Source organism: Balaenoptera ricei, chromosome 21, assembly GCF_028023285.1.
Source record: "Balaenoptera ricei isolate mBalRic1 chromosome 21, mBalRic1.hap2, whole genome shotgun sequence".
In the NCBI taxonomy this organism is placed as follows: domain Eukaryota; kingdom Metazoa; phylum Chordata; class Mammalia; order Artiodactyla; family Balaenopteridae; genus Balaenoptera; species Balaenoptera ricei.
The window spans coordinates 19,144,707-19,216,795 of NC_082659.1; the positions used below are offsets into that span (position 1 = coordinate 19,144,707).

Consider the following 72,089-nt stretch of genomic DNA (forward strand, 5'->3'; position numbering starts at 1 on the left):
GCTTAGTTGAACTTTGGTTTATGGCTTAATTTTTATCACTGCTGTCTCCCGTGGGGGTATGGCTGAGCAAGGCGTTGTGAGCTACTGGCATAGTGCGCTTGATACCCGCTCCTTTTAATCTTAGTGATTTAGAGGGCATTCTCAGCAGAGTGCAGAAACTTGCATGTGTAATTCTATTAAAAATTAATAGAAAGGCTGGGACCAAACCTGTGTGTTTATGGGGCTAGTAAGCCCATCTAGGCATTTTCAGTGCTTTGCTTTAGAGGTTGTTTAAGCTACATCAGCTTGCTGTGTACAGGTGGTATTTATATGGCTGTGTTGTGCGGTTTGTGTTGGATTTAGTATTAAATTTTTGATAAAATGGCTAATGAATCTAGGGGAGATGTCAGTCTATATGGGTGGTGAATATCTAAGTAGTTTATTGGTATGATGGGGGTGTTCTTGAGGCTAATCTGTTTTGATGGGTGTTTGTTGTAGATGGGAGAGGGGAGAGTGGAATGCTATGTCTACTGTACGTGTATACACGTATAATATTGTTATATCCTGTAACTATTGACTGAATTACACACCATGAATTGTTGACGCTGGTAAATAATTTTCAGTTGAAGTCCAGCTACAATTTGCTTGACTGTGTTAAGACCATTTAAGGTCATAGCTGTGTCCAATTATCCCCCCTAAAACTTAAAAAATACCAAATGCATGAAATCACAGTTATGTGTGAGCATGGGCTGATTAGTCATTAGTCCATCGAGATGTCTTTTTTTTTTTTTTAATAAATTTATTTTTTTTATTTATTTATTTTTGGCTACATTGGGTCTTTTTTGCTGCACACGGGCCTTCTCTAGTTGTGGCGAGTGGGGGCTGCTCTTCGTTGTGGTGCGTGGGCTTCTCATTGCAGTGGCTTCTCTTGTTGTGGAGCGTGGGCTTTAGGCTCGCGGGCTTCAGTAGTTGTGGCACATGGGCTCAGTAGTTGTGGCTTGCAGTCTCTAGAGCGCAGGCTCAGTAGTTGTGGCGCATGGGCTTAATTGCTCCGCGGCATGTGGGATCTTCCCAGACCAGGGCTCGAACCCGTGTCCCCTGCATCGGCAGATGGATTCTTAACCACTGAACCACGAGGGAAGCCCAAGATGTCTTATTTAAGGGGAAAGAGTGGGCGATTTTAAGTGAGACGGCCCTGAAGTAAGAACCAGGTGTCTGATAAAGTTCATCAATAGAAGCCCCCACAAGTTATGAGCCCAGAGCAAGAAGAGGGGTACCTGCCAAGCGGGTTGATGGTTTTATGTGGCCTGGTGATTAAGCTCGTGGTCTACGGGACAGGATATGCATGTTGACTAGAATAGATTTGACTTAATGTAATATGTATGATTGATAATCTATATGTACTATGTAATACTAATAATAAGATGTACATGCTTATAAGAATGGGGTAGATAGTGTAATGTACAATTATACATAGAATGTAATATGTACGTATAAGATGTATGTACTTATTAATGTGGTAATAGAAGTATGCATGATGTACATAGTAGCTTGTGATAAAATGGGCTGTTTTGATACTGATATAGCACTTAACACTTCTGTAAATGTCTTATAATTTCAGGAGTAGTTTAAGTAGAATTTCAGCTTTGGGTGCTGGCAGCGAAGCTTGGGGCTTCTTCCTTGAGTCTTAGGGAGGTGTGTTGTTCTCCTCTTCTGGTTTACAAGACCAGGGTAATATGATATACTACAAAGACTTCATTTCAGGAGATTGTTTTCAATGATGCTAGTTACTGGTATTAGTACTAGAATTAAAAGAAAGTATAAAATAGATGTGAGTTGGCCGACAGTGATGAAGGGGTGTTGTACAGGTTGTTCTCCAATCCATGTTAGTGTTAGTAGGTCTGCCACTAGCACTCAAAATATGAATTGGCTAAGGGGTTGGAATGTTTTGCTTCATTGTATGGATGTGTGGAGTATTGGGATAAATGCTAGAATTAGGATTGAGAGTAATAGGGCTAAGACTCCTCCTAGTTTGTTGGGGATTGATCGTAGAATTGCATACGCGAATAGAAAATATCACTCTGGTTTAATATGCAATGGTGTGTTCAGTGGGTTTGCTGAGGTGTAGTTGTCAGGGTCTCCTAGCAAGTCGGGTAAAAATAGGACTAGTATTAGTGAGGCTAGGATTAGTAGTAGAGTGCCTAGGATGTCTTTGATTGTGTGATAGGGGTGGAATGGAATTTTGTCTGTGTCAGATGGGATTCCTGTGGGGTTGTTGGATCCTGTTTCGTGGAGAAATAGTAGGTAGACAGCTGCTAGCACTGTGATGATGAAGGGGAGGATAAAATGAAAAGCAAAGAATGGCCTGAGTGTTGCTTTGTCTATGGAAAAGCCACCTCAGATCCATTCGACAAGAGTGGTGCCAATATATGGCATTGCTGAAAGCAGGTTTGTAAAGACTGTTGCCCCTCAGAATGACATTTGTCCTTACGGTAGTGCATAGCCTATAAATGTAGTAGCTATAACTGCAAGTAGTAGAATAATTCTGATGTTTCATGTTTCTAGAAAGGCACAGGACCCATAATACAGGCCACGTCCTACATGAATGTAAAGGCAGATAAAGAATACGGAAGCTCCGTTTGCATGTATATATCGAATGATTTACCCGTAGTTAACATCTCGATAGATGTGTGCTACTGATGAGAAAGCAGTTGCTGTGTCTGGTGTGTAATGTATTGCTAGGAATAAGCCTGTTAGGATTTGCAGGATCAGGCAAATTCCTAGTAGAGAGACAAAATTTCATCATGATGAAATTTTTTAAAATTAATTAATTTATTTATTTTTGACTGTGCTGGGTCTTCATTGCTGTGCGCGGGCTTTCTCTAGTTGTGACGAGTGGGGCCTACTCTTCATTGTGGTGCGTGGGCTTCTCATTGTGGTGGCTTCTCTTGTTGCAGAGCACAGGCTCTAGGTGCACGGGCTTCAGTAGTTGTGTCACACAGGCTCAGTAGTTGTGGCCCACGGGCTTAGTTGCTCCCATGGCATGTGGGATCTTCCCGGACCAGGGATCGAACCCGTGTCCCCTGCATTGGCAGGCATATTCTTAACCACTTGCACCACCAGGGAAGTCCCATGATGAAATGTTTGATGGAGTTGGGAGGTCAATAAATGCATTGTTATTAGTGGGTGTGTTTTGGGGATGTTGGTCATTGGTGTTCTTATAGTTGAATGACAACGATGATTTTTCATGTCATTGGTCATGGCTTAGATCCATGTGAGAATGATGATGACATATTTTGTATTTATTTTAAGTGTTATTTTTGTGATCAGTTTTGCGGGGGTTTCTTCAAAACCTTCACCTATTTATGGGGGCTCTGGGTTGATTGTGAGTGGTGGTGTTGGGTGTGGGATCGTGTTGAACTTTGGTGGTTCTTTTTTTTTTTTAAGAGTAGATATGCTTTTTTTTTTTTTAATTGCTATTTTTAAATTTTATTTATTTATTTATTTATTTTTGGCTGTGTTGGGTCTTTGTTTCTGTGCAAGGGCTTTCTCTAGTTGGGGCAAGCGGGGACCACTCTTCATCACGGTGCGCGGGCCTCTCACCATCGCGGCCTCTCTTGTTGTGGAGCACAAGCTCCAGACGCACAGGCTCAGTAGTTGTGGCTCACGGGCTTAGCCGCTCTGCGGCATGTGGGATCCTCCCAGACCAGGGCTCGAACCCGTGTCCCCTGCATTGGCAGGCAGATTCTCAACCACTGCGTGGTGGTTCATTTTTAGGTCTGATAGTGTTTTTGATTCATTTAGGGGGGGATATTAGTTGTGTTTGGCTATATGACGGCTATGGCCACTGAGCAATATCCTGAGGTTTGGGTTTCTAATAAGACTGTCTTGGGGGCATTTCTTTCAGGGTTGATAATAGAGTTTTTGATGGTATTATATGTTTTAAAGGATGAGGAGGTGGAAGTTGTGTTTAAGTTCAATGGGTTGGGAGACTGAGTTATTTATGATACTGGTGACTGGTTTTTTAGCGAGGAAGCTATGGGGATTGTGGAGTTATATAGTTATGGTACCTGGCTGGTGATTGTTACTGGCTGGTCGTTGCTTATTGGTGTTGTGGTTATTATGGAGATTACTCATGAGAATTAAATAAAAGCATGCTAAGGGTGAGAGTGATAAGGAATGATAGGAAGTATAGTTTGATAAGGCCTTTTTGGCTTGAGATTAGTATGGAGAACTTTAGTTGAATAAGGGATATGGTTTTTGGTAAAATGTTTTCTAGTCAGATTAAGCCCAAAAGAGAGGATGCTGATTTTTGGCTTATTGATAGGTTTAGGTAAGGAGGTAGACGATGCGTGATGGTGGGGAAATATCCTAAGAGACTAGAGAATTTAAGGGTATTTGAGGGGTGGATAAATTTTAAGTTTTGTGTGTTAAGGTTAATTTTGAGTGTCAATGCGAAGCCTAGGATGGTTACTGCAGGGCAGTTAGTTCTAGATGTAAGGGTGTGGTTATTAGGGGGACTGTGGTTGGGGGGATGTTGTTGGAGATAATTAATCCAGCAGACACTTCCAATTAGTAGGCGTTTGATGGAGTTAATTAAGAGGGGGTTGTTTTCACTGATAGAGGTTAGGGGGGAGAAGCCAGGTTGTCCTAATAGAGCGAAGAAGATAATGTGGGTACTATAGACAGCTGTGAGGGAGGCGGCAATTAGACTTATCAACAGGGCTCAGGCGTTGGTATAAGACGTGTTAGCAGCTCCAATGATCAAGTCTTTAGAATAGAAGCCGGTGAGGAAAGGCATTCCTGTCAACGCTAAACCCCCGATAATAAGGGCCGTTGTGGTGAAGGGTAAAGCCTTGAAAAGGCCTCCTGTGTTTCGAATATCTGGTTCGTCGTTCAGGCTGTGACTAATGGATCTGGAGCATAAGAATAGCATGGCCTTAAAAAAAGCATGTGTGCAGATGTGTAAGAATGCTACATAGGGTTGGTTGATTCCAATTGTTACTATTATTCGGCCTAATTGGCTTGAAGTGGAGAAAGAGATAATTTTTTTAAAGTCATTTTGGGTGAGAGTGCATATAGCTGTGAATAGGGTGGTGAGGGCTCCTAAGCGCAGCGCTATTGCTGGAATAAGTTTGTTGTTTTCTGTTAAAGGGTAAAATCGAATAAGTAGGAAGACTCCTGCCGCAACTGTTGTGCTTGAGTGGAGCAGGGCTGATACAGGGTGAGGCCCTCTTGCTGAGGGGAGTCAAGGGTGGAGTCCAAAGTGGGCTGATTTTCCGGCTGCGGCTAGTACGAGTCCTATAAGCGGGAGGTTTGAGGGATTTAGGTCAAGTATAAAAATTTGTTGCAGGTCTCATGTGTTTGAGTTAAACAGGAATCATGCTATTGATATAATGAACCCGATATCCCCAGCGAGGTTATATAGGGTTGCTTGGAGAGCAGCTGTGTTTGTGTCTGCTCGCCCATATCACCACCCAATACGCAGGAAGGATATAATTCCAACTACCTCCCATCCAATAAATAGTTGGAAGAGGTTATTGGCAGTAACAAGGATTAGCATGGTGATGAGGAAGAGGAGTAGGAACTTGAAGAACCGATTAATGGAAGGGTCTAATTGTATCTACCATATTGAGAACTCCATAATGGACCGCGTAACAAATAATGCTACTGGTATGAATATTATTGAGAAGTAATCTATTTTGAAGCTAAGTGTTAATTTAAGGGTTTGGACAGTGATTCAATGTCAGTTTGAAATAACTATTTCTTGGCCTGTGTGGAGGAATGTTATTGTTGGCTGGTAGGTAATAAAAGCATATGAGACGGTATTTTTTACAAATGATGGATATTTGTCACTTTTGTAGAAATCTGTGTCAGTTATTATAATTGGGATGATTAGTATAAATAGTGTGACCAGAGCAAAAGAGGAAAATAGGTTTATTACTTTTACTTGGAGTTGCACCAGTTTTTTGGCTCCTAAGACCAATGGATAACTACTATCCTTTAAAAGCCTGAAAAAGCCATACTGTTAGCCATGGGGGCATGAATTAGCAGCTCTTGCAATACTTTCTTGGTAAATAAGAAGTCTCAGTCTTCTATTACTAGATTCACAATCTACTGTGTTTTTTAAACTATATTTACAATACAGGGGGCCTAGGATGATTTTGGGATTTAGTGACAAGAGTAGGAGGGGTGGAATGGGGAGGGCTATAAGGGCTTTTTCTCATGTAAAAAGGGTGTAATATTATTAATATGATGTGTGTATTTACCACGTTGTGTCATAATTAGTATACATATAGAATATAGGGCTGTAATTACAATGTTAGTTCCTATTAAGATAATGATAAAATTTGATCATGAGAAGATTGATATAACTACGAATAGTTCTCCAATTAGAGTAATAGTTGGGGGTAGGGCTAAGTTTGTCGGGCTTGCCGGTAGTCATCAAGTGGCTATTAGTGGGAGGAGGGTTTGTAGGCCTCGGGCTAAGGTTATAGTTCGGCTGTGGACTCGCTCACAGTTTGAGTTTGCTAGGCAGAATAATCTAGATGATGTGAGGCTGTGGGCGATTATTAAAGCGGTGGCTCCTATGTAACTTCAAGGAGTCTGGATGAGAATAGCTGCAATAACAAGTGCTATGTGGCTGACGGAAGAATATGCGATAAGTGATTTTAGGGCTGTTAGGCATAGAGAGATTGAACTGGTTATGCTTATCCCTCATAAAGAGAGCATAAGAAAAGGGTATGCTATGAATTCTGTCAGGGGTTTGAGTACTGCTGTAATTTGTAGCATGCAGTAGCCCCTGAGTTTTGGTGATACGGCTGCAAGGACTATAGAGCCTGCGAAGGGGGCTTCTACGTGTGGTTTGGGTAGTCAAAGGTGGAGGCCATAGAGGGGTATTTTTACCATAAAGGCTATTATGCAGGCTAATCATATAAAGACGTTGGATCAGGAATTGGGTAATGCTTGGGTTCAGTATTGGACTACTAGGAAATTCAGAAAGCCTGTGGTGTTTTGCCTATATACTAATGCCACTAGCAGCGGGAGTGATCCGATTAGTGTATAGAACAGAAAATAGTGCCCTGCATTGAGGCGTTCTGTTTGGTTACCTCATCGAGTAATGTTGATGGGTGTAGGAACTAGTGTGGCCTCGAATATAATGTAAAATAGAATTAGTTCTGTGGTGGTAAATGTTATGATTAAAAATATTTGTAATATGATTAGTATAGTGATGTATAGTTTTTTTCGGGTCAGCGATTCTTTGAGCAGTTGAGACTGACTGGTTATTAATATCAGAGGTAGGAGTCATATTGTCAAGATCAGTAGTGGTGCAGATAGGGAGTCGGAAAAGAATATTAATGAGAAATTAAGGCTATTATCATTAAACTGGTTAAGAAGAAGGCTTGTGAGGCTAGTTAGCAGGCTATGGGTTGTAGCATTAATTCAAATTATTTTTTGATAATCAAGCCAGGGGTATTAGTATAATTGTAGGGATAATAAATTTTAGCATTGGAGGAAGTTAAGTTTTGTACATAGTCGGTGCCTATAATTTCTTCTTCCAACAGGACTGCCATCATCTCTTGCCAGGACTATGGCCTCCTAACTGGTCTTCCCATTTCTACTCTTGCTTCTCTCACGTGAACTCCTCGTGTACACCTATGGTGAGCTTTATTTTTTTAACTTTTTATTAAAGTATACCATACATGCACAAAAGTTCACATATTATGTGTGCCATTTCATAAATTTTCATAAACCAAAAATACCCACATAGTCATTACCAAGTCAAGAAAGAGAACATTCCTGGCCCACAGAAGCTTTCCCTGTTCTCTCTTCCAGTCAACAGCCAGCTGCTGCCAAGAGCAAATACTTTTTTGACATCCACCAGCATATATAGTTTTGTTTGTTTGTGCTTTATATAAATGGATTCTTGGAGAAGCATTCTTTGTTCACTGGGAATTTTTCCTTTTTTCACTGAGAATTATGGTTGTAAAGTTAATCCATGTTGTTGTGTGTAGTTGTTGTATAGTCTATTATTGTGTGAATATACTAATATACACATATTAACCTATAAATACCCATTTATGTGGTGGGCATTTGGTTAGTTTCCAATTTAGGTCTATCACACAATTGTGCTGCCATCAATATTTCTGTTGATAACTTTTCATGAACATGTGTATGCCTTGCTATTGCATAAGTACCTAAAAGTGAACTAGATAATGCATTTGTTCAGTTTTACTGTATACTTCCAAATGATTTACCAAACTTTTGTACCAATTTACACTAACAAACAGTATATAAATGAGAGCTATAGTTGCTTCAAGTATTTGTTGGCACTGTATATGGTCAGTCTTTTTTTAAACCTTTTAAAAAATTCTTGAGGATGCGGAGTTGAATCTCATTGTGATTTAAATTTGCATTTCCCTGAAAACTAATGAAGTTGAGCACATTTTCATATGGTTATTGGATGCCTTAATATCTTATTTTGTGAACTTCTCATTTTTCTATTGGGTTGACTGGCTTTCCTTATTGATTTGGAGGAGTTCTTTATACATTATGAGTATGCATTCTTTGTCAGAAATATGTATTGCAAATATCTGCTCCCACTCTGCATTGCCTTTTCAATCTCTTAATGGTGACTTTCTAGAAATAAAATTTCTATATTTTAATATAGTCCAATGTACCATTTTTTTTTAATTTATGGTAAATATTTTACGTTTTTTAAAAGAAATATGGGCCTACTCCAAAATCACATTTTTTTTTCTCTAAATGCTTTGTTGTTTTACCTATTACACTTAGATCTATGTAAGAATTGATTTTTATCTTTGGTGTGAGGAAGGGATCAAGATAAATTTGTTTTACATATGGATATCAAATTATTCAACACCATTTATTGAAAAGACAGACTTTCCGCCACTGCATTGAAATGTTACCTTTTTTGCAAATCAGATCAGTCTATATGTGGGGGTCATTTCTATAGTCAGCTTATCTGTCTTGGATCCAATACTACATTGTCTTAATCACCATGCTTTATAATAAATCTGATTCTTGATATTTGGTACTATTCATATTCCATCTGTTAATCCTTCTTCAGTATTGCAGGACTATTTTTGTACCTTTGCATTCTATATAAATTTTAGAATCGGTTAATCAATTTCTTTAGGGAAAAAAACTGGAATTTTTATGGGGATTGCACTGAATCTATCAAGTAGTTTATGGAGAAGTAGTATTGAATATTCCACTACAAGAATATGGTATAATCTTTCATTTATTTACCTATACTTTAATTTTTCTCAGCAGTGTTTTGCCATGTTAACTAAAGATGTCTTGCACATCCTTTGCTGGATTTATTCCTAAATATTTGATTTTGTAAACTGAAGTATAGTTGACTTACAATATTATATTAGTTTCAGGTAAACAACATAGTAATCTGGTATTTTTATAGATTATACTGTATAGAAAGTTATTTTAAAATATTGACTATATTTCCTGCACTGTACATTACATCCTTGTAACTTATTTATTTTATACCTAGTAGTTTGTATCTCCTAATCCCCTTCACCTAATTTGCCCCTCTCCCCTCTGGTAACCACAAGTAACCATAAGTTTTTTCTCTGTATCTGTGAGTCTATTTCTGTTTTGTTACATTTGTTCCTATGTTTTATTTTTTAGATTCCACATATAAGTGAAAACATACAGTATTTGTCTTTCTCTGCCTGACTTATTTCACTAAGCATAATACCCTCCAGGCCCATCCATGTTGTTGCATATGGCAAAATTTTATTCTTTTTTATGGGTGAGTAATGTTCCACTATATTTATATATGCCATATCTTTTTTATCCATGCATCTGTTGATGGACAGTTAGGTTGCTTCCATATCTTGGCTATTATAAATAATGCTGCTATGAATATTGGGATGCATATATCTTTTCAAATTAGTGTTTTCATTTTCTTCAGATAAATACCCAGGAGTGGAATTTAAATCATATAGTAGTTCTATTTTTAATTTTTTGAGAAACCTCCATACTGTTTTCCATAGTGGCTCCTCCAATTTACATTTCCACAAACAGTTCATGAGGGTTCCCTTTTCTTCACAACTGTTGTTATTTCTTGGTTTTTCTGATGATTTCTGACAGGTGTGAGATGACATCTCATTGTGGTCCTGACTTGCATTTCCCTGCTGATCAGTGATGTTGAGTTTCTTTTCCTGTGCCTGTTGGCCATCCACATGTCTTCTTTGGAAAAATGCCTATTCAGTTCCTCTGCCCATTTTTAAATCATTTTTTTTAGAGTTGTATGAGTTCTTTATATATTTTGGATATTAACCCCTTACTAGACATATCATTTGCAAATAACCTCTCCCAGTCAGTAGGTTGCCTTTTCATTTTGTTGATAGTTTCCTTTGCTGTACAAAAGGTGTTAAGTTTGATTAGGTCTCATTTGTTTATTATTGCTTTTGTTCTCCTTGCCTGAAGAGACAGATCCAAAAAATATATTGCTAAGACCATCATCAAAGAGCATACTGACTAAGTTTTCTTCTAGGAGTTTTATGGTTTTATAGTTTCAGTTCTTTCATTTATGTCTTTAATCCATTTTGAGTTTATTTTTGTATATAGTGTGAGAAAATTTTCTAGTTTCAGTCTTTTACATGCAGCTGTCCAGTTTTCCCAACACTGCTTATTGAAGAGACTCTCCTTTCCCCATTATATATATTCTTGCCTCCTTTGCCATATATTAATTGACCATATATGCATGGGTTTATTTCTGGGCTTTCCGTTCTGCTTCATTGATCCATATGTCTGTTTTTGTGCCAGTACCATACTGTAGCATTGTAGTATAGTTTGAAATCAGGGAGTGTGATAGCTCCGGCTTTGTTCTTCTTTCTCAAGATGTTTTGGCTGTTTGGGTTCTTTTGTGGTTCCACATGTAGTATAGGATTATTTATTCTAGTTCTGTGAAAAATGTCATGGGTATTTTGATAAGGATTGCACTAAATCTATTGATTGCTTTGGGTTGTATGGACATTTTAACAACATTAATTCCTCCAATCCATAAACACAGATATCTTTGCATTTAATGGTATCAGCTTCAGTTTTCTTCATCAGTGTCTTATAGTTTTCAGAATACAGGTTTTCACCTCCTTGGTTAAATTTATTCCCAGGTATTTTATTTTATATTTTTGGATTTGATTGTAAATGAGATTGTTTAACTAGTATTAGAAGTCCTAGTCCCAACAGTCAGACAAGAAAAATAAATACAAGGCATCCAAATTGGAAGGGAAGATGTAAAACTGTCACTATTTGCAAATAACATGATTCGTTATAGAGAAAACCTTAAAGACTTCACCTGAAGGCTATTAGAACTAATACATAAATTCAATAAATTTGCAGGGTACAATATTAATATACAGAAATTTGTTGCATTTCTGTACACTAATAATTAACTCAGAGAAATCAAGGAGTATTTGATTTTTTAATGTTGTCATTCCTGGTTTCTTTTTATAGTTTCCTTTTCTTTGTGGCTGGCATATAGAAATACAATTGATTTTTTATATTGACTTATATCCTGTAACCTTGATAAATTCATTTGTTCTAATATTGTGTCTGTATATTCTTTTGAATTTCTCAAGTACTCTGTCAAGTCATCTGTGAATAGTTACATATGCATTTCTTCCTTTCCAAAATAATACCTGTTGTTTTATTTTTTTGTCTTATTGCACTATGATCTTCAGTATAATGTTAAGTAGAAGTGGTGGTAGTGGGTATTCTTGTCTCATTCCTGACCTCAGGAAAAAATATTTTATGTTCACCACTGATTATGTTGCTCACTGAAGATTTTTATGGATAGTTTTATTAAATTAAGGATATTTTTCTATTGCAAGTTTATTAAAAGTTTTGTCATGAATGGGTGGTAAATTTTGTCAAATGTGTTTTCTGAATCATGCAAGATACTCAGTTTTTTTCCTTATTGTGTAAATTTGATTAACATACATTGCTTGGTTTTTATAATCTTTAGTGACCTTTACATACTTCAAGTAAACCCCACTTGGTCCTGATATATTATCCTTTTAATACTGCTAGGACGTCCCTGGTGGTCCAGTGGTTAAGACTCCGTGCTTCCACTGCAGGGGGCGCGGGTTTGATCCCTGGTTGGGGAAGTTTCGCATGCTGTGCAGTGTGGCCAAAAAAACCCAAAAAAACAAAAAATACTGCTAGATTCCGTTGGTAATAATTAAAGGCTTTTATGAGATAGAGTGGTCAGTAATTTGCCTTTATTAAGATATCTTTTCTAAATTCTTGAATTACAGTTATGCTGGTCTCATAAGATAATTAAAAATTGTTCATTTTTTTCTGTTCAATGGAAGAGTTTGTGACATTGCTATTGTGTGATATTCTGTGGTATTACTTTCTAATATATGTGGAAGAATTCATCAGGAAAGCCACTTGGGCCTGGAGTTTTCTTTATGGGAAGTATTTTTAAACGATATATTCAAGTCTTTAATAGAACTATTCAGATTTCCTACTTCTTTTTGTCACCTTTGGTAACTTGAAATTTTCAAGAAATTTATCAATTTTGTTTAAACTGTTAAATAATCAATGTGAAGTATTTGTAATACTTAGAATTGTGGGATATAGATGAGGGAGTTTTTAAAAATAAAACTATGATTATGTTATTTCTCTGCTTAAATATTTCAGTGATATTTCTGGCTCTTAGTTAAAGATCACACTGTTACCTTGTCTGAAAGGCTATGCTTAATACTGGCCTAATTCCTTTTTTGGTCTTTTCTGGTGCTACTCTCTTGCTTCTGTTCATGGATTTCTAGTCAAAATGAGCATTTGTCAGTTTTTTAAACATTACATTCTTCATCTTTTCATGCTGTCCTGGAACACGCTTTTTTTCCTACCGGCATGTTTTTTCTTATGCCACTCCCTTTACGTAGTCAACACTCATAGTTATCTTTCAGGGTTCATCTCAAGCGTCACTTTCTCAAATATATATTCTTAACACTCATGTAGTTCCCTCTCCCTCCCAGTGAATCAGAAAATCTGGTGATGGTTTCTAGAATTTGCACTTTTAAGAGTTCCTCAGGTACTTCTGTATTCTGAAGTTTGAGGGTCTCTGGTTTAGTACTTGAATTGGGAAAAGCATATCCACATAAAAGTGTCTGGTTACTAATATTGGACATGGAGCAAAATAAGGTACCATTTGGAGGGTAAAGAAACATCTCATACGTGCTTTCTGGGCTTTCTGTTCATCCTTTGAGTGATTCCTTTTATCTTTTGCTAATGAACAGTAGGTCATAAGGAGCCTAATATGAGGGAGAGCAACATGTACAACCCATGTAGTGTCTCTGAGAGGTATATAATGTGCCAGAAAGGACACGACCTTTAGATTAACGAGAAAAACTCAGCACTAGTAAGCCCTACTCTGCCAGTCTTACAGGGTCATTGTTAGAATCAAATGAAAGAAAATGGGAACAAGCTTTGTAAACTACAAAAGGGAAGGTCAACCACAGATGAATAAACAATAAAAATCTAACTTCTCTTGAAGCCATTAGAGAGCTGAGATTGCAGAACAGTCAAATTGCCTGTAACCTAAGGAAAGACAGACACCTTCAAGGAGGCCAAGTGAGGACCAGCCTCAGAAACAGAGAAATCAGCTGAATTTATAGGCTCTTCTCCATGGTCCCAGTAAGGTACTAATAACAAAGATTGGGGGCAGAGTGAGAGTCAAGGGCTCTCCCTTCGGATGTGCATCTAGACAGGTGAAGCAGCCTCTATAGGAAAGGCTTGAAGGCCTCACTGGATCCTTCTTACCTAACTGCCTCCCCAGGGGCAAAGCTGCCAACGGGCTCAGTTTAGATCAGCTCACCTCCTGCTGGCTGGGCTCTGTGGCCAGAGGGTGATTAATTTTAATATTGCATCTGTGATATAATAAAGTATATTTGATCTTTGTCCCTGGTTTCTGGCACAGAGCTACAAAAATCATTGTAATCTCCTGTGTGCTCTTTCTTTGGTTACATAGTGAGAAGGTGGCCAGAAAGAGAGCTCTTAATAGTAACCAAATCAGCTGGCACATTTATCTCTGACTTTCCAGCCTCTAGAACTGTGAGAAGATTTATTTTTTTCTTTCAGCCATTCAGTCTATGTTTTTTGTTAGAGCAGCCCTGGGGGACTAGGAGACCTGGGGACCGCACTTGCATCTGGTGTCTGAAGTAGGAACAGTCTTGTGAAGGACTATGCCCTCAATTTGTGGAGTCTTCGTTTTTTCTGGGTAGTGTCAGAATTTAATTGAATTGTAGGACATTCAGCTGATGTCAGAGAACTGGTGTTAGAATACAGTGTCAAAGGTACAAAATCTTTTCTCTAACATTTCTGAAGTACAAAACAAGACAACCAATGACATTTGTTCTCTGAACTTCTCATCTGCTGAAAACATAAATATCTACAGGCAGACCTCAGAGATACTGTGCTTTCAGTTCCAAACCACCTTAGTAAAGTGAATATCTCAAAATGAGTCACATGAATTTTTGGTTTCTCAGTGCATAGAAAAGTCATGTTTACACTATAGTCTGTTAAGTGTGCAACATTATGTCTAAAAAATAATGTAAATATCTTAATTTAAAATACTTTACTGCTAAAAAATGCTAACCATTATCGAAGCCTTCAGCAAGTCATAATCTTTTTGTTACTCTTGCATTGAGAAACCAAAACATTTGTGTGACTTGCTTTATTGAGATATTTGCTTTATTGTCATGGTGTGGAATTGAACCTGCACTATCTCTGAGATCTGCCTTGTAATATCAAAGGTTACTGATCACAGATGACAACAACAAATATAATAATAATGAAAATGTTTGAAATATTGAGAGAGTACCAAAGTATGACACAGACACAAAGGGAGCAAGTGCTGTTGGAAAAAAAAAAAAAAATGTAATGTCTGTGAAGCACGGTAAAGTGCAATAAAATGAGGTCTGCCTTTATAACTTTTAAACTGCTTTCAGTCCCGTTGTCTGCATCCTCAGCTATATCCCTAGCACCTAGAACAATACTGACACATAGTAGATGCTCAATAAATACTTGTGGACTCAATGAATGAATGAACCAATAGCCTTCTTTTCAGAAAACTGATGCGTAAGTGCCATCAGAGTTTAAAAAAATATTTTTCCTAGAAATTTTTCTAGTATTACATACTTGCTAGTTAGACTTAATCCAGATATAATATGGGGTCTTCTCAGTTCATTAAATATCAGTAGGACTGTCTCAAATCCCCCAATTTCACAGTTTGGTAAAGCTCTAAAATCTTCTTCCTTCTAAAAAATTGTGCTAATTTATATAAACTATATTTCAGATTCCCCTCAATTTCCATCCCACTTTCAATGTGCATGCTTTCTGTTGTATCTCATCCTACCCCTTATGTAAAGCTTATTCCCATTTATCAGTGCACTGCCCCCCCCCCATACCAAGCATTTTGTAAACTTAATAACTTTACCATAGATTTGGGGGGTAGAGGTCAGAGGGGGTCACAGGACGCAGCAGGTCATCCTTTTCCTCGTGCTTCTCCTCCTCTCCATCCTCCCGCCTCTGACTTCCTGATACCAGGTCGGGCCCATGCCCCAGAGACTCGTTTACCCAAGTGGTCTAACCAAGGCATTTTCCAAACAAAGGCAGCTTGGTCCCTAAGTCTCTTCTTCCTACCAGCTATGAGAACTCAATTTTCTCCCTCATTACATTCTCCGGTGAGAAACACAGTTAGAGCTCCTTGTGAATTTATTTCCTAAATTCTCTCCTTGAACCTAACGTGAGGAAAAGAAAAGAAGCACAGTGACAAACAGGTCCACTCCCTTGGCCCAGCCTCTCTCCTTTCCTTCTAATCTAGAGCTCTTCTTTGAGGCCGCAGAAGGGTATTGCTTGCAGAATTTTCCCTGGTGTTGACTGTCTTCCTTTTGGGGGCGTTAATTACCCCATGCTCCCCCTCTGCATTCAAGTCCGGCAGCAAGTCCCCTCCTCCCTGCAACAGCAAAGTGCCGGGTAGGCCACGAGGGTGGCCGGTAATTGTACAGGTGTATTTGATTCAAACAAGAGAGCCTTGAGACTGTTTAGGGTCCCTTTTAGGTTTAAGCAGAAATTTCAGTGCACTCTAAGAAAGAACACAGTTAAAAAGTAAGAAAAAAATTTACAAATTGAGTATCTTCAATATGGACGGGAGCGAACGCCTATGTAATTTTAAGAAACGTTTTCTCTGAAAAAATTGTCCCAGAGCTTTTTTCTTTTTAAGTAGAACGGACAAAGAATCAGAAAACATGACGGATTCTCTGACAGATTTCATCTGAAGCATGGCAACTAAGCCGTCTACAGATACTCACTGCAAACCAGTGGCAGAATTTCGTGATACTTGTTTTAATGAAAAAGGAAATCAGATTGCCGGAAACAATTCTTTTCTGGACTAAAATAAAAGATTCAAGGGAAAGTGATCTTTCCAAAGCTATAGTCACCATAGAATTCCCCTTTTTACAGACTCTGAGCATTGAAATCTTGGAGAATCTAAACACTGAAAGAATAGGCTGCCCATGATCTGAGTTTTAGATCCACAAAAATGTTAAAATAGTAAACATTTGTACAGAGACACTGAAGAATAGTTTACCAGTTACTTCAGAGATCTTCCTGTACCTTACTGTTATTGACAAATGTAAGAACTGCTTTCTTCAGTGTGGACAGACAATGTAAGGTGTGTGTGTGTGTGTGTGTGTGTGTGTACTGCTCTCATTAGACTAGAGGCAGATAGTAAACAAATAATCACAGGAACAAGTATGATTGAAATAAGAGCTATGTAGCAAACTTCAAGTATAAATTCTTATTTACATAGGTTTTCAGACTATAAATTTTTGGACAAATGAGAAGTCTATTATAATATGAAATATGTAGAAGAATATTTTTGTAAATATGCCCCCCAAATATTCTATTTTTCTATATTAAAGGAAGATAATGAAGATCAATTATATATTAAAATTTTAGACTATTTAATTTTCACCAGGGAGAAAATAATGTTTAAAAATGCTTTTACGTTAGGGAAGTTTTATATTTCCCTAACGTTTGATTTGCTTTTTCTCTTCCAAACTGAGAACTCTATAACAAGTTAGGTTTCCCTTTTTGTAATAATTTTGAAGAAACTCAGAGTCAAATTTAAAATTATGTCGAATACCATGGCTGGCATTTGTATGCTCATTTTCCTTTGTTCTGATGTTCTATTTCTATTGCATTATTACTTGTGTTTATCTTTTATTGTAAGCCATTTAAGAAAACTTTATAAGAAAATAATTGGGATATATAAATAACTTTGAATAACTGAAAAAATCTGTAATTATGTGAATATATATCTATATAGATGTTAAAAAATGAAATTTCAATAATCCATAGATTCTTTAAGCACCTATCTTGGAAATTACCCTATGAATACAAAAATTATTAATAAAAGAAAATCTATGACAGCCATCCATTCCTTCTGTTTATCATATACTCCAGGATATAAGCATTTAAACTAGCAAAATGTATTATTTTTTCTTCAATGTGTTAATGTTTCTGAAAATCGTACATGATTTTTACAAAACATTTTTTCATATATTGTACCTTGTGAATATACTTCTCATTTGTCCATAAATTTATCATCTGAGAACCTACATAAACAAGAATATATACTTGAGGTTTCCTTCATAGCTCTTACTGTAATCATACTTATTCCTGTGGTTATTTGTTTAATAGATGCTTCTGTTCTAATGAGGGCAGGAACCGTATTTATCTTTTCATCAATTTCCACATTCCTCTAGAGCAGGGGTCAGTAGACATTTTTTTGTATAGGGCCAGATAATAAATATTTTAGCTTTGCTGACCATAATACCTCTTACAACAACTCAGTTCTGATGTCCTAGTGTGAAAATAGCCATAGACAATAAGTAAATGAATGGTTGTGACTGATCTCCAATAAAATTTGATGTACAAACACTAGTGGCAGGCCATAGTTACCCCTGCTTGCCCCTGCTGTAGAGTTAATAGACATGCAATATTTTTGCAACTGAATGACTGGGAATCTTAAACATAAGATCTGGAGAAAGGACAGATTCCATATTTAACAGCACTAATGGTGGAACAGTTGTTTGTTCCTTTTTTTTAAAATCACGTATTACTCCTGAGTTGAAAATGATATTAACTATTCTAAAAGAAATCAGGACCAAAGTTAACACGCTCACCGTTGGTCAACTCTGAATGGTAACATAGTCTAAAGAAATATTATTTTGGTTGTTTGCAATATAATTTCAGTGGTTTGTCATTATGTTTTTCCCTAAAAGGGAAGAAAACAAAATTGTTATTAAATATTTCAAATCTTCAAAATGATTTATTTTTGCTTTCAATTATCCCCTCAAACTATAAACATTACATTAAAAAACAGATTTAGTATGCTTTAAATGAATGGTACTTAACAGATTATCTAAGACAAAATCTATAGTTGCAGGAGTATAGAAAAATAGAGTTAAAATTATCATCCCAATAATTCAACCCAAAATAGCACCTGCCATTTTGTGAGAAAGTCTTGTTTAGTCTGATTTACCTATGTAATTGGTCAGTAATGACTATCTTCTTTCTACAGTATTCAGAGATAATTAGAATAACAGCCCACTAACAAATATAAGGTATATACATATTGATGTATGTGACAACTATCATCACATCAAGAAATCACTATAGTTGAATGAGTTTAAACAGTGAGAGTAAGTAGACAAGTAGTTGAACTACTTGTCTATTGAGCTGTGTTTTTCAAGGGAAAAAAATGGATTAGCCTGGAAACAAAGGAGAGGATGTCTCAGACAAAGCTTAGTGGATAATGGATACATGGTAGGGCAAGCCTTAATTCCTCACTCAACTTTGCTAACTTAGGCCTCCCCTAAATAAAGAAATATTAGATGAATACCTCCAAGTCATTTAGCTCTGAAAAGTAAGGCTAATTTTTCCTCAGACACAGCTTTCCAATAGTTTGCCTAAAAGTAGTTTCTACTGCTTCTCCCACAGACTATAACATGCTATTGATTTTTGTAAGCTTTGTAATTTTTATTTTTTCTGTCTACCATCTCTTTCATGCTCTGCTTTAGAACTTATCTCACTGGCTGGGCATACTGCTGGTGGACATTTAATCTGAACTTTAGCCATTTTCCATCTGGGTCTCGAAGAGAATAATTTTTTATTTCTGTTCATTTATTTACTGGAAAAAAAATGAGACACATTGCAGAAAGAATTAACCCAAATTATGTGGAGATAGCAAAATAGATCTTAATAGGTACCTACCATGTTGCTGGTTTAATATGCTTTATGGTCTGTGTGCTCAGATTGGTTTCTTTGCAAATTAGCTTGTAGAACTTACGAAGTAAAGAAAAATAAATTAAGATTTTTGAGACTAAAACAACAATTTAAGTGAAATTTTATAGAATTAGGAGATAATTGTATCAAACTGTCAGAAGAAAATCAGAAAATGAACTTCAGTGTTGGGGTGGGAAGCATCACTGAAAAGAATCACCTAAAACTTTTACATATAAAAGAAAACAGATTGGGAAATACCTTTGTAGATAATACAAGAGTGAATGCATGTATCATATTCTATGACGTGCCCTCTATAAAGAGAACACAGTAAGCAACCAATATGTAAATAAAAAAAAGAAATAAATGAACAGAAAAAGTACAAAAGACAAGTAGAACTTGGTAGCAAATATAAGGACACATTTCAACACTTGTAAACAAAGACTGCCATGTAGCAACATTTTGGTCAAATTCATTAATCCGTTTTAGGAGCACTCCCCAATGTTGGTAAAGATGCAGTGAAGCTGGTTGGGACTAAACATGGGTGGCATGAAACCTTTTTAAGAAGCAATAAGATAATTAGTCATATTTGCCAAGAGGAGAAAAAAATGTTAACACTTGGGATGAGTCATCCCTCTTCAGGGCAATCATGCTGGAGAAATAATCTAAATGGAGAAAGGTACCTATCTAAAATTTTTCATAGCATTTTAAAAATAATAAAAAGCTATAAATCCTAACTACTAGTAATGATGGCACATGCAGACATTTAAAATAGCAATTGTGAACACCATATACTGCAAGAAAAATGCTTCTATAGTATTAAAAATCTGAATACAAAATTATATGTACATAATTACACACACGTGTGTGTAATTATGTACATATAAACAGTGTTTTATATATATATAAAACAAAGATATGTAGTAGAAGTGGGAATATGGCTGTTTTAAAATTTTTTAATTCTGTTTAATGATAGAAAAATGCAATTAAACATTTGAACTTAATGCTACAAATGTAGTAATCTTCAGTATAATAGAATCATTTAATTAAAATATTAAAGTTATCAAATAACTTTTTAAAAAACTCACCTTTTTTAAAGTTAGAGAAAGAAAAATTTGTTTTTCTTGGTGGCATAATTGCTTTTACTTCTCAAGGATTTCTTTGAAATTGGCTCATCTGCCAAACTTCACACAAGCCCAGTTTCTGCTATGAGGTGATGTAAACAACCTGAGAAAACTATTTTGGTGAAATTAAGATTCCATAGATTTCTATCCCCAAAGTGACATCTATTCCTTTCTAGAAAGGGCTAGGTTGTACGAATATGGAGTGTCTGAAAACATTTCATAAATATGTGACTTTGGCCTCTTTATTTAATCTGGAGACTTAGATTCCTAATTCATAAGATGGTAATAATATTTTCTCTTTTTCAAGATTATTATAAGAATTAAATGAGATAGACCTAGCTTCATTAACACAAATTTATTGCATTTCCTATTTTGAGTAATAAAGTGAAAATCAGAAAAGTATATGATAAAATTCCCTGCCCTGAGAAGCAAGAGACCTGGTTCTAATAGTGTGCTGCCTGGATAATCACCCTGTTTCTGACTCATTTGTCTGATCTATGAAATGGAACTGGTCTGGATGATTTATTGAGGTTCTGTCTCACTTTCTTGCCCCCAAAAGTGAGAGTTCTGCGACCACATGCATAATGATAATTTTTTTCACATTTTATCTTAATAAAAGTTTTACGTTTAGTCACGAGGAATGTTTGTCTCTAATTAGGAGTATTCTCAAACCTCAGATTTATAACTGGAGTGGAACCCTTAAAGCAACAGGTAGCTAGGTAAAAATTGAAAACAGCACTGCCTAGTTCAACTTTTGTTCGATTATTGGACCTGAGTCACAGGCTATGCTAAATCAGGTTGGATTATAATAAATCACCTCAGACTATGCTACATTTGCTCAGGCTATTGTGAGTCTGCAGAGAGTGTGTTGAGTCAGCCTGGATTGTGCTGGGTTAGCTTAGGTTATGCTGAGTCACCATCAACGTACCAGTCGAATCCATGTGAGGGATCCCTGGTCCCTCCTCCAAATCGCCCAACTCCATTGTCTTCTTTATTTAAATCTATTAATGTACCATATGTTATAAACAATAAGTTCACATAATGATTCCAATAAAATTAGAAAATCCCTCTCCATGATCATGTCGGTGCCTTGGGAATCTCAACCACCTTAACCATTCTGCCTTGGAATTTGATGACAGGCTGTTTTATCTGGTTGTAAACACAGGATTGCCTTGAAACTAAAAGCAGAAGCCTGAAAGGAAGGCAAAACCCATTTTCACAAGAGATTCATCAACCTGAGTAGTAAACACTCCAGCTCCACTTGAAGGCTTTCTCTCCTAGTGGGAAAAACAAAGATATGAAGAGGGAATAAAATGTAAAGAGGATACAGAGAGGAGAGCGAGGACTCAATCAGATGCCAACATCACGGAGAGGGAGGAGGGCAGAGTGCACCGTCCGAGCTGCCCTGGTCACTGTGTGACTGCACCTGTAAGCCAGAGCCTCACAAAGAAAGCTGTGTATTATAAAGCCTGACCTAGATGAGAAATTCACAGGAGTTTTAAGAGCACTCTCCATGTTAGTGAGAATGTGATTAAAAAATAGGACTGAAGGGCTTCCCTGGTGGTGCAGTGGTTGAGAATCCGCCTGCCAATGCAGGGGACAAGGGTTCGAGCCCTGGTCTGGGAAGATCCCACATGCCGCGGAGCAACTAGGCCCGTGAGCCACAACTACTGAGCCTGCGCGTCTGGAGCCTGTGCTCCGCGACAAGAGAGGCCGCGATAGTGAGAGGCCCGCGCACCGCGATGAAGAGTGGCCCCTACTTGCCGCAACTAGAGAAAGCCCTCGCACAGAAACGAAGACCCAACACAGCCAAAAATAAATAAATAAATTAATTAATTAAAAAAAAAAAAAGAGAACCACAGGATTTCATACTATTTAAAAAAAAAAAAAAAAAGGACTGAAGAGAAAGTGTCTGCTGGAATGGGTAAAGGGAAGACTTCATGCACTTATTTGACACAAGACTCTTTTAGGGGACATATCCCTGGATTAGCAGTTGTTGTAACAGTAGACCTAGCAGTGACAAGGTCTTCCAGAGTGCACAATATTATGTTTTTATGGTTTCCTTTTTTATAGCAGATATCGCCTAATTAGGAAAAGAGATTTTATTGCAGATTTTATTTTACTGTAAAAGTCAAAGCACTTTCAGGAAGTGAATGTAGCATTTTCCCAAGGTGCTTAGCTAAATGAGAATTTCAAAAAATGGCAACTGGCAAAATCTTCTCCTTTTCTGTGAATGGTTGGTGAAAAGAGAAAGAATGGAATAGTCTTCTGCCTGAAAAACATAAATACCTGTTAATGTAGATTAAACCTCTAGTATTGGAAGTTGTAAAGCTGCTCAATGAATTTTATACAAATATCAACCTTCAAGGGAATGGCAGGTTTGAACATATATTAACTCAATTTTGATTGTTTACTATGCACAGCATTGCCCTGGACGTTACAGATTTAAGGTGGCTGCACTAATACTATCCTTCTGCATTCAGTTCTGAAGCCATTCAAAAATATGACAAAAAAGAGACCTATCCCAGGATATTCATCCCTTTAGAAATGCCCATGGAGACTATCAGTAGTTCAGCTAGTACACACCAAGTATGGACCATGAGTTTTTCACAAAGATACTGTTACAGCACAATTAATACAATAGGAAGGGTTATAAAGAAGGGGAAGGAAGAAGGATTTGGTAGCAAGAGTTTCAAACTGCTGTGCAGCTCTAAGAAACTTCTGCAAGGCTGACCCAGAGTGCTTCCTGCTCAGGACAAGGCAAAGGAATGGACTGTAGTGATACACCCACTGGTTTCAGTCATTTGCTGGGATCAACCTGGCATAGCAAAGCCTCAAGACATAGTGTCAGGCAGAGGGCAGCCCTGCGTGCTGACTGTCTATGACCCCGGCTGCGGGAGACCAGGATGTTGCAATTCCTGCTGCCATAACTGGTATGGTAATTATGATTCTTCTCCTTTCTGACTAAAGTCCAGTAAGTATAGTTATATATTGGTAAAAAATTGTTTTTTTCATCTGCCAACATCTTTGTTTCACCTTCATGCTTTAAGTATGTTCACTGTGCCACAATCCTGTATTGACAGATACTACTTCAGCCCTTTGAAAATAGTGCTGTGGGGTTTTCTATCTTTCATTTTGTATTAGTAAATCAGCTTTCAGTCTAATTCTCTATTTTAAAGTAAATTATTTTCTTTCTGGTTACTTTAAGATCCTTGTCTTTGATGTTCTTGTAATTTCACTACAGTGTGCCTAGGTATATTTTTGATTTACTTATGCTAACAGATTTGCTTGCATTCCTGAATCTGGGCATTCACTTCTATTACCAGTTCTGGAGGTTTTAAATTTTTTTCTTCCACCTCTATTATCTCTTTCTGGAACTCAAATTAGACCTATATTCAACCTTCTCCCTCCAATTGCTGGAAGGTACCTGGGGATAGATTTTGCTAAATCAAAGGAAGAACTGATTAAAATTTAGATATTTCTAGAGATATCCTACAAAGCTTAAGGATGTAGTGAGAGTGTTGTTTTTGGTGCTAGAAATATCTGAGCAGAGTCTAGGCATGCTTAAAGAATATCTTCTTGCCGATATCCCAACATGATAAGGGTGAATTTATAAGATGATATTTAAATGTCTTCAAATCTTAAAATTCTATTATTGGTTTAATAATGTTCAAATAATTTTATTTCTAAAGCCTCAAGGGTTGTTAAATATAGTACTTTAACCTACATCCCATGATAATATGTGCAAAAAGGGCCTACCTTGCCACTCTTTCAAGAATGCTGAAATTAATTTAAAATGTTCTACACAGTTGACCTTGATGTTCATTCAGCATGGATTAATGTTGACATGAATAGTACAGTTACCTGTCAAAATTATTTTAGATTGCCTCAGTGTTCTTTTTTTTTTTTTAACATCTTTATTGGAGAATAATTGATTTACAGTGGTGTGTTAGTTTCTGCTTTATAACAATGTGAATCAGCTATACATATACATATATCCCCGTATCTCTTCCCTCTTGCGTCTCCCTCCCATCCTCCCTATCCCACCCCTCTAGGTGGTCACAAAGCACCAAGCTGATCTCCCTGTGCTATGCGGCTGCTTCCCACTAGCTATCTATTTTACATTTGGTAGTGTATATATGTCCACGCCACTCTCTCACTCTGTCCCAGTTTACCCTTCCCTCTCCCCGTGTCCTCAAGTCCATTCTCTAGTAGGTCTGCATCTTTATTCCTGTCCTGCCCCTAGGTTCTTCATGACCTTTCTTTTTTTTAGATTCCATATATATGTGTTAGCATACGGTATTTGTTTTTCTCTTTCTGACTTACTTCACTCTGTATGACAGACTCTAGGTCCATCCACTTCAATCCACTTCACTACAAATAACTCAATTTCATTTCTTTTTATGGCTGAGTAATATTCCATTGTATGTAGGTGCCACATCTTCTTGGTCCATTCATCTGTCGATGGACACTTAGGTTGCTTCCATGTCCTGGCTATTGTAAATAGAGCTGCAATGAACATTGTGGTACATGACTCTTTTTGAATTATGGTTTTCTCAGGATATATGCCCAGTAGTAGGATTGCTGGGTCGTATGGTAGTTCTACTGTTCTCCATAGTAGCTGTAATCAATTTACATTCCCACCAACAGTGCAAGAGGGTTCCCTTTCCTCCACACCCTCTCCAGCATTTATTGTTTGTAGATTTTTGATGATGGTCATTCTGACTGGTGTGAGATGATATCTCATTGTAGTTTTGATTTTCATTTCTCTAATGATTAATGATGTTAAGCATTCTTTCATGTGTTTGTTGGCAATCTGTATATCTTCTTTGGAGAAATGTCTATTTAGGTCTTCTGCCCATTGTTGGATTGGGTTGTTTGTTTTTTTTGATATTGAGCTGCATGAGCTGCTTGTAAATTTTGGAGATTAATCCTTTGTCAGTTGCTTCATTTGCAAATATTTTCTCCCATTCTGTGCCTCAGTGTTCTTGTGAAGCTTTAATCAAGTTTAAAACATGTGTTAAGAAGCAAATCTTCCTTCTTTGGCTACAGTTCCCATTCATTGTTCTGTAATTCTTTTTAAAAAAATTATTGCCTATAAGGTCTTTGAAAAAAAGAACCAATACTTGTACTTTTCCAAATGCTTGTCTTCAGAAAGCACATCCACCACCACTCCAGATTTCTTGTAGTCTTTAGGTTCATCACGTAATTCATATCAGCCTACTTTCCCCCCATACTACTAAGCTGTCTTTATCATTGCTTTCTTCTAAATCAAACAAAAAGTAAATGAATTAGTAAATGTAGAGCATTTAAAACAATGCCTGTAGATAAAAGAGAGAGTAGCATGTGAAAGCTCCCAAAGGAATGGTTTATGGCATTTCTTGCCTCCTTCATGGTCATTTGGATCATCGTTTACACTGCCATCCACTGTGACTGAGGTGCAGCCCTCACCTGCTCCCTGTCCGGTCCAAAGGACCATCTTAGCTATTGCACAGAAACATGATAGTAGGGGCTCCCTACCCACATGGCGACTGGAAGTCCTGTGTTTCCTGGACTGAGAATCAGTGTGTTGGGAGTCGGTGTTTTCTGCAAGGGTTGTGACCTGAAACTTTTTAAAGAACCATCCACCAGCTGTGGCAGCATTTCTGAATTACCCATCACCAACCGTTTCTTCCTGGCTACCCCCAGGAAACAACAGTTTGCCAGTTAGAGCTGTTATTTAATTTGATGCACCTCTGGGTCTGGATGAAACATTAAATTGTCTTCCCTGCCCGCCATTAGGTATATAGTTTTTAAACTATTAATGGAACTTCAAGTCTTCAGAAAACAGTATGGTTGTATGTGCACGGTCCATATCACAGTACAAACAACATCTAGTAACAGTTTCCATTGTAGAATGTTTTCAGTTACTTGAATAAATCAAATCTTTAATTGAAAAAAAAGTTGTATTAACGTTGTTTTCTGCTTTACCAGAATTTCCATATTATACAGCTCCTGAAGATGTCCATGTAAAGAGAAAGCCCTTGGTTTTATGTAGTACACAGCCTGCATGGCTGTAGAAAGTGGTCTTGCATGCTAATGTAACTGGAAAAAGTTATCACATTTTCTTGTAGAGATGAGAAGAGTGTTCTCATTGAATTGGTCATAAGGAAACTCAATAACTATTATGACTACTCTGAACAACTTCCCAGTAACACTAATTATTAATATGCATCCATTCAAATCAACATATTTATTGGTATATGTATGTATGGTAATTTATAATTTTCAAAAAGTTAAGACAATGAATCTCATATAAATGCAAAATAAACAGAACCAGCAATTTTTTTTTTTTTAAATTTTTTTATAGCTACTTTATTTATTTATTTATTTTTGGCTGTGTTCAGTCTTCGGTTCGTGCGAGGGCTTTCTCCAGTTGCGGCAAGCGGGGGCCACTCTTCATCGCGGTGCGGGGACCGCTCTTCATCGCGGTGCGCGGGCCTTTCACTATCGCGGCCCCTCCCGTTGCGGGGCACAGGCTCCAGACGCGCAGGCTCAGTAGTTGTGGCTCACAGGCCCAGCTACTCCGTGGCATGTGGGATCTTCCCAGACCAGGGCTCGAACCTGTGTCCCCTGCATTAGCAGGCAGATTCTCAACCACTGCGCCACCAGGGAAGCCCAGCAATTTTTTATGTCTGTAATTTTATTCAACTCATGAATTAATGAGGAAACTAGTAAGATGTAGACTGACTTAAACAGAATTTGAGGAACATATACATGTGTGTGCACACATGTGTGTGCATGAAACAAATATGTTATATAATACTAAATTGGCTAGTCTTTCTTAGGGCAATAAAATGAGATGTTTGTGGTAATCTTGACTGCATAGCAGAAATTACTTGTATCTCCACTGAACACAATTTATTATATTACTATGGACAAATATCTTTTACAATACTAATAGTTCTGTATAAGTTAATTTCTAGCCCACAAATTATAAACTAGTCTACAAATAGAAAATCAATTAAATATACACCCTCATATAAGATGAGACAATCTCTGGGGGGTTTCATAGACAATGCCCACCAAAATCCCTTGCTCATTTCCAGGTCTCAACTCAGAGAACTACCAAATAAATTAGGGATGTGAAAAATGTCAGTATGGTTGAAGATACATGAGTTGTATTGTCCTGGGGCTGTTTCTCTGAACCTACTAATGAAACTGAGTCTTTTTAGTTACTTACTTTTACATTTATATTGGAGCTAAGTATAGTATTAATTCTTGAGAAACAATTTTTTTTCTTATGTAGTCTTTCTGGGTTAATCCTTCGTGTGTGTGTATACGTGAATACTTACATCTTTAATATATTGCATGTAAAAATTTTAAGATATATAAGATCAACGGATACAAGTAAAAAGTCTTTATCATCAAGCCCAATGTTATCTTTACTATTTAAGCAATTCAAAATAAGTCCATCCATTAATCCCATCTGCTGTGATGGTTTATATAATGATTTATACAATGAATATTGTCTCATAATTGGGAAATTTTCCTTTCAGATACCTAAATAGTTAATTTGTTTGCAAATTCTTCCCATAGAGTTAAGACATGATCCATGCTAGTATATTTCCTTCCTGCCAATTGAGCTTTAGTTTTTTTAAGTGGTCTTAAAATGTTGGTCTTTTAGTAGAGTGAGATGCTCTCTGTTCCTTCCTTCTATCACTCTTTCCATTCCTTGATCGTATACTAAGGCATTGATTAGTCTGTATTATCTGTATTAACGGGTAGAATCACTGCAGCCTGAAATGCACACTTGTGTGTGTACCTCTCACTCTAGCTTCCTGTCACCTCCAGGTGAAATCAGTAAGCCAACTAATTCTCCCTTCCTGCACTCTTTTCCTTGTACCCACAGCTAACGCAGACTGGTTATCCCTTTGGATTGTGCAGCCAGGTAGAAGGAAGTAGGCTTATGGAAGGATATTCTGTTCTCTTCCAGTAAATTGCATGTTCCAACAGTGTTTTACCAAGACTCTGCTTCACTAGCCCAGCTAGTAACATGGGGGCTGCTTTTTGCCCCAGCGGTGTTGCTGTCCTTCTTTGTGTTCTTAGTCCCCTTGGGAAGCCTGAGTAGAAAAGGAATGATTGGTTAACTTCACTTGTACACCTAATAGTTGTCAGTATTGATTCTTTCTGTAAAATGCATATATTGGTTAGTGTTTGGTATAGATGGTTGTACTTTTATATTAAAGCTCTTTACGAGACATAAAAAGAGAATAAAGTTTTTCATTAAAAAGAAGAAAAATGGAAAAGAGGTTTTTTCCAGTACATTTTAAAGTCTATTTTTCTCTACTCCTCCACACTATGCCAAAATGACATTAAAATTAATACTTAAAATAGGGGAAAGAAAAGAAAGCAAAGCAAAAAAATAAAAAGAGAGGGAAATTAAAGAAAAGGAAATTGGGAGTCTTCAGTGTATTTCTATTATGTATCAGGGGCTCTGGGGTTCCTTGAGAAGCAGCATGCTGTCATGATGAACGGACTGGGCTCTGAAATCATATTTCCTGGACTCATAACCTTCCACCACCTACTGGCTAAGTAACCTTGGGCATATTATATAACCTTGTTGCTCCTCAGTTTTCTTATCTGAAAAATGGAAATAATAATGGTTGCTGACAGGATTAGGTAACTTACTCCCTGTAAAACACATGCTAAGAGATGTGATTTTGTATCTTTGCCTTCAGTTTTTGCAGTCACCCTGTAAGAAGCACTTAACATTTCAATGAGAAAAAGTAATCAACGTGAAAGATCACATCTAAATTTTTAACACTTTGCTTCTTACTGAAATGCAAGGTATAAATATGTGTCTGTATTTTAGAGTTACTACAAACAAAATAAAAGGTTTGGCCCAGTTTGGAAGTGATCAAGAGTTAGCAAACTTTAGTCTCTAAACATTTAGTTTATCTGTTTTTCTCATCAACACAGCACTAAAAGTATAGCAAAGAGTAACACACTGAAGTGACTTTCTCTGTTTTTAAGGAAGACTGACAAGATGAGACATTTCATTTGGAGAAAAGTCCCTTTTACTAAATTTCCTTTGTATTGTGGCCACTACTTACCTTTTCCAAATTACTATCATTGTTTCTGACATATCTCAATTCTCCAGGCAAATAGCATTAATTGCTTTTTCCTATACATGCACCATTATTTCTTGTCTCTGTGATAGGTACCACAGTATTTGAGTTGACTCTAAAAAGCATTTATTCTGTCCCTGAATTATCCTAATCATACCTCTATGTTAGCCAAAATGCAAACATTTCCAGGAAGTCTTGACTGAGTCCCCTAAATAAATGTAATCTCTCCCTCCTCTAAACAAACTTGAGACTTGATCTGCATGCATCTTCTGATACCGTTCATATTATTATTATTTTTGTGTGAAGAGAAGGAATTGCCAGCTGCAGGCTAAGTTTTGTCTCCGTGTGCCATTTACTACGTGTGATGTGTCTGGGGAGTTGCTGAGTCCATTCAGCCCAACAATTCCTTAAATCTCAGAGTATGTAGCTTGCAAGGAGAACATCTCTCCAAAGAGGAAATAGCGTTAGACATAATGAAGCGTTATTTTTCAGGGAAGTGGTGAGAATTGCTTGATGTCTTTCACTTGAATTTGTTGTTGAATATGTCTGTATCTTGCATGTTTAAGAAAAAGGGACAGCGAGGAGGTCGTAAGTTAAAACAGGAAGATGTTTTACTAAAACTCTATGAGAGGTTGGAAAATAAACAATACACTTTGGTGTCCTAATTACAGTGCATTAATATGCAAAGAGGAAAGGGGCCTTTTCCGCTTCATGCTTTAGAACTTTGATATCTTGAGAGCCACAGTGCATCCGTGGTATCACCTGGCAGAAATCTAGGAATCGGCAGCAACACTCCTCAGGCATGGATGGTGGTAACTGGGGGGCATGTATACCCAGTGGAAGAAGCTAAGGGGCTGCGTAACAAATGTGTACCAAGAGAGTGCCACAGAGTCCCGTGAAAAGGCAGGGGCGCCCCAAAGAACCACATGACCTGGAGGGGGCACCAGTGGCCAGCATCTATTGGATAAGAGACAAATCCTGTTGGGCCTAAAAATATTTGGTTGTGAATGACTCCAGTCGGCTGAGGTACTAAATCTGGAAAATGAAAGAAAATGGCAGCCAAACATGACGTGTTCCACCCAGTGTTAGTATGTTCTATTCAACTCTGCTCTCTCCTACTGGGATTGTAAAGAGGAGACTACACAGGGAATGAATCCCCACAATGATAGCCTAGTATCCTGTTTGAAATAATGTGAACAAAAATTCGAGAAATGAACGGATGAAGATGGAGTAGTAGTATAATCCCATTAGTGAATGGGATGAGTGATTTTTAGATCCCTACTATGTGTCTGGCAAAAAAAAAAAAAGATGCATTATATATTTATTGTGTACAAATCACACATGAGGAACTGTATTAGGTGCTGTGAAAGACACAATAATTACAGCTGAACATGTGAAAACAATACAGTTTACTTAACAAGGTGACAGACCTAAGAGGAAATCAGAAATCAAGCAAATTAGACGTCTAACACTATTCTTATATAAGCAGCTTTGAAGTTGGCCCTAAATTTCTTTCAGTTTTTCAGTATACGGTATATCTAGGAAATATGTGCTTCATATTATACGAAATAAAATACAAGTAATTTGAAAACTGTTTAACTTTTATCACTGATCAAAAGAGTAATGACTGTTATATAGCATTATTCACAAAGTGTGGTTCGTTCATGAACAAGGTTACTTTTGAGAAAGGATTTCATGGCCAAGTTCAGAAAATTTCACCTCATATTTCATTTTCTTAAAGATTCACAAAATATGAGCATATTAAAGACCCTGATAGCAGTTACAGTAAATAATCCTGATGAACTAAATCAACATTTTCAAAGTTACTTGAGTAAAAACATCAGTTTTTTCATAGTACACTGTTCTGCTGAAATGAATTTGAAAAATGCTTACTTTTCAAAATAATTAGAATAAGTTAAAATAACATTAAAATATGGGAACTAATTTTATTCTTTCCTGTTTCTTTTTGACTATTAACCAAAATTGAAAATATGTGATAAATTTCCACTTTCTTAAAACATTTAACTGTTTACAATCAATTTTCCCAAGTAACTACAAACTTCATGACTACAAAAGATTACTTAGTGTTTATACCTTGCCATATAGATGATAAGTCAAGACTTACAAATTACTGTGGGTGGGCTGAATTGTTCAATAAATAAATCAAGAAAATAAATTGAAAAAAATTATTTAGATAATTGCAATTATAAATACAAATGTACAAAAATGTGTATTTTAGTTAAAACTAAAAAAAGCCATAAAATTTGAAAAAAATAGTGGAAAATATTTAGCTAGCACATAATTATAAACTAATTTGTAGACATATGAACAATGAATACATTTTTAAGGTCAGTATATGTGACTAGGCAGATATAAAAATATCTGTGCCTTGAAAACATCATAAATACATTGAAAAGCAAACAGCAAGTTGAGAAATACAACCACGTGGAAAGCACTCAGCCTATTTTTGCTGACTTTGAAGGTACAGGAAAGGAGTGTGAGTCAAGGAATGCAGGGGGTCCCTGGAAGCTGGAAAGGAGAAGGAAAAAGATTCTCTCCTAGAAATTCTAGGAGGAATGCAGCCCTGTCAACCCTTGGACTTTAACCCAGTAAGATCCATTTCAAACTTCTAATGTCAAGAACTATAACATAATGTGTGTTATTTTCAGTCACTAAATTGTGGTCATTTGTTAGAGCAGAAACAGAGAACTAAGAGACCAAGAATAACTAAGTATATTTTACTATTATGATCTCATCCTTATACTTCTGAAGGTAGAGAACATATATTCAAAAGAAAAAAGAGTAAGGAAAAGTAAGAGTCCTCTTATATTTCTGACATAAAGTTTGATGTTCTCTGAATCCTGGGCTCTGTCAGGGGCTCTGTCAGAAACTCTGTAATTCCATCTGAAGGGCACCTCTCATCAATGCTAATTTAGTTCAAAGAAGACTTTATCCACTGGGCAGATGGCTGTGAGGGAGAACCGAGAAACAAATCCACTTTCTGAATACTCAGAATCATTGTGTTTCTATTTCAATATTAAATTAAGCCATTATTTTCTGTATAGTTATCTTTTAATTGCACCTTTCGGGATACCTCAGCAGTAGAGACATAATTATAAGGTTGATAAGCGCAATTTCATTTTCCTTTCTATTTATTCAGTGACTAAGAATGGTTGAAAATTGTCCTCTTATTTTTCTGGTGTTGTATTCAGATATTTAATCGGATTTGAATACAACTGCAAAAGGGTTTCTGAGCAATTACTTTGCTCACACATTGAAACCACAGCCCTCATTACAATATAATCATCAAGTTCTATTTTATACAAGAATGGAAACACACAATACATTCATTGTTAATTTACTCTAGAAGAATAAAGGAGATATTTAGGGAGAAAACCTGCATCTTTAAGAACAAATTACTGATGGCTTGTAAATCTACAAATGACAGTGCTCTAACAACTATCCAAGTCTATGAAAAAGTTTAAATTGATAAAACTGAGAATGACTCAGACTTACTTTCAAAGCAATATAGCTATTTGCCTGGGTAATATATGTAAGCATATAAACTCTTGGGAAAGAGAATGTGTTTTTTTGAGCATCACTGATGTGTGTAATATATTGATACAATAAATGCAGCCCGTTTTATGTGCTGAGATTCACCAATGTAGTTCATTGCTTGCCTACTTCAGATAATAAGCTAGACGATCCTACAGAACTTGTAGCACTGTGACGAAGATGTCAAACACCTGAGTGTTCCCCATTTCCTTGCTGTCAAAACAATAGGTTCTCACAAGATCCCTCAGGTGCTTAAAACAATAGATGACTTCATAAACATGTAACTGCCTTGAGTCCAATTTAAACACTTTGAACTGAAGACTTCACTTCGGTAAACACTAACGAATATACATATATGTATATGCTCACACGTACACACATGAATTCTGCAATTATGATTAAATGTGATCAGCAATTTTTTAAGACAAAATTCATTCTAGTCCTTAAAATTCTATAATTGGAGAACAATAAGATCATATAGTTACCATCCTCATTCTATAAAAGGAAATCTAAGACGCCCAAATGTTAAGAAATAAAACTGTATACAAATCAGGGCTAAAACAGGTCTCCTCATGCTTACACCTCTTTTTATTCCTTTGCTTTAATATCACTCTATAAATAATATGCATGAACTTTATAAGTATGTTCAGATTTTATATTTTTTATAGGGAGACATCTGGCTCAAAATCTTTCGTTTAAGAAAGGATACCTACATAGTCTCTGTTATGTGTGTGTATGTGTATATATACATATACATATATGTACACTTGTACAAATAAATATATAATTTGAAGATATATAAAAAGTCTGCGAACTTTGTGTTTAGAATACCTGGCTTAGCTGATCAGTGCATTAACTTGGAGTTTACCTAGGTATTTCTAACATGATGTATTTACCTACTGAATTAGTTTGATCTTTGTGTCACCTTTCTTTCTTTCTACTATTTTTCTCCAGGCAGATATTAAGTAAAAATTAAGTGAATTCACACAATTGTAGGTTTTATGCAAATTATTTAGAAAACTGTTTTCTAATATTCTTTTATCTGTTTTAAGCCTTTCAAATGAATCTCACCTAAGACAGATTTTAAAAATTTGAATATTTTCTAGTGTGCTTTAAAAAGCAAGGCAAGATAAATCTTTCCTGATTTTTTCCTGATCTGCCCCCACTTAGTAGAGTAAATTACGCATTGTGCTCCAGAGAAAAAGAAACAATATCCTTTCCTGTACCTCTTCAAAATTTTTTCTTCTGGAGTTTCCATTCCTTTCTTTCTTTTGTTTATACCCATATAATACCCAAACTTTTTTTTTTTAATTTTTATTTATTTATTTATTTAATTTTGGCTGTGTTGGGTCTCCGTTGCTGCGTGCAGGCTTTCTCTAGTTGCAGTGAACAGGGGCTACTAGCTGTTGCGGTGCGCGGGCTTCTCATTGCGGTGGCTTCTCTTGTTGCAGAGCATGGGCTCTAGGCACATGGGCTTCAGTAGCTGTGGCACGCAGGCTCAGTAGTTGTGGCTCGTGGGCTTCAGTAGCTGTGGCACGTGGGCTTCAGTAGTTGTGGCTAGTGGGCTCTAGAGCGCAGGCTCAGTAGCTGTGGTGCACGGGCTTAGTTGCTCCGTGGTGTGTGGGATCTTCCCGGACCAGGGATTGAACCCGTGTCCCCTGCATAGGCAGGCAGATTCTTAACCACTGCGCCACCAGGGAAGTCTCTATAATACCCAGTCTTTAGAAGCATGTTCCTCTCCCCCAAACACTATAGTTGATGCAAGTGCATCTATGTATCTTGTGAATTTGATTATTTACTAAGCCTGTTTCTACTACTAAACAATTTGAAGTTTCAGATCAAATCTGTGATTTGACAGTGTCACCATATGAAAGTTTTTCATTAGCATAGATTGATTACACATAAATACAGTAATGCTTTCCTTTTACACTTGAAATCATATACAAATCATATAAAGACAGATCAGATTAATCACACTGGTAGTCGTATTGAAGCCAAAGTCCAGAGAGGAATGTTGTAGAAAGAAAAAGACAACAACCTTAGGAAATCTCAACATTTTTCACATACTTCTGTGACATTTCTTCAACACATTCTCCATGGCAACGTCTTTTCATCACTCGTTCCACTTCTATCCATCTCTCTCACTCTCTTACAGCTGCTCTGGTCTTTTCTTCCCAAATTAGCCTCATTCCTTAATTTACTAACATTTCAAAAATAATTGTAGAACACACAGTGTCTGTGCCAAGCACTGGACAGAGAACCAGGAACGACGCAGAGCCTTGGCCCTCATGGAGCTCTTATTCTGATGAGAGAGTCAGACAATAGATATCTAAGTAAGTGACCTAATAAAAATAGAGCAAGATAAAGGATGAGAGAGTAACTAGTGAGCAAATGACTTCTGGGCCCAAACACACTGATGGCCAAGAAAGGTCTGGGTACCTCTGGGGTCCTAATAATGAGGACTAGGGAGAAACTTTGTATCCTTGGCAGAAAACTGATCTCTCTGGCCATGAAAAGGCTTCTAGGGAGATAGAGAAGTGGATTGCTGAGCAGGTTATTCCCAAGGCTGGGAGATACAAGGAAATCTCCATTTCTGGTGACTTCCCGCATGGGCCTTTGGAGGGCATGGCAGCCCATCTGTTTCTGTGCTGTCCATCTGTAGGGTGGAGATGGTGTTGACTTCGTGGGGATGCTCTCATTTGTGGCCTGAAACATAGCAATCCAACAACAAAAAAATAGCAACCTGTCTAAAAGAGACGAACATTCAAAGAGAAATGGCCGGCACAATCAGGATGCATATCCAGAGAGGGAAAGCTACTGAGGGATACAGATGACCATTTGGTTCAAAAGAATAAGAGTTTGTAAGGAGATCCACGTATAGCAAATGCCTAGAAAAGAGATATTTGTAGGTGAACAATGTGATTTATCAACTAAACAATTCAGGAATGAGTTGAAAGAGAATATTTACTACTGAAATGTGTGTCCTGGAAGATCAAATACAAAACATATTTCAAAGCACGGAGGAAAAAATAACAGAGAAATCAAAGCAAAACCATGAGGGAAAAGAAAAAAGAATCTTGGAGGGTACAACAGGCGACTTAATATAAGATTAAAAGAACTACCAGGAAGAGAAAAAAAGACAGGTGGTGTGGAGTCAATAAAAAGACAAGTAATAGGACATTTTTTCCCTGAACTAAAAACTTGATGCCACAGATTAACTGGGCTTTATGAGCACCAAGTCAGATTAATGAGATAAGAGATGACACCTAGAGACATTCTGTAAAATTTCTGAACTCTAAGGGGGGAAAAAAAAGACAGAAAATGTTAAAAGATTAAGTGTTTAAAAAAAAAAAAGAAAAAGAAAAAAAAAAAAAATTCTCATCTACAACAGTGGAAGCCAGAAGCTAGTGAAAGAGCAGCTACCAACCACTGTGAGAAAAATGATGCAACTCAAGAATACTAGATCAACAAAGACCAGCCAAGGTTCTTTATTTCGTTTCAGGGTTAAAGAAAAAATGTTTGAGAAACTGCAAGGGAAACTCTCATCCAATTACTCTATATTGAAAAAAAGTAGCAATGTATCCTAGCAAAACAAATCAGAATAGAAACCTAAAAGGTGGCAGAAAAGGAAGAGAAGAGCCACTGGAAATTAATCAATACATCTTTACATATAGATATAGAAACACACACACAAACGTCAAGGTCAACTATGTAATACATTTTTTTTTCTTCTGTTTAATGCTGTCTTGATCTAGTTTTTTTTTTTTTAATCTTTATTGAAGTATAATTGCTTTACAAGGGTGTGTTAGTTTCTGCTTTATAACAAAGTGAATCAATTATACATATACATATGTCCCCATATCTCTTCCCTCTTGCATCTCTCTCCCTCCCACCCTCCCTATCCCACCCCTCTAGGTGGTCACAAAGCACCAAGCTGATCTCCCTGTGCTATGCGGCTGCTTCCCACTAGCTATCTATTTTACATTTGGTAGTGTATATATGTCCATGCCACTCTCTGACTTTGTCCCAGCTTACCCTTCCCACTCCCCCTATCCTCAAGTCCATTCTATAGTAGGTCTGCATCTTTATTCCCATCTTGCCCTTAGGTTCTTCATGACCTTTCTTTTTTTTAGATTCCATATATATGTGTTAGCATACGGTATTTGTTTTTCTCTTTCTGACTTACTTCACTCTGTATGACAGACTCTAGGTCCATCCACCTCACTACAAATAATTCAATTTCGTTTCTTTTTATGGCTGAGTAATATTCCATTGTATATATGTGCCACATCTTCTTTATCCATTCATCTGTTGATGGACACTTAGGTTGCTTCCATGTCCTGGCTACTGTAAACAGAGCTGCAATGAACACTGTGGTACATGACTCTTTTTGAATGATGGTTTTCTCAGGGTATATGCCCAGTAGTAGGATTGCTGGGTCATATGGTAATTCTATTTTTAGCTTTTTAAGGAACCTCCATACTGTTCTCCTTAGTGGCTGTATCAATTTACATTCCCACCAACAGTGCAAGAGGATTACCTTTTCTCCACACCCTCTCCAGCATTTACTGTTTGTAGATTTTTTGATGATGACCATTCTGACCGTTGTGAGATGATATCTCATTGTAGTTTTGATTTGCATTTCTCTAATGATTAATGATGTTGAGCATTCTTTCATGTGTTTGTTGGCAATCTGTATATCTTCTTTGGAGAAATGGCTGTTTAGGTCTTCTGCCCATTTTTGGATTGGGTTGGTTGTTTTTTTGATATTGAGCTGCAGGAGCTGCTTGTAAATTTTGGAGATTAATCCTTTGTCAGTTGCTTCATTTGCAAATATTTTCTCCCATTCTGAGGGGTGTCTTTTCATATTGTTTATGGTTTCCTTTGCTGTGCAAAGGCTTTTAAGATGCATCAGGTCCCATTTGTTTATTTTTCTTTATATTTCCATTTCTCTAGGAGATGGGTCAAAAAGGATCTTGCTGTGATTGATGTCATAAAGTGTTCTGCCTATGTTTTCCTCTAAGAGTTTGATAGTGTCTGGCCTTACATTTAGGTCTTTAATCCATTTTGAGTTTATTTTTGTGTATGGTGTTAGAGAATGTTCTAATTTCATTCTTTTAAATGTAGCTGTCCAGTTTTCCCAGCACCACTTATTGAAGAGGCTGTCTTTTTTCCACTGTATTTTCTTGCCTCCTTTATCAAAGATAAGGTGACCATATGTGCGTGTGTTTATCTCTGGGCTTTCTATCCTGTTCCATTGATCTATATTTCTGTTTTTGTGCCAGTGCCATACTGTCTTGATTACTGTAGCTTTGTAGTATATTCTGAAGTCAGGGAGTCTGATTCCTCCAGCTCCATTTTTCTTTCTCAAGATTGCTTTGGCTATTCGGGGTCTTTTGTGTTTCCATACAAATTGTGAAATTTTTTGTTCTAGTTCTGTGAAAAATGCCATTGGTAGTTTGATAGGGATTGCATTGAATCTGTAGATTGCTTTGGGTAGTAGAGTCATTTTCACAATGTTGATTCTTCCAATCCAGGAACATGGTATATCTCTCCATCTATTTGTATCATCTTTAATTTTTTTCATCAGTGTCTTATAATTTTCTGCATACAGGTCTTTTGTTGCCTTAGGTAGGTTTATCCCTAGATATTTTATTCTTTTTGTTGCAGTGGTAAATGGGAGTGTTTTCTTAACTTCACTTTCAGATTTTTCATCATTAGCGTATACAAATGCAAGAGATTTCTGTGCATTAATTTTGTATCCTGCCACTTTACCTAATTCTTTGATTAGCTCTAGTGGTTTTCTGGTAGCATCATTACGATTCTCTACATATAGTATCATGTCATCTGCAAACAGTGACAGCTTTACTTCTTCTTTTCCGATTTGGATTCCTTTTATTTCTTTTTCTTCTCTGATTGCTGTGGCAAAAACTTCCAAAACTATGTTGAATAATAGTGGTGAGAGTGGGCAACCTTGTCTTGTTCCTGATCTTAGTGGAAATGGTTTCAGTTTCTCACCATTGAGGACGATGTTGGCTGTCAGTTTGTCATATATGGCCTTTATTATGTTGAGGAAAGTTCCCTCTGTGCCTACTTTCTGGAGGGTTTTTATCATAAATGGGTGTTGAATTTTGTTGAAAGCTTTCTCTGAATCTATTGAGATGATCATATGGTTTTTCTCCTTCAATTTGTTAATATGATGTATCACATTGATTGATTTGCATATATTGAAAAATCCTTGTATTCCTGGTATAAACCCCACTTGATCATGGTGTGTGATCCTTTTAATGTGCTGTTGGATTCTGTTTGCTAGTATTTTGTTGAGGATTTTTGCATCTATGTTCATCAATGATATTGGACTGTAGTTTTCTTCCTTTGTGACATCTTTGTCTGGTTTTGGTATCAGGGTGATGGTGGCCTCGTAGAATGAGTTTGGGAGTGTTCCTCCCTCTGCTACATTTTGGAAGAGTTTGAGAAGGATAGGTGTTAGCTCTTCTCTAAATGTTTGATAGAATTCACCTGTTAAGTCATCTGGTCCTGGGTTTTTGTTTTTTGGAAGACTTTGAATCACAGTTTCAATTTCAGTGCTTGTGGTTGGTCTGTTCGTATTTTCTATTTCTTCCTGGTTCAGTCTCAGAAGGTTGTGCATTTCTAAGAATTTGTCCATTTCTTCCAGGTTGTCCATTTTACTGGCATATAGTTGCTTGTAGTAATCTCTCATGATCCTTTGTATTTCTGCAGTGTCAGTTGTTACTTCTCCTTTTTCATTTCTAATTCTATTGATGAGTCTTCTCCCTTTTTTTCTTGATAAGTCTGGCTAACGGTTTATCAATTTTGTTTATCTTCTCAAAGAACCAGCTTTTAGTTTTCTTGATCTTTGCTATCGTTTCCTTCATTTCTTTCTTATTTATTTCTGATCTGATCTTTATGATTTCTTTCCTTCTGCTGACTTTGGGGATTTTTTGTTCTTCTTTCTCTAATTGCTTTAGGTGTTAGGTTAGGTTGTTTATTTGAGATGTTTCTTGTTTCTTAAGGTAGGATTGTATAGCTATAAACTTCCCTCTAAGAACTGCTTTTGCTGCATCCCATAGGTTTTGGGTCGTCGTGTTTTCATTTTTATTTGTTTCTAGGTATTTATTGATTTCCTCTTTGATTTCTTCAGTGATCTCTTGGTTTTTAAGTAGTGTGTTGTTTAGCCTCCATGTGTTTGTATTTTTTGCAGATTTTTTCCTGTAATTGATATCTAGTCTCATAGCGTTGTGGTCGGAAAAGATACTTGATACAATTTCAATTTTCTTAAATTTACCAAGGTTGACTTGTGACCCAAGATATGATCTATCCTGGAGAATGTTCCATGAGCACTTGAGAAGAATGTGTATTCTGTTTTTTTTTTTTTTGATGGTATGTCCTATAAATATCAATCAAGTCTATCTTGTTTAATGTATCATTTAAAGCTTGTATTTCCTTATTTATTTTCATTTTGGATGATCTGTCCATTGGTGAAAGTAGGGTGTTAAAGTCCCCTACTATGATTGTGTTACTGTCGATTTCCCCTTTTATGGCTATTAGCATTTGCCTTATGTATTGAGGTGCTCCTATGTTGGGTGCATAAATATTTACAATTGTTATATCTTTTTCTTGGATTGATCCCTTGATAATTATGTAGTGTTCTTTTTTGTCTCTTGTAATAGTCTTTGTTTTAAAGTCTATGTTCTCTGATATGAGAATTGCTACACCAGCTTTCTTTTGATTTCCATTTGCATGGAGTATCTTTTTCCATCCCCTCACTTTCAGGATGTATGTGTCCCTAGGTCTGAAGGTGGGTCTCTTGTAAACAGCATATATACGGGTCTTGTTTTTGTATCCATTCAGCCAATCTATGTCTTATGGTTGGAGCATTTAATCCATTTACATTTAAGGTAATTATCGATATGTATGTTCCTATTACCATTTTCTTAACTGTTTTCGGTTTGTTATTGTAGGTCTTTTCATTCTCTTGTGTTTCTTGCCTAGAGAAGTTCCTTTAGCATTTGTTGTTAAGCTGGTTTGGTGGTGCTGAATTCTCTTAGCTTTTGCTTGTCTGTAAAGGTTTTAATTTCTCTGTCAAATCTGAATGAGATCCTTGCTGGGTAGAGTAATCTTGGTTGCAGGTTTTTCTCCTTCATCACTTTAAGTATGTACTGCCACTCCCTTCTGGCTTGCAGAGTTTCTGCTGAAAGATCAGCTGTTAACCTTATGGGGATTCCCTTTTATGTTATTTGTTGTTTTTCCCTTACTGCTTTTAATATTTGTTCTTTATATTTAATTTTTAATAGTTTGATTAATATGTGTCTTGGCATGTTTCTCCTTGGATTTATCCTGTATGGGACTCTCTGTGCTTCCTGCAATTGATTAAGTATTTCCTTTCCCATATTAGGGAAGTTTTCAACTATAATCTCTTCAAATATTTTCTCAGTCCCTTTCTTTTTCTCTTCTTCTTCTGGGACCCCTATAATTCAAATGTTGGTGTGTTTAATGTTGTCCCAGAGGTCTCTGAGACTGTCCTCAATTCTTTTCATTCTTTTTTCTTTATTCTGCTCTGCAGTAGTTATTTCCACTATTTTATATTCCAGGTCACTTATCCGTTCTTCTGCCTCAGTTATTCTGCTACTGATCCCTTATAGAGAATGTTTAATTTTATTTATTGTGTTGTTCATCACGGTTTGTTTGCTCTTTAGTTCTTCTAGTTCCTTGTTGAATGCTTCTTGTATTTTCTCCATTCTATTTCCAAGTTTTTGGATCATCTTTACTATCATTATTCTGAATTCTTTTTCAGGTAGACTACCTATTTCCTTTTCATTTGTTAGGTCTGGTGGGTTTTTGCCTTGCTCCTTCATCTGCTGTGTGTTTCTCTGTTTTCTCATTTTGCTTAACTTACTGTGTTTGGGGTCTCCTTTTCTCAGGCTGCCAGTTCATAGTTCCCGTTGTTTTTGGTGTCTGTCCCCAGTGGCTAAGGTTGGTTCAATGGGTTGTGTAGGTTTTCTGGTGGAGGGGACTAGTGCCTGTGTTCTGGTGGATGAGGCTGGATCATGTCTTTCTGGTGGGCAGGTTCACCTCTGGTGGTGTGTTTCGGGGTGTCTGTGAACTTATTATGATTTTAGGCAGCCTCTCTGTTAATGGGTGGGGTTGTGTTCTTGTCTTGCTAGCTGTTTGGCATAGGGTGTCCAGCACTGTAGCTTGCTGGTCGTTGAGTGGAGCTGGGTCTTGGCGTTCAGATGGAGATCTCTGGGAGATTTTTGCCGTTTGATATTACGTGGAGCTGGGAGGTCTCTTGTGGACCTGTGTCCTGAACTTGGCTCTCCCACCTGAGAGGCATAGCCCTGATGCCTGGCTGGAGCACCAAGAGCCTGTCATCCACACAGCTCAGAATAAAAGGGTGAAAAAAAAGGAAGATAGAAAGAAGAAGATAAAGTAAAATAAAATAAAATGAAGGAAAATAAAATAAGATAGTTATTAAAATATAAAATAAAACATAATTATTAAGAAAAAAAATTTTTTTGTCAAAAAATTTTTTAAAGTAATAAAAATAATAAATGAAAACAAAACGGATAGACAGAACCCTAGGACAAATGGTAAAAGCAAAGTTATACAGACAAAATCACACACAGAAGCATACACATGCACACTCACAAAAAGAGAAAATGGGGAAAATGTATATATCATTGCTCCCAAAGTCCACCTCCTCAACTTAGGATGAGTCGTTGTCTATTCAGGTATTCCACAGATGCAAGTACATCAAGTTGATTGTGGAGATTTAATCCGCTGCTCCTGAGCCTGCTGGGAGAGATTTCCCTTTCTCTTCTTTGTTCGCACCAGGGTTCACCTTTGGATTTGGACCCGCCTCTGCGTGTAGGTCGCCTGAGGGCGTCTGTTCTTTGCTCAGACATGAAGGGGTTAAAGGAGCAGCTGCTTCGGGGGCTCTGGCTCACCCAGGCCGCGGGGAGGGAGCGGTACGGAGGAGGCGGGGCGAGCCTGCGGCGGCAGAGGCTGGCGTGACGTTGCAGTAGCCTGAGGTGCGCGGTGCATTCTCCCGGGGAAGTTGTCCCTGGATCACGGGTCCAGAGGCAGGTAGGTAGTGTTGATAGAGGAAGGATAAGAATATTCTTTTCTAATTGTCTAAGCTTTTAAACAAAATAAGAAACATATTCATCTGCTGAGAGTGAGGTTGTGAAGGGCATGTTGATGGTTTGGAAAGGAGGAGTTCACTGACTAGGGGAAATAAATGATCAAAAGGCAGGATTGAGCCCAACTGGAGAGTTGCAAAAAACACTTAGAATGAGAAAGTAAGTATGGCTTTATTTTTTCTTCAGCCACAGGCACCTATTGGGGTTCTGGACCAGATTGGACTAGTCAGAGCTGGCTTTGGCCAGAGCAGCACAGTGGAGCGAGATTTGGACACCTGCCCTGGGGTACATGAGAAGTGAGGGCCTTCCCCAATCCTGCTCTCAGGAACTTTTGTCCTTGCATTGCTGCTGCCTTCCCCCAGCTTCTCCAAATTCTATCTCACAGAAGTTTAAAAAAACTGTCAAAAGTTACCATGAAAGCAGAAACTAACACATCATTGTAAAGCAATGATACTCCAATTAAAAAAAAAAAAAAGTTACCATGAAAGGTAGGGACCAATAAGAGACAGTGCCAGGCAATGCCAGAATCCTTTTGAGTAGGGAGAATGAGGAGAAGGCCTGGAACAATCTACATAACTTTTTTAAAATTAATTTTTATTGGAGTATAGTTGCTTTACAATGTTGTGTTAGTTTCTCCTGTACAGAATAGTGAATCAGTTATACATATACAAATATCCACACTTTTTTAGATTCACTTCCCATGTAGGTCACTACAGAGTATTGAATAGAGTTTCCTGTGCTATACAGGAAACAGGTCCTTGTTGGTTATTTATTTTATGTATAGTAGTGTGTATATGTCAATCCCAGTCTCCCAATTTATCCCTCCCCCCTTACAGATCTTAATAATTGCTCTGATTTGTTTTTTTCTTCTCAGTCTGTGATTTTGAATACATTTTCCCAGTGTGGGAGTGGAATTAAAATACTGCAGTAGACCTTGGTAAGCTAGGTATTATTGGTAAATATAATTAATCACTGGGTATAAGACTTTAATACTTTAATATTTCCTAGTGTATAAACTGGTACCATACACAGTGCCAGCCCCACTGTGTGCTTTCAGAACCTGGAAGGTAGAATGAAATCAGCTGTATTAATTGAGCAGAGGGCGTTGCATATCAAATCTGTGATTTGGCCACACAGACATATATAAGGCAAAAATTGTCTTGTTGCTGTTTGTGAGTGGGAGTTTATTATAAAATAAGGGCTGGAGGGCCTGTATAGATAAAGTCAACATGCTCAATGTTAGCTTTCTAAAATATGCATTTACCTCTTATTTGTTGTAAAGTACCATTTATTATTTATTATCTAGGAGTCTAATGGTTAGTCTTAATTATTACTTTCTTAACCTTAAAAATGGAGATTTTAAAAACTATCACTACAGAGCACTGAGAGCCATTTTAACTTAATAACTCAAAAGATGATACATAAAGAGAAATTTAGTAGCAATGCTCTTCATTAGTCTTTAAAAAAAAAAAACTCTGCAGCATAAAGTACCAAGAAGAAGTAATATACAGACTATTTTTATTAAGGTACCATAAAGCAAGACATGAGGAATCAAAGAACTAGCCAGAGCCACGAATTTAAGAAACAGAGGCTCTAAATACAAACAACTAGTTCAACACTTTTATTTGAATTAGCCCATCTTCATTAGGATAGAAAATCTCTCCTAATAATCTTTATTCATATAGGAAACTGGACCATTTGGCTGGACAGTATTTCAATCCATTGATTGTTTGGTGTGATTTGGCCAAACTCACTGCCTGGCAAGGAAGTTTGCACATTCTTCCTTTGGCTTTATGCTTTATCTAAGTAAGTGACTTTCCCATAGAGATGAGGACAGCTTTTTTTCAGCACTGAAATATAGAGCCAATTGGTTTCTTCAGTAATAATCTCCAAACACTTCAAAGTAACCAACAAAAAGCGCTTCGCAAGGCAATGAGATTTGAACATAGAAAGAATACTCCCAAGAGAATGCAACTCTAAATTAAATAATAACAAAATAGGATACTTTGTATAACAAGAGGAAAAGATAGATTGGAATATTCTGATTTCAGTTAATTTAAATTGTACTTGAGAGGAGAAAGGAAAATAAGAACCTGTCCAAATCCATTTTTGTGGTCATAAACACAGTATGACAAATGTTCTTCCTTCAAGAAAACATCTTGTGCTGAACTTTTCACAGAAATAGAAATGAGCCTGCATATTTGTGTTCAGACTCATCTACAGCATGGTGTATCCACAGACAGTATCATGCTGGGTTTTCATTGATGCTTCCATTAAGATGGCTTGGGCTGGCATTTTGTGTTCCCATTTTTACGTAAACAATTGATTTTTTAAAAAGTAAAACCAAAGAGAATACAGTATGTAAATGAAATAATCATCTTTAAAATTATATAATTCATAGATGTGCTGGATACTTTTGCAAAGAGCTCCCTATTTTAGTAAGCATGTGGGAATAGAGACGGGAACAAATCCAAACAGCAGTTGAGAATTATATAGTAGGCGCTGTGTTTTACAAACACACTAAGCAGTCTGTTTCTTTACAACCATTGTCGTGCCTGTGCTCTTTCTGGAAACCTCTTTCTCTAGGAAGTTGCAAGACTCTTTCCCTGACTTTCTTCAAGCCTTTACTAAAAGCCCATCCCCTCACACAGGTTGCCTCTGATCATCTTATGTAAAATAGATGACACTTCACTTACTCTCCATCCCTTGCATTATTATAGCGCTATCTCCATTTACCATATCGTCTCTTCATTTGCTTAATTTATTCTTGGTTCCTCTCCCACCCCTCCTTGCCCCCACTATAAAGCAAATTTCATGGGAGTAGCATCTTGTCTATTTTATTTTTTGCTGTTTCTCCAGTGCCTAGAACAGAGCCTGGCCCGTATTTGTTGAATAAATTAATAAATTCTTCATTCTCCTCTAAGTCCCAGTAAATCAAAGTTCCTTACTTGGAGTATTTAGTATTTAGTATTCCTTCTGTAATCAACCCATATTTGTTTGTGATGCCTATCGGGCATCCAAGTAGAGGTGTTGAGAAGGCAGTAGGATTTAAAGCCTCAAATTCAGGAGAAGAGGGCCAGGTTGAAGACAGATGTTTGGGAGTCATCAGCATTTTGATGTTATTAAAAACCAAGCTACTGCATGAGATCACCAAAATGACAAGTGTAGGTAGGGAAAGGAGAAGGATCCAGAACTGAGATCTAAATACTCCAACATTTAAAGGCTAGGAGGTGAGAAAGAACTAGCAGAGACTGAGCAGAAATGTCAGAGAGACAAGAGAAAAACCAGGTAAGAATGTTGTGTGGAAGCAGAGTGAAAATACTGTATCAAAGGTCAGGGGGGATGATGGCTGAGTTCAATGCTGCTGTTAGGTCAAGAAATATAGGGACAGAGAAATGGTCATTTGATTTAGCAATGGAAGATATTTGTGACCTTCACATGAACAGGTGAGATTCAGTGCTGTGGGAAAGAAAGTTGGAAGGGACAGACAAGGGTTATAGACAATTCTTTTGAGTAGTTTTTGTACAAAGGGAAGGAGAGAAGAGAGTGGAAGCCAGAGGAGGGAAGGGAAGGTTTTTGTGATCATTGTTGTGTTTAAGATAAAATAAATAATGGGATACTATTTTCTCCTGTGGTCTACTTCCCATCAGCCAACTGCAAAAAAGATTTGTCTTTTTTGATTTTATGCAATTATAGTACATGTATAAGTAAAGCATTAGTCTTTTCACTTCAAATGCCAGAATTCACATTATAAATATTTCTTAACAGGAAAGCACACTAATATATCATAAGTCACTGCATTGCCTTCTGCAAGGCAATATTGGTTTTCCAACATATCGAAGAGAAAGGCACTTAACATTGATAAGAGAGCAATTTACTTGGCCTACTTTCTTTTATTAAAATAGAATGAAAACAAGTACAATGAGCCAGATACCTCTAGAGCACTAAGAACTTTCTGGTTGAATTAATCCCCTTTAAAACTACAGATGTACCTGGGAGACATTGTGGGTTCGGTTCCAGAGCACCCCAATAAAGCGAGTCACATAGATTTTTTTGGTTCCCCAGTGCATATGAAAGTTTTATTTACAGTATACTGTAATCTATTGTGTGTAATAGCATTATGACTAAAACAAGTATATACATTAATTTAAAAATACTTTATTGCTAAAAAATGCTAACCACCATCTAAGCATTCGGTGGGTCATAGTAGTAACATCAAAGATCACTGTTCACAGCTGACCATAACAAATATAATAATAATTTTAAATTTTGAAATACTGTGAGAAACTCCAAAATGTGACACAGAGACATGAAGTGAGCAAATGTTGTTGGAAAAATGGTACCAACAGACTTGCTTGATGCAAGGTTTCTACAAACCTTCAATTTGTAAAAAAAAAAAAAAAAAAAAAGAAAAAGAAAATAAAGAGGTAACAACACCTGTGATATACAATAAAATGAGGTCTGCCTGTATTATATAACAGAAGTGAACTGCTTCATGGTGCTTGGATTACAGATAATGTCAGTTTTCTAAATATTGGCTGAAATCTCCAAATACGAACGTTGGTGGAATTTTCAGTACTAGCCAGTTTTCAAGGCTCCATCTCCACCCCTTTTATTGTATCTGAGCCCTGGGACCTGTATCATCTTTTAAAACATCCTAAGAAACAGGACGAGCCCTGGTAGCCAGTGTTGTGATCTGTGTTTGGGTCCATGTGGTCTAGCCAATGCCAGCAGCAACACCCAAAGTTTCTTGCCTCTGAGCCAAGATAGAACACAGGAGGCTCCTAACCATGGTTATAGAGTTCTGTGTTCAAAATTCACTGGCCAGCAAGCAGACACCCTTTCCAGAATTCATGCCCCTCAAGGGAACTGTGTTTGGGCAGATACAACTCTCTGTGAGACCCAGAAAATCCTTTATCCTCCTTCCCAATATGGGGGCTCCAATGCCTCCTTCTCAGAGTCTCCCCATCACCAAAACTCCTCTGCCTCTGGACATATCCACTTAGTCATTAAAATAAGTCTAAGGCCTTCAAAAACAAAAGGCTCTTCTCTTTAGAGATTTTCTTCTGGGCAAAATATATACCCTGAAATTTCTCCCTTCCCCTGGAAAGTAGAGACTTCCAGGACAAAGTGTCCTGGGAAAGGGCAGAACAGTGGAGATGCAACTTCCTCCAGTGAATCACCCTGCTGCCCTACCATTATGAAATGTAACTGCCGGGTGGGCATGAGTCAGAAGTTAAAAACTATTGTACCCTTTTCTGTTATTCTTTTTTTAAATTAATTTTTATTGGAGTATAGTTGATTTAAAATGTTAGTTTCTGCTGTACAGCAAAGTGCATCTGTTACACATATATCCACTCTTTTTTAGATTCTTTTCCCATATAGGTCATTACAGAGTATTGAGTAGAGTTCCCTGTGCTATACAGTAGGTTCTTATTAGGTATCTATTTTATATATAGTAGTGTGTATATTGTCGATCCCAATCTCCCAATTTATCCCCCCCACCCTGCTTTCCCCCTTGGTAACCATAAATTTGTTTTCTACATCTGTGACTCTATTTCTGTTTTGTAAATAAGTTCATTTGTACCCTTTTTTTAGATTCCACATATAAGCGATATAATATGATATTTGTCTTTCTCTGTCTGGTTTACTTCACTCAGTATGACAATCTCTAGGTCCATCCATGTCACTGCAAATGCCATTATCTTTTCCGTTATTCTTAATTGCCTTTTCCACAGCTCTAAAATTCAGAAGGTCTGTGGATTATGGGAGTTGTTCTTACTCACTGCTGGTTGAATGTGAGTCCCACAGTACAGAGCCCTGGTCATAGACCTGCTGCCAGCTGTGCTTTCTGAAAGTGTGGAGAGGCTGGGTGATCAGGTGATGTGATACCACACACAGTGCAGTCGAATACCTCTTCCAGTTCAACTCAATTCCACACCTATTTGAAGACCAACTTTGTTCTATGCAATATAAAAGGTAATCATTATTTACCATAGCATAACTTGCAGTGAATCAGATGGATAAGAAAAGTAAATGAATATCATTAAGAAGAAGGCAATGTAAATACCCTAAGAGAGGCAGAATGCGCTTCTGCAGAGAGAAGCAATCATGGTAGCCTTGGAAGAATGAAGAGAGGCGATGTTTGACATCAGTCTTTAAGAAGTGAATTTTGAACTCCGTCACTGACTTCCCTTCTCTTCCTTTTTCAAATCAAGGTCCACCTTGGCGTCTTTGCACTTTTTTTGCCTAAAACATTCTCTCCCCCATTTCTCTTCCTTCACACAGCTTACCTATTTAAACCTCTTATATATAACATTAGGTTACCTCCTCAGAGAGGCCTCATTTCACTGATCAAAAGCTACCTGTCCTGGTTATTTTATACAGCATCAACTTGTTTATACCATTCATCATAGTGACCATAATCTGGATTTATGTAGCTTATCAGTATGTTTATTGATTAGTGTGTTTATTGGTCATCTATCTTCCCTCCTAGAGGACAAACCTCTTTCCAGCCTTGCTTCCTACTGTATATTATACACCTAATAAGTTCTCAATAAATATTTGATGAATGAACGAACTCCAAAGGAGAGCTAAACCTATAGAATTCATGGGGAAGGAGTGTTGAAAGCAAGATGATGGGCAATGTGGAGAAATTTAATATTTGTAAGAAGTGATGTGCTCAGATGTATGCCTTTGAAAGATTAATCTGATAGCTCTATACATGCAGTTTGGAAAATTGAAAGGGAGAAGGAATTAAAATTGTATTACATTGGAGGAAGCTTGGTGCAGCCTACATGGGACTCTATTTGCAACTATTTGCAACTTTTTATGACTCTATATAACCTTCAAAATAAAAAGTGAAAAATTGTATTGCAGTATTCATAAGCTGAGGTAACCATAATCACAGTTTCAAAAGTAATGAAATGGAAATATATGTGGAAAAATAACTAAGGGAAAAAGTGTCAAATATGCCTCAATTTAGTATGCTTTGCTTTACACATTTTCATTAATGTGAGCTTGCTATTTAGATGTTTTATTAGTGAGTTCAAATTGAGTGCTTTGAATTTCAATAGCCAACAATCCAGAGAAATAAACAATGGATCATTGCTATATCATACACGTATTAATCAGTAGCAGTCACTTATAGATATGAGCTGTAGTTGATGGCTTGGTGCCTTGGTCACACTCTCTGCTCACCTCAAATACCATCCACAATTGTCATTTCGTACTGACAGCATTTGACCTCAAGAGCACTGTGCATTCTTCTACCTTTTCTGAAGCTGCAGGAGCTGTCTTGGCCCACATGCACACACAGTCCAGAATTATGGAGGGTCCATGCCACAAGGAGAAGTCCTCTAGGACTTAGGACTGGAGCTAGTGAATTAATGCCCCAGCCTTCTGTCCTTCAGGAGGAAAATTCAGGGAGGCCTTCTATACTCTTCTCAGGAGGTCTCAATGGAATCAAACACCCGTTGTCTACAGCAGCAACCTACATAATTGACTCTTCCATACTCCTTAACTCTTCCTTTTTCCTCACTCCTGGTTCTTAGGATTCCCTGACTCTTAAATAAGTTACCCTTCCCAAAATCCTTGTCTCAGCCTCTGCTCTGGGAGGAATTCACACAAGGTTGGGACCAGAAGTGATCCTAGAAAGTAGAAGCCCTGGGTGGGACACAGGAAGTAGATGACTCACCCATCAGATGGCAACAGAGATGGCAGTGATGACAAAGAGTGACCTTTAGTACCATCATAATCCCTTATTAATTCACCTCAAATGGATTGGGATGAAGTACAGGTAGAAGAGAAAGTGTTGGATTATTCAGTAGCTCTAGCACATGAACAAGATGAGAGCAATAGAAAGTATAAGAACTATGTATTGGCAAGTCTTATCTGTCTTGGAATCCTTTAAGAAAAAAGAAACGAGGCTCATATTAGTAACCTATCAACACAGGGCTTTCTGTCAATGCTATAAGTGCTTCAGGGCAAGATTTAATAAAACTCTCAGCTTTCATAGCATTAGTTTATACCATGTTAAATATCAGGCTCAGGATTTAATTGGAAGATTATCAGAGCCACAAAGGACACTGAATATGCAGCTTGGCAGGCCTCCTATACTAAATTTAAGGTTTTGACAGGGAAAAGGTAGAATTCTGAGACCTGGTGTAAGTATGTCTGTGTAGCTATACCCAAGGTGTCTGCTATTTCTGCCATAAACATCTTTGCCATAGACACCTTGACCGCAAACATTTTTGCTGCATAACTAGTTGGCCCCAAGGCAATTCTGCCATGAAAGATGAAATAACTCATTGATAGTTTTTATTTGATAGTTTGATTTCAACTGGTTGAAATACATTAATATCTCTTCCAGTTAGTGATGATATTCATGGTTTTATCAAGCTGACAGATGATAATGATTTGCCCTAAGAGTTGATTTCTTATTTTGAAACCCACTACATTGGAGGAAAAAGAGGCTGAGAGCTTCAAAGGTGCAGAGTTGAACCCACATTTGTCATAGAACTTTGGAATGTCTTTCAACGGACATGTGAGAATCTGCCAAGAGCGATCAATCATGTAAACACTTTCCCAATGTAATACAAAGCTCAGTTACAAATGTGCATCCTAGTATTTGGAAACAAATACCTCTCTTAATGAAGGAAGAAATTTTAGTGAAAAAGGAAAACATACTGAGTGAGGAGACAAATCAAGAAGAAGAAATAAAGAATGAAAGACTTGGAATACAAGTGCTTGGGTACAACCCACAAAATAAAATTAATTATTGATGCAGGATTGTCATGAATCTACACACATTTCAATGTATTCAAATATTTTGAACAATGAAATATAAGAAAGAGAAATTAAGGAAACAATCCCATTTACCATCGCATCAAACAGCATAAAATACCTAGGAATAAACCTACCTAAAGAGGCAAAAGACCTGTACACCAAAAACTATAAAACACTAATGAAAGAAATTGAAGACAACACAAACAGATGGAAAGATACACGGTGTTCTTGGACTGGAAGAATCAATATTGTTAAAGTGTCCATACTACCAAAGGCAGTCTACACGTACAGTGCAATCCTTATCAAATTACCAATGGCGTTTTTCACAGAAGAACAAAAGAACAAAGAATTTTAAAATTTGTGTGGGAACACAGAAGACCCTGAATAGCCAAAAAAGAGGAAATGGAGAAAGAAGAGAAAGAAGAATGGAGCTGGAGGAAACCTACTCCCTGACTTCAGACTATACTATAAAGCTACAGTAATCAAAACAGTATGGTACTGGCACAAAAACATACATACATCAATGGAACAGGATAGAAAGCCCAGAAATAAACCCATGCATTTATGGTCAATTAATCCATGACAAAGGAAGCAAGAACATACAGTAGAGAAAAGACATTTTCTTCAATAAGTGGTGCTGGGAAAATTGGGCAGCTACATGTAAAAGAATGAAATTAGAACATTCTCTAACATCATATACAAAAATAAACTCAAAATGGATTAAAGATCTAAATGTAAGATCATATACTATAAAACTCCTAGAGCAAAACATAGGCAGAACACTATTAGACATAAATTGTAGCAATATTTTTTTGGATACATCTAGAATAACAGAAATAAAAGCAAAAAATTAAAATGGGACCTAATAAAACTTAAAAGCTTTTGCACAGCAAAGGACACCATAAACAAAATAAAAAGATAACCTGCAGAATGGGAGAAAGTATCTGCAAATGATGCAACCAACATGGGATTAATTTCCAAAATATACAAACAGCTCATACAGCTCAATATCAAAAAAACAAAAAAACCATAAAAAATGAGCAGAAGACCTAAACATTTCTCCAGAGAAGACATACAGAAGGCCAACAGGCACATGAAAAGATGCTCAAGATCACTAATTATTAGAGAAATGCAAATCAAACTACAATGAAGTATCACCTCTTGCTGGTCAGAATGGCCATCATTTAAAAAGTCTACAAATAATAAATGCTAGAGAGGGTGTGGAGAAAAGGAAACCCTCCTATACTGTTGGTGGGAATTTAAATTGGTGCAGCCACTATGGAGAACATTATGGAGGTTCCTTAAAAAACTAAAAATAGAGTTACCGTATGATCCAGCAATCCCACTCTTGGGTGTATATCTGGAAAGGACAAAAACTCTAACTCAAAAAGATACATGCATCCCAATGTTCATAGCGGCGCTATGTACAATAGCCAAGACACGGAAGCAGCCTAAGTGTCCATCAACAGATGAATGGATAAAGAAGATGTGGTGTGTACATACAGACACACACACACACATATACCCCCACAATGGAATAGTACTCAGCCATAAAAAAAGAATGCAAAAATGCCATTTGCAGCAACATGGATGGAGCTAGAGATTGTCATACTAAGTAAAGTAAGTCAGACAGAGAAAGACAAATATCATATGATATCACTTATATGTGGAATCAAAAAAAATGATTCAAATGAACTTATTTACAGAACAGAAATATACTCACAGACATAGAAAACAAACTTATGGTTACCAAATGGGGAAAGGAGGCAAAGATAAATTAGGAGTTTCGAATTAACAGATACACACTACTGTACATAAAATAGATAAACAAGGTCCTACTGTATAGACAGGGAACTATATTTGATGCATTGTAATAACCTACAATGGAAAAGAATTTGAAAAAGTATATATATATATATAAATATATATGTATAAATATATATATATAAATATATATGTAAATATATATATAAATATATATATATAAATATATATATATATACACACACACACACATATATAAATATATATTTATTGAATCACTTTGCTGAACACCTGAAACTAACACAACGTTGTAAATCAACTAAAAAATATTTTGTATTTTGCAATGATGTCTTAATTTCCTCATTCATTTCTCATGTTTCATTATGTTCTTTTAATGTCCCTCTTTTATTTTTCATTATTTTCTGTTTTATGGCAAAATTGCCTTATGGCCAATTAGTTACGTGATGAAAATGTTTGTGGCAAAAATGCTTGTGGCAAAGATGCATGTGGCAAAAGGACCTAGAACCATGCCTGAAAACTATGAAACCCCATATTCCCTATTCCACTGGGCTAGCAGAAGCAATCACCTCTCCCTTAGTACTGAGAAGGCCAGCTTACCCCTGTCAGGATACCCTGCAAGGCCCTCATCTACAATAGATATCTTACAAGATAATGCTTATCCTCTTCCCGATCTGCCTCATCTTCTCTCATTATATGTAGGCCAATAACTAGAGGCACATTTCAGCACAGGCCAAAGGGAAAACCCTGTCCCTGCTCTGGGACTATTCACTTGAATAGCCTATTCACTGAAAGGGTTGGAACCTGGTGAATATGCAATGGCAGGAAACAGGAGAACAATGTGGAAGTGGATCTAGGGAGTGATAGACTGGAGAAGAGATGGAGACATTATTTCCTGTCACTTGGGATTTTACCTCCTAGATTGACAGTATATATAGCAACATTAAGAAAATGCTTACATATCACATCTTCTTTATCTATTCATCTGTTGATGGTTACTTAGGTTGCTACTTGTCATTTTTTATATTCAGTTAAATTGAATTTAACTGTGCAGTTTAAAATAACTTCACGATTGTTACACCATATTTAGCAATGTCAAAATAATTGCACATATAAAACACCTGTTATCAGAAATAGTACTTAAATTCTATAAAGCAGAAGTATATGAAAACATTTGAAAATTCAGTTGAAAATTTGAAATACAAAAATCATCAAACCAATTCTGTGAGTCTGCCCCTCTACCAAAGTAGATTTATGTATTGACAAATTGAAGGAGGAAAACCGTATGATCATCTCAATAGATGCAGAGAAAACTTTTAACAAAATTCAACACCCATTTATGATTAAAAACCCTCCAGAAAGTAGGCATAGAGAGAACTTTCCTCAACATAATAAAGGCCATATATGACAAACCCACAGCCAACATTGTCCTCAATGGTGAAAAACTGAAACCATTTCCACTAAGATCAGGAACAAGACAAGGTTGCCCACTCTCACCACTATTATTTAATATAGTTTTGGAAGTTTTAGCCACGGCAATCAGAGAAGAAAAAGAAATAAAAGGAATCCAAATTGGTAAAGAAGAAGTAAAACTGTCAGTGTCCACAGATGACATGATACTATACATAGAGAATCCTAAAGATGCTACCAGAAAACTAGTAGAGCTAATCAATGAATCTGGTAAAGTAGCAGGATACAAAATTAATGCACAGAAATATCTTGCATTCCTATACACTAATGATGAAAAATCTAAAAGAGAAATTAAGGAAACACTCCCATTTACCATTGCAACAAAAAGAATAGAATACCTAGGAACAAACCTATGTAGGGAGACAAAAGACCTGTATGCAGAAAACTATAAGACACTGATGAAAGAAATTAAAGATGATACCAACAGATGGAGAAGTACACCATGTTCTTGGATTGGAAGAATCAACATTGTGAAAATGACTCTACTACGCAAAGCAATCTACAGATTCAGTGCAATCCCTATCAAACTACCAATGGCATTTTTCACAGAAAAAATTTCACAATTTGTATGGAAACACAAAAGATCCTGAATAGCCCAAGCAATCTTGAGAAAGAAAAACGGAGCTGGAGGAATCAGGCTCCCAGACTTCAGACTATACTACAAAGCTACAGTAATAAAGGCAGTATGGTAGTGGCACAAAAACAGAAATATAGTTCAATGGAACAGGATAGAAAGCCCAGAGATAAACTGACACACATATGGTCACCTTATCTTTGATAAAAGAGGCAAGAATACACAATGGAGAAAAGACAGCCTCTTCAATAATTGGTGCTGGGAAAACTGGACAGCTACATGTAAAAGAATGAAATTAGAACACTTCCTAACACCATACCCAAAAATAAGCTCAAAATGGATTAAAGACCTAAATGTAAGGCCAGACACTATAAAACTCTTAAAGGAAAACATAGGCAGAACACTTTATGACATCAATCACAGCAAGATCCTTTTTGACCCACCTCTAGAGAAATGGGAAGAAAAACAAAAATAAACAAATGGGACCTAATGAAACTTCAAACATTTTGCACAGCAAAGGAAACCATAAACAAGATGAAAAGACAACCCTCAGGATGGGAGAAAATATTTGCAAATGAAGCAACTGACAAAGGATTAATCTCCAAAATTTACAAGCAGCTCCTGCAGCTCAATATCAAAAAAACAAACAACCCAATCCAAAAATGGGCAGAAGACCTAAATACACATTTCTCCAAAGAAGATATACAGATTGCCAGCAAACACATGAAAGGATGCGCAACATTACTAATCATTAGAGAAATGCAAATCAAATCTACAATAAGGTATCACCTCACACCAGTCAGAATGGCCATCATCAAAAAATCTACAAACAATAAATGCTGGAGAGGGTGTGGAGAAAAGGTAATCCTCTTGCACTGTTGGTGGGAATGTAAATTGATACAGCCTCCATGGAGAACAGTATGGAGGTTCTTAAAAAACTAAAAATAGAACTACCGTATGACCCAGCAATCCTACTACTGGGCATATAACCTGAGAAAACCATAATTCAAAAAGAGGCATGTACCACAATGTTCACTGCAACACTATTTGCAATAGCCAGGACATGGAAGCAACCTAAGTGTCCATCAACAGATGAATGGATAAAGAAGATGTGGCACCTACATACAATGGAATATTACTCAGCCATAAAACGAAACGAAATTGAGTTATTTGTAGTGAGGTGGATGGACCTATAGTCTGTCATACAGAGTGAAGTAAGTCAGAAAGAGAAAAACAAATACTGTATGCTAACATATATATGGAATATAAAAGAAAAAAGAAAACATGGTTCTGATGTACCAGGAATAAAGACATAGATGTAGAGAATGGACTTGAGGACACAGGGAGGGGAAGGGTAAGCTGGGACGAAGTGAGAGAGTGGCACTGACATATATACACTACCAAATGTAAAATAGATAGCTAGTGGGAAGCAGCTGCATAGCACAGGGAGATCAGCTCTGTGCTTTGTGACCACCTAGAGGGGTGGGATAGGGAGGGTGGGAGGGAGACGCAAGAGGGAGGGGATATGTGGATATATGTATACATATAGCTGATTCACTTTGTTATAAAACCGAAACCAACACAACATTGTAAAGCAATTATACTCCAATAAAGATGTTAAAAAAAATAGAGGCTTAAATAAAATGGAATTTTATTTTTCTCAGGCAAAAGGAATCTGGAGAATTCAGTCAAAACCATAAAAGTTCCAGCGTCCTCAGGACTCATGATCCTGCCATCTTTCTGTTCGTACTCCTAGCCTGTGACTTCTGTCCTCAAGGTCACATTACAGTCCAAGTTGGCTTCCAAAATTTCTGCCACTTTGTCCACAGTCTAGGAAGCAGCTGAGTCAGCTTCTTTTTTAGCAGCATTCTCAGAAAGCCCTCACCTCACATTTGCTAAAACTGGCTGGCCAGAAATTTTAGAAAATGAAATACTCTAAATGAGTACATTGTATCCCCAAATTAAATTTAGATTCTGCAACTAAGGAAGAGAGCAAAATATATAGGCATTTAGCAAGCAATCTTGTCCACACAGCTCTAGGGAAAGAAGGAGAAGGAGGAAGAGGAGAAGGAGGAGAAAGAAGCGAAAGAGGAAAAGGATGAGGAAGAAGAAGTAGTAGCAGTAATATTAGTACTAGTAGTAATAACAGCAACAGTAGTAGTAGAAGAGGAGGAAAAATAGTAGTAGTTGTTGTCTTGAATGCATTTTACTTTTTTATTTTTTTATTTTATTTTGGAGTATATTTGATTTACAATGTTGTGTTAGTTTCAGGTACAGCAAAGTGATTTAGTTATACATATACATATGTCTGTTCTTTTTCAGATTCTTTTCCCATATTGGTTATTACAGTGTATCGAGTAGAGTTCCCTGTGCTATACAGTAGGTCCTTGTTGAATGTGTTTTTAAATATACTTTATTAATCCAACAGGTACCTGGAGGTAAAGACGCACTTTATTTACTGCAGAGATGGTAAATAAGTTATCATTCCGGTCAAAGTCCAGATGTCTGGTTAAACAGATCTCAGATTTTGAAGGATGTCTTCCAAATGCTAAGATGCATAGCATATCAGACTGTCTTCCTAACAAGCCCTAACCTTACTTTCTACACTTTGCATACATTTATCCACTTCATCTCTTATCATAATGAATAAAACAAGTGGGTGACAGTTCAATTATGGGATATAATAGGGCCAAAGAGGGGTAGTTTGTAATCACATTGGAAAGTTCTTTTTTCTGACATTTGATAACATCCTGAACCCACTTGCTTGCTGATTGCCAACCACTTTTCCAACTTAAGCCATATTTCTCTCAATAAATAGTAGAGAAAATGAAAATATCAGGAGAGAATTAAACTTCGGTTACTGCAAAGGTTTTCTGTCAGTTCTCATAAGCATCTAAGAAAGGAAGCAAAATTTAACCAGTCTCTAGTTTTCTTGGAGAGAATACATGTGTTGTTCAGAAGTGCTTTAAATGTGTCTCTTTGGATTAAGTATTCGTATATATATATATATATATATATATATATATATATATATATATATACACACACACACACACACATGTATAAAATATTAGTACATTTTTTTCTTTGATAGAATCAGAGCAATTGATCTAATTCAGGGCAGGAATCATAGTAATTATAACCAGAGTATATTTGGAAGAAGCTGATTGATTAACGTCAACACAAGTGTGGTTCCATAGTTTACGATCAGCCACTGGGCTTCCCTCTGTCAGTTGTGTTAAAATTACTTGTACATATTTTTATTTTGAGCTAAACTTAAGTGGTCTGAGGGTGGTAGGGAAAAGGAACAAGAAAATAAGGGAATGAAATATTTACCAAGCTTCCCACTATGTGTCAGGTACCATATTAAGTGTTCACATGTACTTTCATATTTATCTGCCATAATTAATTTATGAGCACGTTTATTAATCCCATTTTGTAGATGAGAAAAATAAAATATAGACAGAATAGGAACTTTCTCAAGGGGCTTAATTGTTAGAGAAGCATCTGTGTTGCCCAAATCAGCCTGGTTCCAAAGACTTTTCCCTTTGTGCTCTATCACACCTGGCGTTGGTTTAAACTGTTACTTCCTCAGGAGTTATGCATCCATTTATTTTGAGCAAGAGCTCTTAAAAACAAGGTACGGACTGCAGAAAGAAAGAGGAAATGCTCTCCTCAACAAGGGTATAGGAACCAAATTTACCTCCTTTTGGAAAGTGAAATAAAAACCCAGAACTTGGTAGATTTGGAGCTGGCATGGTGAAAAATGACACCACTGCAGCTTCTGGGCAGGGCTCTTGTGGGCTCTGGGGGCTTCTTGGAGTGTATTTTTTAAATAACATTGTTTCCATGCTGAGGAGTAAGTGAGTAGTTGACTAGAGCAGAACAAGAGAAAAACTCTTGGTAGATATGCTTTTGGGTTGGTGGTGGTGATGCAGGGACTTCAGGAATTTGGACAGCGGCAGAAAGCTGAAAGGGTACTAACGAGCAGTCAAAATAACTGAGCCCTGTGGAGAAAAGCAATGAAGAAGCACTTTTGTCACAAGGTGAACTTGCCAGGAAGCCACTGTGGGCTAGGCCCAAGCGTCAAGCAGAGCTTCTCTGGGCCTCACTGAAATCTTGGGTCTTTGGATTAAATGTATATACTTTAGAAGGAGTCTGAGCACCCCGTCAGTGTATACGAACCTGGAGGTACGTGGGCTGTGGAAGAGAAAGCAGTTTGTGAATCACTGCTGGAATCTCCCCACCCAGTGTAAGTATTTAAATGGTTTTGAATTCTAGCCAACCTGAAGTAAGGGGACCAAATGTAAGAAATACGGCTTCATTAGTCATTAGTGGATACACGCACACACACCACACACACACACACACCACTCTCTCCCACCTAAAAGGATTTTGCTTTCTAACTCCTAATCTCCTGTAGGGGGATAAAAGAATGAATGAAAAAGTGACCCAATGTCTGTTGGAGAAAAAGCATCACTCATCTCCATTTCGTCCTTGCTGCCTAATTGGGCGGTGTGTGAGGAGGTAGGAATAAAGAGAATACGGGCCCCAAATGGTCAGGTCACTTCCTTTGGAATATCCTGCTTATCATGATGCCTTTTAAATTCTAGTTCTCCAGGAAACCACTGTATACTGAATACACCAAATTGGTTACTTTGAGATTTCCTTTTCCGAGCAATTTGAAATGATCTCTTTCCTCATCGTATCTTTGAGGATTTCATATATTTCCCGTGTCTCTCTAGTTTTCATTTTTTTTTTTTTTTTTACAGGAAACCCATAAAGAAATAAGTGAAATTGTTATGGGAAATACTTAAGAGTAATTGTTTCTATGACTCTGTATATTCAAACCACCTCTCAGTCTGCAATAGAAGATTAGGGCAGCGACGCTGCTTACTCTCCTTGGCTCAACAATTTCACGAAAGTGAGTGACTCAAAATAAAAGGAAATAGAAAAGAATGTAGTCAGTAGGCACATTTCCTGAGTGCCTTTTTCCTCCAGTTTATTGGACCCAACAAATACTGTGTACGGAAGGATAATATATAATGCAACCAGAACAACTGAACCTTAAAGCTGGATATTTTTACCCTGTAGGAATAAATACTTTTTTATTTCCAGAGTAAGAAAACTAAATATTTAAGCAGTTTTCTTCAAGACAGAATAATTGCTCTTACTATTAGCAGGAGGAAAATTTGCTTCCAGGAAATCATAAAGCCTCAAACATGATCTGGGGAAATGGATAACACCAGCCATGCTTTATAATGCCGTGAGCTCCCTCTTGGCATGGTCATTCTTCAGTCTTAATCACTTGCAGATCCATTGTTCAAAGCAAAAGGCGACACAAATCCTATTTCCATTTCCTCATAACAGAGGAAAGTTGGGTGTCTAATTTGGAAAATAGAAATCTGATTGGTGGATCTTGAGCTTGGACTTGGTGAATGACTAGAGAATACTACACGTTCCATCAATCAAATGAGCTTCTTTCAAAGTGTTATGAAGTGGGCACATAGTTCATTACTGCAGACATAGTGACACTGAACCCCAAATAAATCCTGGTAAACCAAAGACTAGCTTATTAGAGAACACAGGAACAGGCAGGGGATTCTGTATCACTCAAAGTGTGGAGTCACACACACGGGTCCTAAAACTAAAATCTGTGGGTTAAGGAAAAGGATTCGCTAAGTATCCACTAGTTTGTCCTTTCCTGCTGCCTCTTAGCTCCAGACTCCATTCTTTGATGTTTAGATTAGCTGAGAACTCTTGGGGAAACCCTGAGGGAGATTTTGTATCTTTGTACACAATAACTGATGGCTTCCAGAATTTTCTTCCCAGGGGAGGACTTAGGCTTCAAGATCTTGATCCTCATAAGCGGAGAATAACCATCTTACAAACTTATTTATCATATTTTCATCTGTTCAAAAAAGAAATACTATTTGGTCACTACCAAATAAATAGTTAGTGCAGTATGTCTGGATCTGTGCTGATCCTTAGCCTTGCCCTTGAAAGTTTTATACGCTTTCATCTTTGCAAAACTTTGAGCAGATAATCCACTGAATGTAGTATAAGGCAACTGGCACAACAGAGCGTAAATAGCCTCTTAGGAAAACGAGATTCAAGAAACACTGCACAGAAGAGGTGACATTTGAATTCTGAGTAGAGATTTGCTGGGTGGGGATTGGAGTGCACAGATGGGAAAGGCATTACAGAAAGGGAAATCAGCATTTGCAAAGTAGTTGGCGTATGTTTGAGAAATGATAAGCAGTTTAGTTTGGCTACAGTATGGCAGTCATAGACAGGAATGGGCAGAAAATGGGGCTAGAGATGCATGTAAGACCCCCAGGGTATGAAGGACCCCGGCAGCCATTTGATGCAGCACAATGACTGGTTTCCATGGGGACAAAGTCACCATCTCTCCCCTGCTGTCTACACTTTGTTTCTCCCTCCATTTTCTCTATGTCCATTCAGACACTTCATTTCCATTATTCAATAGAGCCAGATTTAGAATGGATAAGCAGAGATGCATAACATCTTTGGAGATAAAAATCTCATCCTTAAAGTGCTAAGGGCATAAACAGCAGAATTCATGGAAGTTATCTGCACTATGGATCATTGTTTATAAGCAGACTAAATTTTATTGAAGTACCAGAAACATAGTCTAACAGATGAAGATAAATTCTTAACTTCATACACAAAGAACTGAAAATTTTGCTTCCATTTAATATGCAAAAACCCAAAAGGAAAGTTACTCCCCGTCAACTATGAAAAAAAAAAAAACCCACATAAAATACATAGCCACATAAAATACTCATAAGTTTTTACGAGACCATCACAGGGATAAGGTCACATGGCAAACTCACGACCTGAATTTCAAAGAGAGACAAGCCTTTCCCAGCATGTGAACTGTATCTATCACCTATGGTAGATCACAAGGAAAAGATCTAACCCCCATAAACATAGGAAAGGAGAAATCAGCAGAATTTTAACAAATCGTTAAAGGATAAGTGTATATTAGTGTGTCAGTTTGGAATAGCTGGAGGCCCCAGACACAAGGGAAGTTCATACTCACCCCTGGAAACCACCACTCTGTTCTCTGTTTCTATGAGTTTGGTGTTTCATGTTCCACATATAAGTGAGATCATACTGTAGTCATCTTTCTCTGTCTGACTTCTTTTACTTAGCATATCTTTAAGATTCATCCATGTTGTCACAAATGGCAGAATTTCATTCTTTTTTATAGCTGAATAAGAGTCCTGTGTGTGTGTGTGTGTGTGTGTGTGTGTGCGTGCGTGCACGTGTGTGTGTGCATATCTATATACATATCTTTTTTACTCATTCATCTGTCAGTGGACACTTAGGTTGTTTCCATGTCTTGGAAATAATGCTGCAAGAACATAGGGGTGCAGATATCTCTTCAAGGTAATGATTTCATTTCCTTCAGATATATAGCCAGAAGTAGAATTGCTGAATCATATGGTAGTTCTATTTTTAATTTTTTGAGGAATGACCATTCTGTTTTCCGTAGTGGCTGCACCAATTTACATTCCCACCAACAGTGCACAAGGGTTCCCTTTTCTCCACAGCCTCACTGGCACTTGCTATCTCTTCTTTTTGATAACAGCCATTCTAACATGTTCGAGGTGATATCTCTGTGATTTTCATTTCCCTGATGATTGATAAGGTTTGCACCTTTTCATGTACTTCTTGGCCATTGGAATACCAGCTCTGGCAAAATTTTCTTTGTATGAGTACCAAAACATATTTTGAATGTTAACCCCTTATTGGATATGTGGTTTGCAAATATTTTCTCCCATTTAGTAAGTTGCTTTTTCATTTTGTTGATTGTAACTTTTGCTGTGCAGAGCTTTTTAGTCTGACAAAGTCTCATCTCATTTGTTTATTTTTTTCTTTTTTTGCCTGTGTTTTGGGTGCCATATCCACAAAATGATTGCCAAGACCAAAGTCAAGGAGTTTTTGCCCTATGTTTTCCTCAAGGAGTTATATAGTTTTAGGTCTTACATTTAAGTCTTTAATCCATTTCAAGTTAATTTTTGTGAGTGATGAAAGATAGAGGTAGAGTTTCATTGTCTTGCATGTGAATATCCAGTTTTCCCAGCACCAGTTATTGAAGAGATTATCTTTTCTCCACTGAGTATTATTATCTCCTCTGTCAAATATTAGTTGACTGTATGTGTATGAGTTTATTCCTTGGCTCTTGGTTCTGTTCAGTTGGTCTATGTATCTGTTTTTATGCCATTACCATACTGTTTGATTACTGTAACTTAGTAATATAGTTTGAAATCAGGAAGTACGATCCCTCCAGTTTTGTTCTTTTTCCTTAAGATTGCTTTGGCTAGCAAGGGGTCTTTTGTGGTTCTATACAGATTTTAGAATTTTTTTTTCTATTTTTGTAAAAAATGCCATTGGAGCCTTGATAGGAATTGCATTGAATCTACAGATGGCTTTGGGCTGTATGGACATTTTAATAATAATAATTATTCCGATCCATGAACATGGGATATCTTTCCATGATATCTTTCCATGTATTTGTGTTTTCTTTAACTTTTTTCATCAAAGTCCCAAAGTTTTCACTGTAGAGGTATATTTTACCTTTTTGGTTAAATTAATTCATAAATATTTTGTCTTCAATGCTATTGTAAATGACATTGTTTACTTTATTTCTCTTTGGATAATTTGTTATTAGTGTACAGAAAGGCAACTGATTTTTGTATATTGACTTTGTATCCTGCAACTTTACTGAATTCATGATTATTTCTAACAAATTTTTGGTGGAATCTTTAGGATTTTCTGTATGTAAAATCATGTCATCTGCAAACAAAGACAATTTTCTTCTTCCTTTCTGAATCAGATGCTTTTTATTTCTTTTACTTGCCTGATTGCTTTGGCTAGGATTTGCAATATATGTTAAATAGGAGTGGTGAGAATGGCACCCTTGTCTTATTTCTAAAGTTAGAGCAAAAGCTTTCAACCTTCCATTCTTGAGTATAATGTTAGCTGTGGGCTTGTCATATAAGGCCTTTATTATGTTGAGGTATGTTCCTTCTATACCCAATTTGTTGAGAGTTTTTATATGACTGGATGTTGAATTTTGTCAGATGCTTTTTCCGCATCTGTTGAGATGATCATGTAATTTTTATCTTTCATTCTTTTAATATGATGTATCACATTTATTAATTTGCATATGTCATGATAAAATTTTAAGAGGAGTGCTTAAACAGACTTAGAGATATACTGCAATTCCATTGTAAACCCCAAGCATATTTTAGACAGATATAAGACAAAGCAGTTCCAAAGTTATTTGGAAAAATAAGTGTGAGAAAAGCCAAGGAATTTTTGGACTTGCACTACCAGATATCAGCACATGTTGTAAAGGAATAATTAAAGAGTGTGAAACTAATATAAGAATAAAGTGTTCCAGAAAAGAAACCAGAAAGTTTAGGAACATATTTCATTATATAAAATACTATAGTTTAAGGTAAAGGTAACATTTCAAAGCAGTAATGAAAAGGTAAATTATTCAACAAATGATAATATGTCATTTGTTTATCAGGGGAAAAATAGAGTATGACTTTATGTGAGCTCACAATATAAAATGCAGATAAATTGGATTTAATGTCTATACAATGAAACCATAACTGATTTATAAGAAAGTAAACATATATATCTGATTTCAGGATGCAGCATATTTGTAAGATAAATGTCTAATATTAGCAATATGTTAGTTAAAATGTCTAATATTAGCAATATGTTAGCTAAAAATACAGGTAATAGAAAACAAATAAGAATAAAATGACCCAGTTAACTTGGAGAATGGCTTATGTAGACAAAACAATAAGAAGAGAAAAACAAAAATCCAATAAACTTGATGTTAAGAGAATCAGATTTATTACCATATTCACATTCATTAGATATCAAAATCAAATTAATACAGTAGTGAACTAAAAGTTTCCTAATATCTAAACAGTATTTTTAAAATTATAAACTCTCCACTTGTCAAACAGGTGATAGAAAGTGCCCGCCTATATTTTAATGAGGAGGGTGTAAGTTGATTCTGCCTTTCAAGAAAGCAAATTAGGAAAATATATCAAAAACAGTAATGCTCACACCTCTTGACCTTGTAATTCTATGTGTGGATTTATTCTAATGAAATACAGTAAGAGATGTTTACCAGGATTTATGTACAATGAAATTTGTTGTAGTCTCATTTATAACAAATAGGGAAACAATCCAATACTAAAGGATAAGTTAAATCAATATAAATATAGCAGTTGAAATGGACTGCTATAAATAAATAAAAGTAGAATCAAAGGATCATTCATTTTCCCATATCTTACTTATGTAAAATAATAACTCAGGGAATGTTTATGGTACAAATTTCTTTAACAATATACACACACATAAGCAAAATATATTAAAATACCATTCTTATTATTAAGAAGAGGTTAAATTTTTAAATGCTTTTTGTTGATTTTGTATATATTCTAAGTCTTCAAGTAATTGACTAAGTTTAGACTCTCCAATGCCACTCCGTCCCTTCTACTATACTCCAATCAAGCTTTTGCCTATATGAAACTCCATGAATCCATTTTTAATAAGTTCAACAGTGATGTCTATTTTACTAAATCTAATAGTTAACATTTAGTTTTTATCTTAACTTGAACTACTGCAGCTTTCAACCCAGTTGATCACTCCCTCTTCCTTGATATACTTTCTTCACTAGGCTTACAGGATGCTACATCCTCTTAGTTTTCTTCCAAACTGTCTTCCCATTCTCACTCACCTTTGCTGATCCCACCTCTTCTCCCTGAGTGCCCCACAGCTCAGTTCTTAGTCTTTTTCCCAATCCACTTACATCAACATCCTTGGTGATGTGATGCAGTCTTACTGAAATACCATAAACAAGCTCATAACAGTCAAATGTACATCTGTAGCCTAGACCTCTGTTCTGTACTTCACAATCATATATTCCACTGTTTAAATCTATGCCAACTACTTCAACATTAAATAGTAGACATCTCAAAACAACAAATCTAAAACTGGACTTTGGTATTGCCCCTCCCCCAAAATCTGCTCTACCCACCTTTTATTCTCCTTTATTCCCTTTTTTCTCACTCTTCACCTCTAATTTTACAGAATAAACCTAGCTGACTCTATCTTATCAACTATTTCTCATCTAGTCCACATCCTACCATGATGCTTCCTGCATAACTGTAATAGCCCACTAATTAGTCTCCCAGATTCCTGCATTGCTTCTGAAGAGTCTATCATCAAGACAGGTGTCAGAGTGAACTTTGAAAATTCAGGGTGGACCGTCTTATTCTTGTGACCTACAAAGGGTTACCTATTTCATTTAGTAAAAGGAAAGTCCTCCAATGGCATATGAGTTTATTGTACATATGCATGATGTACATACGACATCCTCACCCCCATTATTTCTCTGAGCTCATCTTTTATCCTTCTCCCTGTCACTCACTCTGTTCCATTGTACATTGCCCTGCCCTACGCTTTACATTTAGAAGACACCACTCTGACTCGTCTCCAGCTGATCCCTCCTCATGGGGTGAGGAGGATTCCATGAGCCTAAAAGTCATGCCCACATGGAAGCACAAACCTTCCCCTTCTAGACTAAGATCCAAATAGCAGGAATCCAGAAATTTCTCACCAATTATCCTTTGAGATCCTATTCCCTGCACGTGTCCCCAGGATATCCTATGACACTGGTGTGTGTATCCCTTGGGGCAAAGTGGCCAAGGGGAAACTGCTGAGGGAGGGATTTGAATGGAGTGTGGAATATGTAAACCAGAGTGTACACAGAGTATCTCATAGATGTGCATAAAACCTTCTCACAGTAGGATGAAACAGGGTGGGAAGAAAAGAAGGCTGTCCCAGCTCTTCACTTGCTTCCACTGTCTTGACATGAAATGGTTGAGAATTTTAAGTTGGCTTTTGGAAATCAAACATGTAATGCAGCAAATCTGCAGTCCATTCTTTCCCTTTAGAAAGTAGTTAGAAAATTCTTGGTGAAAAAAAGGTAAACTTGCTTATTTCAAGATTCACAACTGTGTTTTGCTTTCATTTAGAGCTTTCTTTTTTCCTTTCTACTAAGCCAATAACAATAGTCAAATATACACAGATCCATTTTGACAAGAAAGGCATTGTCATGTGTTACTGTTGAGCATTATCTGGAAGATAATTTGTCAATAAGTATCAAAATTCTTAAAAATGAATAGTTTTTTTCTATCGTAAAATACCACTTCTAGAAATGTACCCAAAGAAAAGAGGCATAGTTGACATCAATGTTTTCTGAAAAGGAGACTCACACCAGTGGTGTATCACAGAAATATTACATACACTATTGTATTGATAAAGTAACTTGTTTAATAGTTCATGATAAATCTATACAATATAAGATCATACAGTTCCTAAATATAATATAATAGCATAATAGTTTATGACCCAGAAGTTTATTTATGCTATATTTAGTGGAAGAGAATAGGTTAAAAACAAATTGAATGTAATCCTTTTTCAAAAGAGGATAGTTGTAGAAATATTTGTGCATGTGTAGAAACATTTCTATTAAATATATGTCTACATATAACAGTGGTTGCCTCCAAGTGGAAATAACACAAAAGAATTTTTTAGTTTTTAAAGTCAACATGTTTTGACAATAAAGTGAATTAAAATACTAATATTTTTATAAGAAAGCATCTCAGCAGTCATTTTTCTACTTTTAAAATTTATTTTATTTTATTAGGTTTTCCGGTTTTATTGAGAAATAATTGACATACATCACTGTGTAAGTTTAAGGCATACAGCATGACAGTTTAATTTACACATATTGTGAAATGATTACCACAGTAGGTTTAGCTAACATCCATCTTCTCATCCATCTGTTTTTTTTATACAATGAATTTTGTGTTGAGTACTTCGTAAGGTTTTAGAAGACTCAAGTCTCTCTAGTTGAGCTGTGCTCACTGTAATGCCTTTAAACAGAATTTTAACAGTCTTCTTATTTTTCTTTGACCTTGACTTTGTATTATACGTATTGTTAGTTTTTATGATAAAATCCACATTTCCTCATCTATAAAATGATAGTCCCTATTCACATGGTTGTTGTGAGGACTGAATGACATAATACATGAGCATAGCCAAATAATTAAGATTATTATTTTTAATTTAATTCTTAATTTTTAATTAGCAAATAAGATATTTGAATGCTTTCTAATAGAGTACATACTTAGATTTGTTCAATAATAAGAAAAATTTATAATTCTGATTTTATATGCACTTTGATGGTTCTAAAAATAAATCAAGTATCTTAGAAATGCTCTAAATGTTTAATGTCCTGGCATTTAAAATTCATGCTATTTAAACTATTTTACCACAAGCATCACTTTTTAAAAACTTTGTTTCTTGCCATCGATCTTGAAATAGTCATAATATTGCTAAGCATTTTTGGACTCACTTCATCAAAAAATGGAGTAGATAATATTTAATTGCCAAGAAAAGAGCTATTTCCTTTGAAATATTTTGAAACCCATCATAATATTTTACCAATGTAGGAACAAGTTTTCAAGACAGTTTTTCAGAATCAATATAAATAATTTATGTTCAAAGAAAATCTGCTTTGCAGGAATTATAAAAACAAATGCCAGAATGCCTATTTTAAAAATGCCTTATCATTTCATGGGTAGATTCGAACATTTTGGCTGTGTCTCTTATTTAATATGGAAGGCTTTTTTCTCTCTGAAAGATAAACTACCATCATCATAGGAAATACCTACTGAATGGACGTTAACAATACTCTACTCAGGACCAGTACCATTTGCACACAAAACACTCAAAAGAGAGAGAATTGTATACCAATAAATATTACTAGTCCACAAAACTCCCATGAGGAAGTCTCTAATATAAAATTCAATGAAATAAAGCCTCATCAGCTATGAGATTTCTATAAGATCTGTTACACTCAACTCCACTCATCATCTTTGAAAGCAACATTTTATTATAAAATAATGTGTTTTATTAAAGAAAATCTGGAAAAGTAGAATCAAAGGATCATTCATTTTCCCAAGGTCAGAAATTCTTTGAGTTTTTCAATGTCCTAATCACTCCCAAATCCAGGCAAACATTTAGTGTAAGTAGACCACAATGGAGGATAATATTCAGGATTAAATTATCTAGTATTTGATCTACATAAAAGATCCTCTCTCCTGTTCCTTTATGGGAAAGGAAGAAAGGGATAGTTCTCTTGATCATATAGATTTCCACTGGCATCCAGTGTCTTACAAACCTAATATTATTTTAAAGGTACGTTACTCTATCCAGGTTTCTAAGCGCAGGCTTAACTGCTAATGTTTGCCCAAAATGCAAAGTGTCTGGCTTGGTAAAAATACCTAAATTCTAGTCCTGGTTTTGGCTCTCTAAATTTGAACAAGTCACTTTAGTATTCAGAACCTTGAGTCCCTCCTCTGTCATATGAGAGGATTAAACTAGATATTCTTTAGGGTTTCTTTCCAGCTCAAGTTCTTATGGACTTATTCTAGGTCACAGGATATAGCTGAGCACTCCAGAAAAGACTAAGTCTAATCTTGACCACTCGTTATTGACTATGAAGTCTTGGGCTACAGTTGCCAGAGATGTTAGAGCATGTTGAAAAGAAAATATTTCTCTACAAATGGAAGATTCCATTTTCAATCTAGAAGGTTTCACTTCTAAGCCTCCCAAATCCCCACACAATTCATGTTTATTGCTCCTGTTATAAAGAAGGCAACTGTCACAAGAATCTCTTAGGAACTTATACACCAGAAAGGACTTGAAGGATGTGGAGGAATTTCAAATATTTTCAAGTGAAAAATCTTTACCAAAGTCAAGACCTTCAAAGAAATGAGGCTCCTTTTCAGGAATATTTGGCAATAAGCAATTAATGCAATTGTGGAATGTGAAGAAATTTTCCATGCACGTTTTATCATAATTTAAATGAATGAGTTGTTCTTTAAAAATGTACATCTGAGGGACTTCTGATTCAGGCTGTGATGGAGTAATGAATAAGTAGCAGACTTACCCTCCCATCAAAAACTATGAAACTGAAACTGGACAAAATATATGTTCAGGCATCGGACAACAGAGAGTGTAGCTCTTGAATCCATGAGAAGGAAGCGTGGAGGGGGAGCTCCACATTGACCCTGGCTTTCTTCCTGGAGGCATTTTCAAATCCCTGACACAGTCGTGGGGCCTAAACAGTGAGCAGTGTCCTCACTGGGTACAGGAAACAGAGGCAGGAGTTTGGGGCTGCGGACATAGCTAGAATTTGCAGGCAGCCTACTGGAGAGGAAAGAATTCCATAAATCTGCAGAGGGGTGGCCTTGAGTCTTTGAATGGTTACTAGTTCTGCTTACACAGAGGGAAGTCAGGCAGAGAACAGTTAAGCGGGGGCTGGAAGCTGAATGAAGGTCGCCCTGTGCTGGAAGAAACTGGCAGCCCAACCAATGCAAGTCACGTGACCTTGATGAACACCCTGGGAGTTCAGTTAAGAGTCCACACCTTAGAAGTGAAGATGTCAATATTTTAGTTCCAGACTCAATGTGATAAAGCCTAGAACTGTGTCTTGACAAGATCAAGTCGATCTGGCAGTACGTTAACTCCCTACCAGAATGAAAATGCAAATTGGACTGAATGTATAACACATAATGCCCGGCATATGTCAGATGGAGAACGCTACCACGCCACGACTAGGCATACCCTAGGGAGCATTATGAATTTTGGAAGTAGGTGTAGTAGGAAGAGATGCAAATTTTGGCAGACAGGCAGCACATATGAAAAGAAAGGTATGTTGCAAAAGAAGGTAGGCAGGTGGCTGAACTCAGAAAACCCTGGTAACAGGTGAGTATTCCTACAGGAGAACAAAACGTGGAACACAGCAGTCTGTATGATGCAAGGCTGTCAATCCAGGTAAGAGGTCTGTGTATTCAGGGAGGTCCGACCCCAGGAATTCGGATCTAGGTTTTCGGTTGGGAAATCAGACCATGTTTGGGAATCTGACCAAGAAAGTCAGATTGGCAAGAGAGATGCACAGTGATGACTAAAGCAGGGGCAGAAAGCATTAGCACCAGCAACAAGGCAGGCCTGAGGTTTTTGACATTCCACTTGAAAGAGAAAAGGATTGGTTCCAGTGTTACAATGCTTG

At 36.8% G+C, this 72,089-nt stretch overlaps 2 pseudogenes; both read right to left on the bottom strand.

Annotated features, from left to right (window-relative positions):
* Window positions 1-1,734: 1,734 nt before the first annotated feature.
* On the bottom strand, window positions 1,735-3,235 carry LOC132356691 (cytochrome b-like; annotated as a pseudogene).
* Window positions 3,236-4,108: 873 nt separating this feature from the next.
* On the bottom strand, window positions 4,109-7,093 carry LOC132356740 (NADH-ubiquinone oxidoreductase chain 5-like; annotated as a pseudogene).
* Between the last annotated feature and the right edge of the window lie 64,996 nt (window positions 7,094-72,089).